Genomic DNA, 72,089 nt, shown 5'->3' with positions numbered 1-72,089 from the left:
ATCCTTAATTTCAAGTTCACTAGGATATATGAGATGTAAGTATTGGCTGAAGTATGGGTTGTTCAATGATAAAACATCATCAATATATCGGAAAGTAAAATTAAAGAATTTCGCAAGATGCTTTTTCTTTTTGTCTTTTAGAAGGTTCTGAACAAATTCTGCTTCATACGAATACAAAAACAAATCAGCCAGCAGGGGTGCACAATAAGTACCCATTGGAATACCGACTGTCTGTTGAAATATAAATCCTCCAAACTCAACAAATATATTGTCGATCAAAAAGTCCAGCATTTTAATCATATCATCTTCAGTATATTTTCTGGAAGATTCAGTGTGATTCTTTACAAAATATGAATTATTGTATCCCAAAACAAGAAATTTGTATCTACGATTCCCATTTTTATAGAAAAAGCTCTGTTTTATGAGATGGTGAAGTCGATCTTTCAACTGAGCATGGGGAATAGTAGTGTATAGCGTGGAAAAATCAAAAGTTTTTATGTTGCTGCAAAATTGCAAAGATTGTGATCGAAGGTTAAGCAGTAGATCTTTCGAATTTTTGAGAATCCACATCTGGTTAACACCACTGGTAGAATATATCTCCTCACAATATTTTTGCAGCCCATCTTTAACTGTAGAAAGAATAGTAGTCAATACTTTAGAAAGATGTTTAGTCGAACATTTTGAAGACCCAGCTATGTATTGTTCTTTATATGGAGTTTTGTGTAATTTAGGTATCCAGTATAATGAGGGCAAGTTTTCTTCGTTTTCTTTGATGTTGATACCAAAAGAAAGAAGGACAGATTTATGATTTTGTAAAATTTCATCCTTGGTAAATGATGTTAAAGAATATGTAGGATTACCAGTAGTTTTATCAATTCCAAGCTCTGTAGTGAGACATTGCAAATAATGTTTTTTACATATGAAGACAATATTATTGGAGGCTTTATCTGCCGGAACAACGACATATTTGTCATGCAAAGAGGATAAAGCATCCACAACCTCCGGATTCTTGAAAGGGTTAGAAACTCTAGTACTCATGTTACATCGTAGTTTTTGTATGCGCCTCTGAATGCATGATCGAATACCTTTGATCCATTCAGACAAAGTGTCCAGTTCGGGTTCGTCTGGTTCGCGCTTTACCCATTTTCTTGCATAGTCCTCAACTGCATCCATCAGTAACTTGAAATTCTTTTTCCAGTTGATGGGCTGGGGGATTCTATACTTTGGTCCCTTGGCTAGCAACTCTCTTAGTTGTTCATTGGTAACAATACCAAGGTCACCAGTAATAATATGACCAGCTGGACTATAATTGTATTGAGAAGATGCACATGAGCAATCCGGAGGCTTGAATTTTGTATCTTTGAGGTTAAAAGCCTCTAAAACTCTCTTGTGGTTGAAAATCGTAGATGCAATAGACTTGGTGTAGGTATAAGAAATAACAGGTGTAGCTTTATTTTTGAAGTAATCAGGTATAACTTTTTGTACTGATTTTTGATGGAAAATATTGCCAATATTTACAGCATCTAAACCTTTATTGGCAAATTCTACCTTAAAAAAGTAACGTTTTTCCTCAATATTGGATGTAGTCAATACTGGTTTGAATATTCTATGGTTAGCAATGTCCATAATAATTGCAACTAATCTATACAAAACAGAACGAGAATCAGTAACGGAAGTACTTTTGGCTTCTTGAAATAGTAAAGAAAGTTTTGACAATGGAATGGAGTATAATTTAGTTCTAATATGATGAATTCCTAAAGGTTTTTGAACAGACGATAATAAACTATCAATTGTCACGGTGTGTACTCTGGTCCTAAAATAATTCTCAACCCTTGTGAGAAAAAACACATCCAGTGCAAAGTTATATGTCGCTACTATATGCTATATACTTTAAAATAATTACTTGTATTGAGAATGTAAGTGTAAAACTATCCATGCGGTTGCTTAATCTACAAGTGTCTACACAATGTATTGTATGCAATCATTGAACTCTCAAATAAAATTCTCCTCTGTCTCTAATACTAACAGTTGTATACTGCATATTACATAAAATCAACAACATATATTTATACAACATGTACAATGGAAACATAAAATTCATGTACTAAGTTTAGTAAAAATAAAGTATCATAAATTATCTTGATCTCACTACCAAGTTTCAACTCAAGTCAGATAACACAGTGGCCACTAAAAATGTAAAAGGAGGGTCGGGTGGCTATGCGTCACCGTTCCCTCTTGTCGATTAATGGTTCGTTCCGCTGTGACTGAGCTCTGGCAAATGAGACCAAATACAGATGTTCAGATACTTTATTAAAATATTCCACATAATTGACATGTGAACAGTGATGAAAATAAATTTGATTATGTATAGCAAAATTCATTGGTCGGATTAATGATAAATCCATGTTTTAACAGATGAAAGGCGGATTTATGATAAATCTATGGTGTCTTAATCAGACTCAGTAAACAATATTTCTTTAACAACTCTATACTTTTCATATGTCCATTTAAGAAGGTATCATTCCTCTATGAGAATGGCAAAATCTTCTTTTAAATATCCAGTAAGTTGGATGACACGTCTACAAAATCATCACCATATCATTTATCTAAATATACACTTTGTTATTCCTTTCTCTGACAGTGAACTAATTCATTTTGCGTCATTCCGTGTTTATCAAAGGGAGATTATTTCAAAGCTGCGCATCTCCGTTACAGATTTAAAACGTTCAAAAACAATGAAAATACAACCAATGACGTGACGTTATTTTCATTTTGGTGTACGAACAATGAAAATACCCATGATTATTTAGATTTTAAAACAGTCAATTGGTTAACACAAAAGAAATACTGAGTAATGCTCAGTTTTTCATTTCTTTGCACACATTTCTACTGTGGTGAATTTAGTACTGTTAAGAACTTTTATTAGTACTGTTTAATAGTTTTTAGAACCATTATGTATATGACTGTCATACAAGTCAGAGGTTTAGCTAGCTATGAAACCATGTTTAAAAGAAATTGCCTGTACCCAGTGTGGAATATGACAGTTGCTTTTGATTTTGCCATTTCATTATGGACTTTCCGTTTTGAGTTTTTCTCGGTATTCTGGATTTTTGTTATTTTACTTTTTTTTTATGTGTGCAGGAAAATAACAATTACTGAATTGTCTGCCTATATATTACACATAACTTAATAGACCCAATAGAATGATCTAATCAGTACTGACTTTTGACTGAACAACTGCAAATTTCTAAAAAATTATAGTTCTGTCTATTCAAGCTTATAATGACCGTTTCAGGTCAAGATAAGTGGAGAATATTGGGAAGAATAAAGTTGCCAGCACGAGGTATAGAATTTGCCAATACGAGGTACACAAGTTTACAGCAAGAAGTAAACAATTTGCCAATACGAGGTACACAATTTTACAGCACGAGGTACACAATTTTACAGCACGAGGTACACAATTTGACGGCATGAAGCATATACAGATTGTACTTTTTTTCTGATTTCCCAAAGATGATTACAAAATGATATCACTGTTAATCAAAACGAAATAAAATGAACATTAAAAACGGAACGATAAAAGAAGGGCGAATGATGTCAGAGGGACATTCAATCTCATATAAATCGTAAAAAACATAACCACTCCATGTATGAAAAAGAATTCAAGATAAATAAACAACAAATTGTACACAAAACACGACAAAAACCACTAAAGATGACTGCGGAACAAGAACCACACCAAGAATTGGAGTAATGTTAGAAGCTCCTAAAAGGGTAGTTATATCCTGGTCTACATACGATATTCATTGGGTTGACATATACATTGGTGCATTTGGAAAAGAGGTGCAAGCCAAATAGATCTTTAAATGTCGACTGTTAGAATACAATTCAAATATCAAACTTCAAAGTTTAAACATTTTAGCGATATCGCAACATGCCCAAATTTTGTGTTCTGTAAACCATATGGTCTGGTGCAAAGGGGGACTTAATAAAAATAAAGTTTGTAGAGGTCAACGATGAACATGCTGGTATTTTCAGATTCTAGTTTTTGGACTATTTTGTGTTTGTTTTTCTTTGTGAACAGGCGAATAAGACGTTGTTGGACTTTAGGATAATTTGCTAAAGTTGCAAATAAAGGCAACACTAGTATACTGCTGTTCAAAACTCGTAAATCCATGGACAAAAAAACAGAATTGGGGTAACACACTAGTACTGAGGGAAACACATTACATATTAGAGGAGAACAGCGACACAACATTAAAATGTAACACACACAGAAACGGACCAAGCATCAGACCAAATACGATGAGAATAACAAGTATAAAACCAAATGCATGAAATTGGAAAGAAAAGTACCGTGACACGTCTTATAGTAATGCTATTTCACACTGAAATATAAGAGAAAACAAACGACACAACGGAAACACAAAGTTAAAATGTTACACACATAACACAACTCAACACACCGGTAAAATGCTACACACACACAACACAACGGAAACACAACGTTACATTGTTACACACACAAAAACGAACTATGATATAAAAATGGCCAGTTTCCTGACTTGGTACAGGATATTTTAAAGATAAAAATGGTGTGTTGAACCTGGTTTTGTGGCATGCCAAACCTCGCACTTTAATGACAATGTTAAACATAATATTGAAATGACAACATTATATTACAGGACTACAATACAAATAAATAAGAGAACGTATTAGACAAAGAAACACATGATTGATAGATAACAAAAGGCATAAGGTTTAAAATTCAATACGCCAAAAAACGCGCCTCGTCCACACAAGACTCAAAATCACCAGTGACGCCCAGATACACAAAATCGAAAGTGAAAAAAAGTACAATGTTGTACAGCACTGAAGATCAAAAGTTGAAAAAGGTTGTATCAAATACAGCTATGTTTTTCTGCTAGGGACAAGAACATCCTCATTATTTAGAACAATTCATGAACAAAAACTTACGTGTGAATTTTCCATTACTTGTATTGATGTGAGCTTTTCAATGTTTTTAAATTTTGAAAATCTGTCAATTTTTACAGTAAGATGGAATATGTATATTTCTTGCTTTATTTGGTTTATTTTGTATCATTATCAGTTGTTTGTCCTGTAAAACTTAAGGTGGTACCTAACACTACAGGGAGATAACTCTGTAAAGTCAGTTAAACGTTTTAATTACGTTGTGTTGTACAGGGAATATTAAACTTCGCAGAGATCAAAATTGGTGTTTGTCAAACTGCTATATAACCAGTGTAATTTTTCAGATAAATGGTTGGTTCAAAATTTGTGAAATTTTTATATTTTTGTTAAAGGGTCAAAGTAATGACTTTGTCAAAATTTAAGGAAAATCAAACGAGCCAAATTTATTTTAGTGGAAGTGTTGGGTACCACCTTAATACCATATTATCAGAAGATTATTTAAGCGGCTTTGATCCCAATTTCACGGTCCACTGAACATACACAATGGTAGTATATGTGCGAGTAGGGCATTCGTGTTCTATGGAAACATTCTTGTAACTTCTGTTATATATGTATCAGTTGATTTTTCACGTAACATTTAATAAAATGTTAAATAAGACATTGTTCAAGCAATTAGGACTTACGGCAAGTATAAATAGTTTTCATTTTGATACCATATCCTAACTTTATTGGAGTGCTACTTTAGGTGTAAAACCACCAAATCATGGTACATGGTACGTCACATCCGGTTATATACGAAAATAAATATTCCCTTGAATTTGACAGTTGTAGGTAATTAATGCTACATTTTATTGCAGTAAAACATTTCTGTGTCATAAACATATGTCTTTGGTATTTCCAAGCACCATTCTTTTTTTATTTTGGTTTTTATAGAATGTTTTGTAAACTTGAGGTAACATGGTTACTAAACCTGTACACAGATTAAATAAGGGGAGAAATGTGATTGCTTAACTTCCAGTGATGGTTATTTTCTTATATGCAATGAAGTGTTATGTGAAATGTTTTTCTATATTACTGGACAGGATAAAACTTTACTCATGCCAAATATTTCTTCATTTGAAACAAAGATAAATTTTGCATATGTTTTTGAAAAGTGCAACTTTAACAAAGACTAATAGGGGAAAGTATTGGTATTACACATAATATGGGAAGCTGTACATGCACATTTGACCTAATGAGTAGTCGCATGTTTTAAAATTGCTTGCTATCTAAGTTTAATATTACAAAATATGAAATATTCTGAGTAGATGGTGCCTCCGAAACACATTTTATGAGAACATTTTCTGGAAATAGGACTCTACCATGAATATTCAGTTGACAGAACATGTCATACTAAGTGGTTTGGGGAGCTTTTTCTCCTTATTTCTTTTATTCTGCTAAGATAGAACAGTTTCCTATGAAATACTTTAATAAATATATAGTTATAAGTCAATGAAATTATTTGTAATACTGTAACAACAAATTATTCACTAAAAGAGAAGCCTTTCATGTCCCTCTTTGGAACGCGGCGTAAATTTGTTTTTTACGTAAGGATTTATTGAAACATCCTTGGAGACAGAACACTTTTATATGAATTGTTCATTCTGTTTAAATACTTCAATTATTCATTTTTTATAACATTTCTATCTTAAATGAGTGAAAGTTACCCTCTTATTTTTATTTATTGGCCGGAAAAGTTGAAATTGTGAGGAAATGCGAGGTATTAATTGACCAAAAGAGACCTTATAAAGAAGACAAAGAGGTCCATTAGTGGTATTTATCTTCCTAAAATCATCTGGTGTATAATATTTAACTGATTGTATTGAGTGTAGCGTATCATACCGATGCAATTTACACATAAATTCAAATTAACTGTCACTTTTTGATCATGCGTATTCGTATAGAAAATATGTTTTTTTCAACAATTTGATATTTGTTAACAATGATGTCATTGTCGTCCTGTGTGGGTAAAAACATCTTAAAGTTTAATGGTATGCCTAAAAAACAATATATTTTATGTTTAATAACGGACTAAAAATACATAATAGTTCATGACTTGTTATTAGCACATCTAGCACATCTAAGCGTACGTTCTTTAGCTGTTGAAATGCAATCTCCCTATTCGTTTATTTGAATTAGAAAAATCGCGGACATTGACTAAATAGCAATACCTACTCCTGATTTTAAGCTTGGATTTTTAGTATTCGCATTGTCATCTGATAATATCATGTTGACTATAAGGAACATAGTTTTCTCTGCTATCAAAATCTTTCTGTTTGAACCCATCCTTGTATTCTTACTAAATTCGGAAAATTCAGGAGACAAAAATTGAATTTAATAGTATAATGACGAAGTTCATTACCATGTTATTTTAGTAATATATATTTATGGACAGTAGGTTGAATAAGCATGCGTTACAGTTGAAATAAGGTAGACAAATTCCTTTAAATTAATGGTCAAAGAAGGCAATCTCAATTGAGTTTTTCAGCTTCATAAAAATGACAGAGTTGAGAACAGAACTTTCCATATTATTTTGATAAAAAAAATAATATAAAGTAAGGTGTAAGAGTAGTGTATGATTATTTTTCTTTATACCTCACTTGCTACACTTGTTTGAATTCGCCTATTTAGAATCTAATGCATTCTGGGTAATTATTTTAAAAAAAGGTACCTCAAAATGTTGTGATTTGTTTAAAACGTTCTAAACAATAGAAATCCAACCGATGACTTACATTATTTTCATCTTTGTTTACGATCAATTTTTAGATTTTAAAACCGTCAATTGGTCAATTGGTTAACACAAAAAGAAAATAGTGAGTAATGCTCAGTTTTCCAGTTATTTGCAGATATTTCAACTTCGGTGAATTAAGTACTGTCTATAACTGTTATTAGTGCTGTTTAATAAATTTTAGAACCATTCTGTATGACTGTCATACAAGTCAGAGGTTTAGCTAACTAAACAAACAGGTTAACATCACCATTTTCTACTTAAGAAGTTTGGAATATGACAAAATTTTACATCACAAGGTGCAAAATTTGCCAGTACGAGGTACAAAATTTGACATCACGAGGTACACAATTTGACATTACAAGGTACACAATTTGCCAATACGAGGTACACAATTTTACAGCACAAAGTACACCATTTGACAGCACAAGGTTCACCATTTGACGACATAAAGTATTTACAGATTGTACTTATTTTCTGATTTGCCTGATGTAGACAAAACGCGCGTCATGCATATTAATTTATAAGACTGTTACCTTTGATAGCTATTTATACCACTGGGTCGATACCACTGTTGGTGAACACGTTCCGTCCCCGAGGTTATCACCAGCCCAGTAGTCAGTCCTTCTGTGTTGACATGAATATCAATTATGTTGTCATTTTTTATAAATTTCCCGTTTACATAATTATGAATTATTCGAAATATTTTGTTTATCCCAGACATAAAACAAAAATCTTAGCCGTATTTAGCATAACTTTTTGGAATGTTGGGTCCTCAATGCTCTTCAACTTTGTACTTGTTTTGCTTTATAACTATTTTGATGTGAGTGTCATTGATGAGTCTTATGTAGACGAAATGAGATCTGGCGTATTAAAGTATAAGTCTGGTACCTATGATAAATATTGCCAAGAGAAGATAACAAACTGATATCACTGTAAATCAAAACAAATTAAAATGAACATTTAGAATGGAACGGTAAAAGACGGGCAAAAGATGTCAGAGGAATTTTCAATCTCATTTAAGTCGAAAAAACCTGACAAACATTATGTATGAAAAAGGATAAAAAAACAATAAACTAATAATAGTACACAACACACAACAAAAACGACTAAAGACGACTGAGGACCACGAACTTCACCAAGAATTGGAGTAATGTTAGACGCTCCTAAAAGGGAAGTTATATCCTGGTCTACATACGGCAATCATTGTGTTGACATACATTGGTGTATTTGGAAAAGAGGTATGAGCAAAATAGTTCTATACATGTCGACTGTCAGAATACAATTCAAATATATGTTATATTTGTTATTCTCGTGGGATTTTGTCTGAATTTCGGTCCGTTTCTGTGTGTGTTACATTTTGGTGTTATGTCGTTGTTCTCCTCTTATATTTAATGCGTTTCCCTCGGTTTTAGTTTGTTACCCCGATTTTGTTTTTTGTTCATGGATTTATGAGTTTTGAACAGCGGTATACTACTGTTGCCTTTATTTAAACTTAAAAGTTTAACCATGTAAGCGATACCTCACATGATAAATTCTTATGTTCTGTAAACGCCGAGGTGATGTGCCAAGAGGGATTTTAATAAAACAGTTGGAGAGGTCAATGATGACGACATATCATGCTGTTTTTTGTTAGCTGTTTTTTTTTATATGGCAATGATAATCAAGATTGTCAGTCCATTTGAACTACTTTGTGCTTGTTTTTTTTCTTCGTGAACAGGCGAATTAAAGGTTGTTGATATGTAGGATAATTTGCTAAAGTTTCAAAAACATAGGTGTTAATTTCTCCATGTATCCATGGAAGCGTATCAATGTCTTTTACCTTTAGAAATCTGTCAATTTTGACAGTAAGATGAAATATTTATATTTCTTCCTTTTTGTTTATTTCATATCATAATCAGTTGATTGTCTTGTAAGATTTAATAAGGTATTTTTAAAAGATTGTTCATGCGCTTTTGACGCCAATTTCACGTTCCACTGAACATACAAAATTAGTACTTGTGCGGGTAGGACATTCGTGGTAAATGGAAACATTCTTGTTATTTCTGTTATATAACTAACAGTTGATTAAAATATTACTAAAGACATTATTCAAGCGACTAGGACTTACAGGAAGTATAAATAAAGGCAACAGTAGTATAGTGTTTGAAATACATAAATCGAGTGAGGAAAAATCAATAGAGATTAAAACTAAAATTAAAGGAAACACATCAAATATAACGGAGAACAACGACACAACAGAAACACGACACTAAAATGCAACACACACAGAAACGAACAATAATAAAACAATGGCCATTTTCTTGACTTGATACAGGACATTTTAAGAAAAAATGGTGGGTTAAAATATAACATTAAAATGACAACATTAAATGCCAAGAGTACAATACGAATAAATGGGAGAACATACACATGTACAGGACAGAGCTTTTATTTTGATACCATATCCTTACCTTCCTGGTTTGTTTCCTAAGCTATCTTATTCATAAGAAGTAGGAAACGTTTAAAAAACAGTAATGAGTTTCTTTGTTCACAAGTTGAAACCAATTCCCCATATACATTTTCATAGAAAGGCAATTCCGCTTTTGAGCATAAAAAATACGAAATGAAAAAAAACCAGAAATTTCATTAATAAATTTATTAAAAATAATATTATTGTTTAGTTAGATGTAACAGTCTATATATATGATATTTTTTATACGTTACTTGCTACTGTTGTCAAAACATTACTGAGTAACTCTCAGTTTTTCAGTTATTTGAAGATCTTTTCCAATGTGATGAATTCAGTATTGGTCAGAATTATTGTTTACTTATTGATTAAACTATTGTAATATATTCAAACCTTAAAAAGAGTTCACTTTTTATAATGAACTAAATGTAAAACATAGGTAATCATCATTTCAATGGATGGAATGATATAGCTCTGAAATAGTTTGTCAGGACCAAGTGGATACATTGTTTTTCTTCTGCTTCAGGTAAAATTTAATACTTATTTGTCTTGAGATATTTTTATTTTGAAAAGCAACACAATATAATATAAATTCTCTTGTTGAAATTTTTTTTTTTAATAAATATAAAACTCTCTGTATAAATATTTAAATTCAGACCATTCAACATAAAATGCTTACTTTTTATTGATAAATTTACATGTATTGTTCTCCTCTGAAAACAACTTTGCTTTATATATCAGCAGTCTGGTATTGTTTTCTTGAAAGAAAAAAAAAATCCCTCAAAAGCAGGTATATAAATTAAATAAATACTATTTTACCTATATCCTTACCCCAGTTGTTTTTGTTTATTCTATATATGTGTACCATAAGAAAATGTATGAAAATTTGCAAAATTTAAAATGTTTTGTTTTAATCATTGCTCTTTCACCTTTAATCAGGAGACTTTTCCCCTATGGAAAATGCCTCAGGGAATTGTACACTTCGTTAGTACAGTTGTTTAGAGTACACTTTCATAATTAAGTGACAATGAAAAGTCATTCATGTATAGCATTTCATAGTGCATGGAAGTTTATTCTAATATGACGTCCTTAGTACGCTTTATAAACAAAGCCGTGTTCTAATGAGCACAAAATATGTTTGACACATGCGCACGAACTTACTGTGTATATTAACGTTGTTTCCATCGTTATCCTTTAAAACATATACATTTAAGTAGCTAACATTAACTTTTATTATATATTTTTATAAAACAACATATATTAACCCTGCTCGGTGTTTTTAAATTTATCAAATATGTAACGCACAGACTCCTGGGGGAGGAAACGGGAAAAGTCAAACATTTTTACGGTATTTTCGTACGCTTCGACCTATAAAAATGCTGTATTTGTCCTATTAGAATCGAAATAATTCCTTCATGTCATGCTCTATGCTCATTTTAACATGGGTAGGCATTAGATTTGACCACATTTTACACCTCGCTAACGCTCAGTGTAAAATATCGACAAATATAATGCCTACCCATGTTAAAATGAGCATAGAGCATGACATGAAGGAATTATTTCTTAAATAGTTTTTCGATCAATTCAGTATGTTATTGATGTGTACAGGTAAATAAAGAAACAAAGGTTTCAACTCCTTAGATGGATATGGCTATTGTATAAGATTGTTATTGATCATATAGCCTTACTTGTTTCGGTTCTTATAAATCCTTGGCTTTCAAATATTTGGCTTTGAGCGTTCCTAAAAAGGTAATCCTGAAAAGTGTTTAATTCAAACGCAAGAAATTTATATAACGTGTTTTTTCCTTTTTTTAAACAGTCTGAATATAAATTAAATCTTAATTGCCTTCAATCGAAATGTCTAACCAGTATTGACTTTATCGCAGGAGTAGAGACTGGGTTTAGTGTATGTTCACACTACACTTATGTGGATATGTATTTTGATTGAGTTAAAACCATTTCAATTGATATTTTATAGTTTGTCTGTCTATGTTGGGATGTTACACTTTTTTTCAGAATCTGATTTTCGGTAGTTTGTTGATGGGGTTAAGTGTTTCTCGTTTCTTGTTTTTAATATAGATTAGACGGTTGGTTTTCCTGTTTGAATGATTTTACACCAGTATTTTATTTTATTTATTTTTTTTTTGGGGGGGGGGGGGGGCGTTTACAGCTTAATGTTCGAAGTGAGACAAGGCTGTACGTTGGAGACCGTTCTTTAACCTATAATGGTTTACTTTTATAAATTTTGACTTTGATGGAGAGTTGTCTCCTTGGCATATATACCACATCTTCTTATATATATTGGCAATTGATTAAAAGACTGCATAATGCTTAAAATTTATTGTTCAGTCTATTCAGTTTTTAATGGCCGTTTCAAATAAAAATAAGTGAATTATACAAGGACGTATAAAGATGACAGCACGAGGTACATAGTTTATCAGTTTGAGGTGCACAATTTACTAGCACGAGGTAACAATTTACCAGCACGAGGTACACAATTTACCAGCACGAGGTACACAAATTGAGGGCACAACGTATATACAGTTTGTAGTTTTATTTTTTTTCCTTGATTTACCGAGAGATGATAACAAAATGATACCACTGTGAATCAAAACACCATGCAAAAACAAAATACAGTAGAACGACAAAAGAGGTGCGCAAGATACCAGAGGTACACTCAAACGCATAAATCGGAAATAAACATCATGCATATTCTTATAGAAAACATGTTTTTTAACATTTTGATATTTTTTTTACAATGATGTCATTGTCGTCCTGTGAGGGGAAAAAAAATCTTAAAGTTTACTGTTATGCTTAAAAAACTTGTTTAATAATGAACAAAAATAACTTAATAGTTCATGACTTATTCCTTATTAGCATAACTAAAGTGTACAACCCCTAGCTGTTGAAATGATGTGTCCCTATAATTCGTTTATTTAAACTAGAATACACACGAGACATCGTGGACATTTTACTAAATAACAATACCTACTCCTGATTTGAAGCCTGAAATTTTATGCCCCATTTATGGGCATAATGTTTTCTGGTCTGTGCATCGGTACGTTCGTTCGCTCGTTCGTCCGTTCGTTCGTCCGTTCGTCCGTTCGTCCGTCCCACTTAAGGTTGAAGTTTTTGGTCGAGGTGGTTTTTGATTACACAATTGGGAGCTTCTTCAGGATGAAAAAAGAGGGAAATTAAGACTGCCATTTAAATTAAGGGAATATTGAATAGGGGCAGAAATATAGTCTTTCAGTTGACAACTAACCTACATAACATAAAATAGCTTTTGAAAGGGTTATTTGGCACTAAGACAGTGTAGCACTCGCTTTGAACGAAGCATCGGATTTAACCTGCCAACTCAGAGGTTCGGTAAACGTTAAGGTCAGGTGTCACTAGTGGTTTAAGAAAAAAGGTGAAGAAGTCAACGATGACCTCAACTTTATGCCGGTTTTTTTTTATTTCAGCTACTTTTTGTTTTTGAAAATAATTAACCAAATTGTAAGTTCATTTGGACAACTTAGTGTCTTTTTTTCTGTGAATGAGTGGTTTTAAGCATTGATGATAGTTTGCTAAGGTTGCAAAAACATAGGTGTGGATCTCTCACCATGTGTCGGTGGAAGTTTATAAATGTTTTAACCTTTGGAAATCTCCCCTCGAACATCTGTCAATTTTGACAGTCAGATGAAATATTCACATTTTTTTCTACCTAGAGCCATTAAGTTTTTCGGTCTGTGCGTCCGTTCGTTAGTTCATACTTCCGTTTGCGCGTCTGTTTGTCCGAATGTTCTGCTTTAGGTAAAAGATTTTTGTCAAGGTTTTTGGTCGAAGTTGTTTTTTTATGAAGTTGAAGTCCAATCAACTTGAAACTTAGTAAACATGTTCCCTATCATATGATCTTCCTAATTTTAATGCCAAATTGGAAATTTTATCCCATTTTCACGGTCTACTGAACATAGAAAATGATAGTGCGGATGGGGCATCCGTGTACTTGGGACACATTCTTGTTAGTATTCGCATTGTCATCTGATAATGTCGTACTGATTATAAGGTGTATAGTTTTTTTTCTGCTATCAAATTTTGTCTGTTTGAACCGTCCTTGTATTCTTACTACAATTGGCAAAAGTATGAGTCAAAGATTGAATTTAATAGTATAATGACGAAGTTGATTGCCTCGTTATTTTAGTATTATATATTTCATGGACTGTATGTTGACTGAGAATGCGCTTCAGTTGAATCAAAATAGACAAATTCCAAATAATTAGTTATCACAGAAAGGCAATCTCAATTCTGCTTTTGAGCTTCATAAAAAAATGACAGGGTTGAGAAAAGAACTTACAAATTAATTTAATAAAAAAATCTATGGTATAAAGTCAAGTGTAAGATTATGTGAATATTTATTTTTCTTTATACTTCACTTGCTACACTTGTCTGAATTCGCCGTTTTAGAATCTAATGCATTCTGGGTAATATTTAAAAAACGTATCCCAAAACGTTATGATTGGTTTAAAACGTTCTAAACAATGTAATTCTAACCAATGACGTAACGTTATTTTCATTATGGCGTCCGAACAATGAAAATACCCATGATTCTTTAGATTTTAAAACAGTCAATTGGTTAACACAAAAGAAATACTTAGTAATGCTCAGTTTTTCATTTATTTGCAGACATTTCTACTGTGGTGAATTTAGTACTGTTTAGAACTTTTTGTAATTACTGTTAAATAGTTTTAGAACCATTCTGTATGACTGTCATTCAATACAGAGGTTTAGCTAGGTATATATGAAACCATGTTTAAAAGAAAATGTCTGTACCCTGTGTGGAATATTACAGTTGTTATATATTCGATTGATGTGTTTCGGCTTTTGATTTTGTCATTTGATAATGGACTTTCCATTTTGAGTTTTTCTCGGTGTTCTGTATTTTTGTTAGTTTACTTTTTGTTGATGTGTGCAGGAAAATAACAATTACTGAACTGTTTGTCTATAGATTGAACTTAACTTAATTGACTGCAATATAATTATCTAACCATTACTGACTTTACCGCAGTAAATAAGACTGACAATTGACTGATAACTGCAGATTACTAAAATTTTATAGTTCTGTCTATTTAACTTATGATGACCGTTTCAGGTCAAGATTAATGAAGAATTCTAGAAAGAATAACGTTGCCAACACGAGGTATATAATTTGACAGCTCGAAGTATCCAATTTGTTAAAACGAGGTAAACAAATTGCCAATACGAGGTACACAATTTTACAGCACAAGGTACACAATTTGACGGCATAAAGTATTTACAGATTGTACTTTTTTTTCTAATTTGCCAAGAGATGATTACAAAATAATATATCTGTTAATCAAAACGAAATAAAATGAACATTTAAAAACGGAACGATAAAAGAAGGGCGAAAGATGTCAGAGGGACATTCAATCTCATGTAAGTCGAAAATAAACTGACAACGCCATGTATGAAAAAGAATTAAAGACCAATAAACAACCAATAGTACACAAAACACAACAAAAACGACTCAAGATGACTGAGGAACACGAACCACACCGATAATTGGAGTTATCTTAGACGCTTCAAAAAAGGGTAGACATATCCTGCTCTCCGTGTGGCAATCGTTGAGATGACATATCCATTGGTACATTTGGAAAGTGGTGCAAGCCAAATAGATCTATATATGTCGACTGTTATAATACAATTCAAATATTAAACTTAAAAGTTCAAGCATGTAACGATTTCTCAGCCCAAACGCTAAGGTCAGGAGCAAAGAGGCGTTTAAGAAAAAAGTTGAAGAGGTGATGACGTCATCTCATACCGGTTTTTTCAGCTGTTACTTTTTAAACAATGATAATCAAGATTGTCAGTCCATTTGGACTATTTTGTGTTTAGCATGCGTTTTCTTATAGAAAACATGTTTTTTTAACATTTTGACATTTTTTAACAATGATGTTATTGTCGTCCTGTGTGGGGGAAAAATCTTAAAGTTTACTGTTATGCTTAAAAAAAAAATTGATGTTTAATAACGGACAAAACATACCTAATAGTTCATGACTTATTCCTTATTAGCACAACTAAAGTGTACGTTCCCTACCTGTTGAAATGCTGTGTCCCTTTTTTTTTTTAATTTATACTAGAAAGCAAAAAAGACATCGCGGATCCGTGACTTAATAAAGTACCTACGCCTTATTTTAAACCTAGATTTTTAGTATTCGCATTGCAATTTTATAAAGTCGTGCTAATTATCAGGTGCATAGTTTTCTCTGCTGTTTAAATCGTTCTGTTTGAACTTGTTCTTTTATTCTTACTACAAATGTCAAATTCATGAGAAAAAGATAGAATTTAATAGTATAATTAAGAAATTCATTACCTGTTTTTTTAGTATGATATATTTCATGGGCAGTACATTGACTGAGCATGCGTTAAAGTGGAACCAAGGTAGACAATTGTCTTTTAATCAATGATCACAGATAGGCAATATAAATTTTGCTTTTGAGCTTCATAAAAATGACAGGGCTCAGAACAGAATTTTCCATATTACGTGCCAGTCTTTGTTAGAATCAGGCAATTTAAAAAAAAAAATCAAAACATGGCTGTAAAAAACCAACCTTAACCTAGCCATCCTATTTTGAAGTAACACTCATCCTGAGTTAGAAATGGTAGGTCTTTAGTGTCTGCGTGTCTTGTAACTTGAGAAATCTTTAGATAAACTTTAGATGCGGGAATTTCTCGCTACATTGAAGACCTGTTGGTGACCTTCTGCTGTTGTTTTTTTTCTATGGTCGGGTTGTTGTCTCTTTGGCACACTCCCCATTTCCATTCTCAATTTTATTTGGTTAGAATGATAGCAAATTACAGAGTTAGCCCCCCCCCCCCCCCTTAATTGTTATTTTCTAGTGCATTGTAACTAAATGTTATCTCCTATTACCAGAACAGGACAATGAAACAAATGGTAATTTTTTGCATCATTATACATTTTGAACATAAATTAATGTCAACCTGAGTGGGTTTTTGTTTGTCATGTTTTCACCACTGCCTGATTCTTAGGTAGACTAGCACTTAATTTGATAAAAGTAATCTATGTTATACAATTAGCTGTAAGAGTATGTGTATATTTATTTTTTCTTTGTACTTCACTTGCTCATGTTGCTTCCCTTGACTAAATTGGTTAACACAAAAAAATACTGAGTTATGCTCATTTTTTCAGTTATTTGCAGACATTTCCACTGTAGTGAATTAAGTACTGTTTAGAAGTTTTTATCAGTACTGTTTTATAAATTTTAGAACCATTCTGTACTTTCATACAAGTAAGGGTTTTTGCTATTTAAGTACTCGGCGCTTGAACAATGTCTTCTGTAATATTTTATTAAATTTTACGAGAAAAATCAACTGACAGTTATATAACAGAAATAACAAGAATGTGTCCATAGAACACAGATGTCCTAGTACTACCATTTTGTATGTTCAGTGGACCATGAAATTGGGATCAACAGCGCTTGAACAATCTTTTGATAATATTTTATTATTTTTTACAAGACAATATACATGATATACTGATAATAATATAAATTAAACAAATAAGGAAGAAATATAAATATGTCATCTTAATGTCAAAATGGACAGATTTCCAAGGGTTAAAAACATTGAAATGCTCCCATCAATAAATGGAGAGATTAACACCTATGTTTTTGAAACTTTAGCAAATTATCTTAAATGCCAATAACCTATCATTCGCCTGTTCACCATTGTTTACATAAGAAAATGCCTGTAACCAGTGTGGAATATGACAGTTGTTATCCATTCGTTTGATGTGTTTCAGCTTTTAATTTTGTCATTTGATTATTGAGTTTCCTTTTTGAGTTTTTCTCGGTGTTTTCTATTTTTGTTTTTTTCTACTTTTTTTATATGTGCAGGTAAATAGCTATTACTGAAAAGTCTGTCTATAGATTGAACAGAACTTAATTGCCTGCAATCGAATTGTGTAACCAGTTCTGACTTAACCCCAGAAATTAAGACTGACAATTGACTGAATAACTGCAAATTACTTTATTTTACTGTCTATTTAGTTTATAATGGCCGTTTCAGGTCAAGATTAGTCAAGAATTCTAGACCGTATAAAACTACTAGTACGAGGTTCATAATTTTTCAGGATAAAAGTACCCAATTTACCAGCACGATGTACACAATTTGACAGCACGAGGTACACAATGTGAAAGTACGAGGTACACAATTTGACGGCATACAGTATTTACAGATGTACTTTTTATTTTATTTTCCTGACTTGCCAAGAGATGATAACAAAGTGGTATCACTGTTAATCAAAACAAAATAAAATGAACATTTAAAAATGGAAAGGTAAAAGAAGGGTGAAAGATGTCAGAGGGACATTCAATCTCATATAAGTCGAAAATAAGCTTGACAGTGTCATGTATGAAAAAGGAAATAAACCAACAATAGTACACAAAACACAACAAAAAACGACTAAAGACGACCGAGGAACACGAAATCCACCAAGAATTTTAGTTATCCTAGACGCTCCAAAAAAGTGTCCTGCTCTACATGTGGAAATCTTTGTGTTGAAAAATTCATTGGTACATTTGGAAGGGGGTGTAAGCCAAATAGATCTATACATGTCGACTGTTAGAATACAATTCAAATATTAAACTTAAAAGTTTATACATGTTAGCTATATCTCAACATGCCCAAATTTTATGTTCTCTAAACGCTAAGTTCAGGTGCCAAGAAGGGTTTAAGAAAAAAAGTTGGAGTGGTCAACGATGACGTCATCTCATGCCGGTGTTTGTCAGCTACTAGTTTTAATTGCAATGATAATCAAGATTGTCTTTCCATTTGGACTACTTTGTGTTTGTTTTTCTTTGTGAACAGGCGAATGATAGGTTATTGGCATTTAAGATAATTTGCTAAAGTTTCAAAAACATAGGTGTTAATCTCTCCATTTATTGATGGGAGCATTTCAATGTTTTTAACCTTTGGAAATCTGTCCATTTTGACATTAAGATGACATATTTAAATTTCTTCCTTATTTGTTTAATTTATATTATTATCAGTATATTGTCTTGTAAAAAATGATAAAATATTATCAAAAGATTGTTCAAGCGCTTTTGATCCCAATTTCATGGTCCACTGAACATACAAAATGGTAGTACTAGGACATCTGTGTTCTATGGACACATTCTTGTTATTTCTGTTATATAACTGTCAGTTGATTTTTCTCGTAAAATTTAATAAAATATTACAGAAGACATTGTTCAAGCGCCGAGTACTTACGGGAAGTTTAAATAGAAGATGAGCGAAAGATACCAGAGGGTCAGTCAAACTCAAAGATAGAAAATAAACTGACAAACAATGGCTTAAAGTTAAAAAGACAAACAGACAATGATAGTACAGAACATACAACATAGAAAACTAAAGACTGAAGAACATTTAACCCACTAAAATCTAGGGGTGATCTTAGTAGCTCCGGATGGGTAAGCAGATCCTGCCCCACATGAAGCAATAGTTTTCATTTTGATACTATATCCTAACCTGAGTGTCACCGAACTTTTTTTCGCTTCAAGTAAAAATTACAAAAAAACTATTAGTCAAGTATAATTTATTTACTAAAAGAGTTATCTCGTCTTAATTGGCTCATTTGAAAAATGATTCTAAAAAAAGAAAAGAAAATGAAATTTGTTTAAATATTTTGAATAATACAATAAATCACCAAGTTTTCTTTATATGAATAAACAGTCTAACCATTAAATTGCAAATCTGTCTCTAAATTTGAAGATTTGGGCAAATAACTAGACCACTTTTGTACTGTGATTGTACAATCCAAGATGGCGGTATACCATGAATCTACCTTAAATTTCACATATTTATATATCCAAAACTAAAGCATATAATTGATTCTTTACGTTCAAATAACCATTGTTTGTTGTGTTATCCCAAATAGTATCCTTAATCTTGGTTATACGGAATATTTAACAGCTAGCTTTACAATTGAACTTACAAACGTCGCACGAAGATAATCGTTTACGAATCCACTACTTCTTATCAATTCTCTTAAACAGAATAACAAAGAATAAAAGCACTGTCGGAGAATTTAGCCGTTTGTTGCTATTTTAAGCGTTAGCGGGCATGTAAATTGGGGAATCATCCAAAAATATTTGTTAAGAACCAGATATAACAAGGATGTTTTAAATCAAGGTGTGTTTCCTTTTGGTACGTTGTTTCAGAATAGAGAATTGATTATAAGTTATTGAACAAGGACTATTAAATAATGCCAAAAGCTCATGTCACATGTCAATGTTTCAGGTTTAATAGTTAATAATTTGTATGGGCGACATTACCGGTGACATTTCCCAGTTTGACTTTCAACAGGTTTTTCAGCTCTCTCAGAAACAAGGTTTGTCCTCTGTTTTGTCTTTAATTGAAGCCATCTGGCCACGCTTTAAAGTGGGTATGATAAATGTGATATCCATTTATTTAAGCCATTTACAACTCTCTGATGTCTGTGCATTCTGTACCTCAGAGAAGCTGAGAGGACATGGGGGCATCTTTTAGTAAATAGACTATACTTGACTAATATTTTTTTTTATTTTGCTGTGGAGAATATCAAAGAAAAATATAATTAAAGATAGTTTCTTCCATGTTTTCTGTGACAAAAAAAAATTGTGCAAACTAGAAAAATGAAATGAGGCTACATTATTGAATATTTTTGAGCTTGATTTTTTTTCATTCCTATTTTATAATTTCATTTGCATTTGAAGTAATAAGTTGAAACTAGTTTTTATCAATTATTTTGTTTTCAAGAAGTACAACAATACAGTAGGTTAACGGCTTTGTGTACAATAGTTTTCTATGATGTTATGGTCAAATAAACTTGAAACTTTGAACCACACTATTATTTTATTTATTATTATTACTTTAACTGATAAGTCAGTTTTTTTTGTTATATCTATTTTGCGTGAGTGTATTTATGCATCCCGTCATACTTTGAACGACAAAATTATTTCATGTCTACCTGTGCGAATTTCAAACGCGCAATTTTACACCAGTACTCAAAACCCTCCTTCCCTGATGGGTGCATTTTACATAGACAAATAAAATCGTATAATATAATCAAAATGAGGATGTTAATTTGATGTATGCCTTTTTGTGCTTCTTCGTTACATTTGTTGTTTTTATAGTGATTAAGATGATAACACAATGTTGACTGCTGTACCCCTATTTTTGACATTTTTACCTACTGTGTCTGTTTGTTTTGTTCACGCATCGGTGACAATATAATGGAATTTGATGCGACTGCTATACAAGTGAGAGGTTTAGCTAGCTATAAAACCAGGTTCAATCCACCATTTTCTACATTTGAAAATGCCTGTACCAAGTCAGGAATATGACAGTTCTTTTCCATTCGTTTTTTGATGCGTTTTGTTATTTGATTTTGCCATGTGATTATGGACTTTCCGAATTGATTTTCCTCTGAGTTCAGTATTTTTGTGATTTTACTTTTTTGTACTTTCAAGTGTTCATTATGAAGTCAGTGTTTTTTAAACAATTACAAATAAGTTACTGAACATTGAAATCTGATTGTGGAAGCAGGGTATAATGTGTTATGGACACATATCTCAATCCCATAGAGCACCGCCCTCCTCACCAGCCTCTCAGTAATGGAATATTGACTTTGAAAATTTCCTTAGTTTACACTGAAATATTTGTAATAAGTTCAGTTTAAGGGGAACCACTAAAAGTAGGTCAGGGATATTTTATATGCAGTTTAATAAGCTTTTGGACAATACATGTGCTTGGGGATTTAAATAATCCTGAACCTTAAATCATGGTTTTATAACTTACAATCTTTTGCAGTTTACATGTTAAAGTTTATGCTTAGGCCAGTTTAAAATCAACCACTTATAAATAGGATTTAGAGGAGTCCTAGAACCCCCTTTTTGTGGGACAAATTTGGCTGATATTATATTTAGGGAATTACTGAAGCATGACAAAAGGGATGCAGTAGAGAGCAACCTTAATATTTATCAGAAAATACTTTTTTCGGAAAAGTAATGATAAGTATGGTTATAAACAAAATGAATATTTTTGTTGGAAACAAATTTGTGTAAAAACTTTTTTAAATGTATCAAAATTCTGTGTTGTAAAATCTTAAAGATTTTGTTTTTTCAAGATTTTTCCCAATATGTTTAAGAAATCATAATGCACAATTTTTGCTTGTAGATTTTATTCCGGGATTTTTCCCGAAATGGGTAAAACACAATCGATGTAACAACTGTGTGCCTGATATTAGATTTATATTTTCTGTTTTTTTCCCGAAATGTGAAAAGAAATTATTAGTCATGAGGTCTAGAATATACATTTGATTTTTCAGGATAAATCCCGAAATATTTGAAGACATCTGTGTTATACATTTTGTACTTAGTTTATTTTTGTCTGAATATTTCCCGAAATGTGTTTCAGATCTGTTTGTTAAAATGCTCTGCCAACATATATGTTATAAATAATAATGTTGAAAATGATTTCGGGATATTTCCCGAATAAATAATTGTCATTTACAACTTTACTACAAATATTTTAAGACTTAATATATTTTAGGAAATTTCCCAAACATTAAATGTAAATTTTATCAATTATAAGAATAAAAACATGGAATATTGTAAAAAATATGTGTTTCTTTATGAAATCTGCTTTCGATTTATGGTAAACATTGAAAAAGATTATAAAAAGAATAAAATGGATTTTACTCTTTTAAAATAGATTCAGTTCTGTGTTTAAATCATTAAAATTGCACTGCTCTTAATCCTTACAATATTTTCTCGTAATAAGGCTTAAAGATGTTCGCTACTCTGTTTGAAAATAGCAAACTTTTTAAAAGACTGTTATTATTTGATAGTATTTAAATAAAGGAACTAAAAAGCTGAAAAAACAATGGCTAGTTTGCTTGTTTTCAAGATATAATTAAGCTATTAAAAAATTGGCTGGAAAAATGTTCTCTTGGTTTTTCATACATATTTCACTGGCATAATTTTTCATTAAAAAAAAACAATTATGATTTTTCACTCTGTTCAAATCTGTTTTTTTAATACTATATGTAATTCAATTATAAAAAAGTAGGGATTAGCAGGGATTTTTTTTTTATTTGTAATGGCACTACATGGATAAAACCAAAGGATTCCGAATATCTTGCAAAAATGCAAGAACAAATAAAATTAAAACATTGGATAACATAAAAATGAAATATCAATACACATTGTACCCTTTATTCTTTAAACTGGGTATGGGGAATTTTATAGCTTACATTAGGGTATGGGATTTAGACGTTGCTGAAGGCCATATTTTGACATATACTAGTTAATTTATATGTCTTTAGTTCTCTTGTGGAGATTTTTCTCGTTGGCAATCATAAAATATATTCTAATTTTAAGTGAAAACTGTTTTTAACGTTTTAGTTCGACTAATTTGTACGGTTGTTTGGATTATATGGTTAGTTGTGCTTTATATCTGTGATGAATGTTTACAGAATCTGCTAACCCTTCCGGAGCACCTGAGATCACCCCCAGTTTGTGGTGGCGTTCAGGTTGCTCAGTCTTTAGTTTTCTATGTTGTTTCTTGTGAACAATTATTTGTCTGTTAGTCTTTTTCATTTTTAGCCATGGTGTTGTCAATTTGTTTTCGATTTATGAGTTCTACTGTTCCTCTGGTATCTTTTGCATCTCTTTTACAAAGTTTATTCTTGTAATCTGTTTAAATATTACATTTACAATTTGGACAATTATATAGCTGAGATACTGTTCAAAGTTTCAAAGAGGCGTAACATATTGTCGTTAGACACATTTTTACATCAGCTGACACTATTGGTAATATGCCAGCTTTAGCTGGCACTTATGGTAGAAGCATCGTTTTGGAATAAAGAACGATAACTCTCTCTACACGACCCATCTGAAAAAGTTTCGTCACTCTCGTTAAATCTCGTACGATTTTTTTAAATGGCGGCCGAATTTAACGTTTCAACGCGAACTTGAGAAAACGGGACAGATCGGAATAATTTCGATGTTAAATACGACATGAATTTTTATTTTTTTACAAAAACAAGAATTCAGAAATTTCCGTAACTTGTGTAGTTAATTTAAATTTTATTGTACCACCATGACCACGGAAATTACCGAAGTTAGGACAACAACATCTGACGCCATGTTTCGTCTGCTTTGAATATCAGTGAGGTCAAATTACCTAAATAATCTCAGGTACTTCATTTAAAGGTCACAGAATCATATTTCGATAACACATTTAGCGTAAAAGTTCCGTCCAGCCATGGGAACACAGAAAAAACCTCCGCAAGCAATACATTTCGATTTTTTTTTTAAATGACCATGCGGCATGCGGGGTTAACTCCGATGCACAGGTTGACCATGACTACTTATCAGCTGCTTATGTTCATCTGCCGCATAATTCCCCACATCAAGGAACAGGGATAATGACGTTGGTTATACTGTTGAATGTGATCACGGTTATTCATGTAGCCAGTGGCGAATACAGAACTTTTCAAGGGGGCCCCGCTGACTCACTGACTGAACTGAAAGGAGGGGGGGCTCCAGTCATGCCCTATATAATCAACAGTTTTTCCCACGAAAGAAGGGGGGCTGGATCCGCCTATGGTAGCACACAGACTAATTCAAAACTTAACAAAAGTTTAAAAAAAAAAAGAAATATTCAAATAATTCACAATCTTCTAATTCTGATCAATTCTGTACTTCCTTTGGCAAACTAAACTTTCAACAAATCTCTTCATTTATTATGTCACATATCAGATATCTACCTTATAAGTCCCATGAGATCGACACTGTTTTGTTTTCTCTCTCTAAGTTTAATAATAAAAAAAATGAGGCTTGAGTCTGAGTAGTACATTTAGTACTGTCAGACTGTATATATTGTATGCTCCCATATTGTCCAAAATTAGATTTTATGGGAAGATGGAGTTATTATGATAACCCATGAGAATACCATGACTTTGATAGGTATATATACAGGGCATGTTACTTGGAAGTATGTGGGCTACATCCTTTAAAATTCAATCTGCAGCAGTGGCCTGTATATTTTATGTGTCAGTTTAAACCTGATCATAACATTTTCAATCTACCAAGCACTTTATCACTATATCACTATCAGGTTCACATTTCAACCTATTTAGCAATAGACACTTTGGTTATATAACATCACAGTACCAAAATTGCACCTACATGTATTCAACAAAAAAAGCTGCAGAAATCTTTCAAGCTTTCTTTCACCATGTGAAGTTATATAATTATCATATATTTAAAAAGAGCAAATTAATTATAAAAAAGAAGATGTGGTATGATTGCCAATGAGACAACTGTCCACAAGAGACCAAAATAACACAGAAATTAGCAACTATAGGTCACAGTATGGCCTTCAACAATGAGCAAAGTCCATACCGCATAGTCAGCTATAAAAGGCCCTGATATGACAATGTAAAACAAAAATTAACTTTGTTACCAGCATCCTTTTCTTGAAAAAATAATATTTAAAGCATGGAATAATGTCAAATTATTCAAATATTTGAAGAAATAAAACAAAACATATGTTTATATTCCAGTTTTAAGGATTTGAAATTAAACATGTAATGATGTATGGAATTTTGGTACTGACCTCATAACAGAATCATGGATTGTCTAGAGGTCAGTTCAAACCCATTTCTCTATGACTCTACATATATGGACTCAAAACTAAATTGGTGTATTACTGTAACTATATTGTAAACAAGGATAGTCTACAAAATAAGCACAGGATGGTTCATAAAAAAAGTTGTTGAAAAAACTGACAATATAGGTACAATTTGGGTACTCTCATGTTAGCAACTTCACAACAACAAATTTATTTTTAGGACCAAAACAAAAAAAAAGTACAAACCTAAAGGCAATAAAATGCTTTGCCATGCACAGCCTGATACAAGATGTATGTTTAGCATATAAAAAACACCAATTTTTTTTATGTCAGTTGAAATCAAGCATATTTTAATATTGGACCCTTCAAACTTCAATATGGACTTAGTAATTTGAAAACAGGTACATGTATCAGTTGAACCCAAACATTTCTATTCAGCAGCAGTCTCTAACTACAAATTTGACAAAATGATAGTCCTATAAAAAATATTGAAAATGTGTAGATTTTTTTCTTTCTAGCTTCTCTCATGTGAAACCAGTACCTTTTTGGTCATTATTTATGTGTTGCGTCTAAATAAGAATTGTAACACTTCATAGTGACTGAACAGGTTAAACAAATACTTCTCAAGAGGCAGAAAAAGAAGAAAACTTGGAACAGCACCAGCCATGCCAGTATATGTATGAATAAAATCTCAGATCAGAATAGCATGGACAATATGTTAGATACATGTCCTTGTGAATAGTAGAAAGTTATCAATAATTCTGCAGATAGTGCAATTTTAATATCAAGTGTTTTGTACATTTTCTGTTAAAATTTTCACACAATCAGTGAAACATTCAAAAAGGCTTAAAACTAAATTTTGATTACTGAAAGTTTCAAACAATGACAAGTGTTTTATTTACCAAATAACTCATGTGTTTCTGTGAGAAAAAAAATCAAGTGCAATTTTTGGAATTAAAGTGGAAAAAATCCTCTTGACGCACACTGGCGCATGTCAATTGTGAATATACTTACCAAATATATCATTATACTGACGTCAACATTATCAAGGAGTACACATTGTAGGATAAATGCACAAATTACTGATAAATTAATTAAAACACATTATTTTGTTTGCATCTCCTACCAAATCAGTATTTGTTGCATCTATATATATACTATAGATGAGTAATAATCAATGTAAATATGGTAAATTTATGAAGAAAACCCAAAGTTTTGGTAAAAAAAACACCCCCAAAAATGTTGTACCATAACCCCAAAACCAATTCTAATCTGCCTTTGAGTATTGAACCTTCTAGCACAATTTCATAGAAATCCATTCACTTAATTATACTAAAGTTCTTGTCTGGAAACCAAATGTGTCTTCTTGAAAACAGAGACATACAAATGTATAATTGTATTATATGTCTGTTGAAAACAACTATGACATGATTAAGCATTACTCGAAAGCAAATTTTTGACATCCTTGTATTTCCCATTTCCATTCTCAATTTTATTTTGCTGTAATATAATAAAAACTTGAAAAGTAAGCTAGCGAAAAAAATAATACCATACCCCTCCTGCCTTTTGAAGTTCAATGAAACATTGAAACATTTATCATTCCCTAAACATTTTCCATCTGAACTTTTTATTTTATTTTAGACAAAAAAATATATGTTAATGTAGCCTATGACATTCGTCCTGAACATGCATAAAATATTTGCCACTGGACGTCAAGCAACCAACAACCAATCAATATATATAGGCCATTGTCTTGGTATAAAGCTGGCATTTAAGGTAGCGCCTTCTTCATATTAGTACAGCTGTAGAAAGGAATAAACGAATTGTATACCTGTAACATCTTAATTAAAACAGTGTTTGGTTTAATGTAAAATGAAAGCCATGATTCAGTGGTAAGATATTTTCAAGATACATAACTCCTGAACGGTAAAAGTCAAAATCGTCATTATTGGACTTGACCTCTATTTTGTCATCAGTAACAACATATAAAAATTTCAAAAGCTTTGGTTGAATGGTTCATGAGAAAATGCACGGACACGACTGGAAACACCATTTTTCAATCTTTCAAGAACCATAACTCCTGAACGGTAAAATGTTTGAAGCACTCAAAATTGATTGAATATAATCTTTAGATTATGCATGCTGTCATCTTAAGATTTCACATATTTCTTTTCCGAAGTGTATAAGCTCATCTTACCCGAAAAAAAAAAACCAAACATCTGAGATTATTTTTTTCACTTTTCGTGCATCTTTTTGTTCTTACTTGAGGGGAACATTTGATAGATTTGTTTCTCAAGACATGTGGCCTTATAAAAACCATAATATTTCAATAGCTGTATCAACATGATTTTCACCAAAAAATGTTTAGTTACAATACATACTAATTGATAAAAGATAAATGCATGAGAAAACAACTACACAAAACACAAATGACACCTTATAGACATGTCATATATGAAAAGGTTTTATAGATATGAAATATGTGTTAAAGGATTCTGGACAAGATATAAATCGACTGAAAGTAATAGATTCATTGCAATTTATAAATTTGAAACATGTAGGAAAGAATTGATTGCACTTTACAAATTTTACATACTAGGTGGTTTAGTTTCATTTAAATTTGACGACTAGGGCACCTGTTATAAGTTAATCCCTCATGCGTCACAACTCGGCCGATTCCGTTGTTCATCGAGGAGAGTAGCGGAGTCAACCGAGGATTGCCGATTGTTAATCCCGACCTGAACAATAGAAAGAACGAAATCATGGACATCAGCAAGTCATTTCATCCAATTTATCGAAGTGTTAACAGTATACATGGTATTTTTATATTTTTGAATATTAAATCTGACATTTAATAGTAATTTTCACAAATTATCTAATGGTTTGTCGATTAATTTTCTGCTCGTGATATAAAATCTAATCTCGGATGACAGCACATTTAGAATAAAGAGAATTTTTATTTTCACATGTCAAAACGTCATTTAAAGAATTAATTTGCAAGTTATTTTCGTATTTTGCCCAATTAAAGATTTTAATTGTAATCATAACCTTTTGGGTGGGGTTCGTCTTGTTTAGTCTTTAGTTTTCTATGTTGTGTCATGCGTACTATTATTTGTCTGTTTGTGTTTTTCATTTTTAGTGATGGCGTTGTAAGTTTATTTTTGAATTATGAGTTTGACTGTCCCTCTAGTATCTTTCGCCCCCTCTTTTGTCATTAAAATACAGATAAAAAAGGTATATAGACAGCTTAATTTAAAATAGTAAATACAATTTGTGTTTTTTAACCTTTACACCTAGGCACTTTATCTTGTCTTTTGCTTACGAACATTTAGAATAGTTTATGATTGAATACCTGGAATGCAGGCAACCAACAATAAGACAAAGTTAATCGTGCATTGGAAGAAAAATGTCTTCAACATTTGACGAAAAGGGTAAATAGTTGCGGACCGAGGGCGTGTTCCTTTTTGATTTACAAAAACGCTTGTGTATGCGGATATATGGTTGGAACCCCAACTTGTTTTAGAATTGCATGTATTCGAACCGTCTTTAAAAAATAAACCACATCCTGGTGCCTGGTAAATAAACTTGCCGCTGAACAAAACTGCATACAAACCCCAACCCAATTAAACACATGCTATGTATTTTTCAGAAATAAGTGTCTACAGTCAAAATATAAAAAATATGATAATTAAATTATAAATGTTTACAAGTATAAAGGACAGTTAATGGATAATTAGGACAAACCGCTCAACTTATATTCAAGAACAGTAATTACAGACGATTAAATTGTCATCTTTTGTATAAGGATGTGGATGGGGAGTCTTTCATTTCAATATCTTTTTTAATTTTTTAGCTTTTTTTCTATGTTCTTTTTTAATTTTTTAGCCATTTTTCTATGTTCTTATTTAAATTTAAGTATTTTCCCCTATTCTTTCCATACTTTGCATATTATTCCCTACTGACATTCCTCATAATGGTTTGGCTGTTTTCCACTAGTTTTTGTTCTTTTTTTCCTCTATTTTAGTATGTTAACCCCGCGCAGACCCTCATATATATAATTAAAAAAGTAGGATATATCTATCGCATTTCAAATATATATACATAACCATTATATATAAACTACTTAAGTCCCTTTGTCTTTTTCAACATCCACTTGTTTAAAAACAGGATTTGTTCATTTTACAGAAATGAAGGACCCCTCTGGAGCCTCTTTTATATTTAGTTGGGAGAAAGTTCGATCATCTCATTATAAATTAAATACATACACGTACGTTTTATCTAAGCTATTTAAATTCACTTGTCCCGTAGCCGCTGCACGGTTTTCTTTTGTTTAAAAAGTGGTTGTTATTGTTTTAACATACAACTGTCTATTACTGCGATACAAAGGTAAGAAACACATTCAATTTTATAAATTGGTATCTGTAAAAGAAAACAGTTCCAATTGGCCGTTTCAGAATCTAAAGCATCATGGGTAATTTCATTGTTCGTATCCCAAAATGAAAATAACGTCACGTCATTTGTTAAATTTCCATTGTTTATGACATTTCTAACCAATCAGGACGTTCTGGTGTACACTTTTGAAAATATTACCCAGGATGCATTAGATTCTGAAACGGCGAATTGATAAGAATGTTATATATAGACGTTTCTATACTTGATAGTTCTTGATAAGAAGTGATAAAATACAGCTTATCAATATTAAAAACAGCGACAAAAAGGAAAGGATTTACTGCAATTTGAATGATATGAAAGGTGTGGCGAACCTTAAGGACACGGCAATCAAACGGCACATATAAACCCAATTGACAATTCTTCAAAAACAGAAGGGTGAACATTGATGACTGATTGACATCATTTTATATTGCTATCAAATATTCACCTACGTAAAATTTGTCCTATTGATATATTTGACATTCTCAAAAAAATCCCATACCAGTACTAGTGCAACTTATTTGCACTTATTCATAAATCAACTTCCATGTCAGGTATAAATCTTGAAAATTTTATCAACAAACGTTTAAATTAAGTGGTTGTAAGCAATTATAGGCAAATGTTTGGTCCTCAACAATGAGAAAACTCATACTGTAAAGTCGGCAATACAAAACGCCTTGAAGAAAAACTCAAAACAATTCAATTGAGAAAAATAAAAAAATAACGCCTAATTTATATCAAACCAATATACGGAGAAAAAAATATAGACATGGACCAGTGACAACCACTAAGCCTCCAGATTTAGACAGGCGCACTGACTGTGACGGAGACTAGTTATAGATATAGAAAGATGTGATGTGAGTGCCAATGAGACAACATTCCATCCAAATAACAATACATGTTCATAGGCGTTCATCCCTCCCTTAACCTTTGAATTAGTTGTTACAGAAAACATAAAACCAGTCGAAAACTCTTTTAATAATCAGATCGATTCAAACTAGAAAACATCAATCAAAAATACAGACTGAACATAACAGGTTTTTTGTCACACCCATCATCCTAACACTAAACAGAAACTAATAATAACAATTACAGATGCCAATGTGAAATGAAAGACAAATGTAGAGATATTTCCCTTTTAAACTTTCAATTCTGTATCTCTTAAAACAAGGCCATGGATATTTATTTCTCTGTTCTTAAAGTTCAATTTCCAATGGTTGTAATTTATAACAGGCTTTTAAAAAGCTTGTTTTCATTAAACAGACAGCTAACGTGATTGACAGATGTGCATTTTGACAATCGAGGTCTCTACAGTGGTGATCAAAGTCGAGATATTTAAAATTTACTATCAAACGCATAATTGACACGCTGGTAGTGCTGATGAAAACACACCAAAACCCAAAACATAGCCAAATCCGGACAAGATATCAGAACATTGCGAGAACGATATATGCTGTGATAAAAGAATAATATGGTTCAATAAGGAGTAAATTTTATTTACAGAGAAATGGAATTTCTTATAATAACTTTGCTGATTTTTTTCTGGAAGACCAGATCCTGAGTGTCGGATTAACATTGACGATCCACGTTTCCAAAACATCAAAGATGCCCTTTGGGTTAATCCAGGAACACCAATTATTAGTGGTATGTTTTAGTGAGATTGTACTGTTCTAGGCAGCCTGTGCATAAATAAGGGCAACAGTAGTATACCACTATTCGAAAGTCCTAAATCTATTGAGAGAAAACAAATCCGGGTTAAAAACTAAAAATGAGGAAAACACATCTAATATAAGATGAAAACAACGAAACAACAGAAACACTAAAGTGCAACAACAAACAAAACTAAAAAAAAACATCAATGCAATACACACAGAAACAAACTGAGATGAGGTTCATTGGTAAAACTAATTGCGAATAAATGACCAGGAGCTGAGATGCAAACAGTTCTTTAAAAAAAAAGATGACCTTAATAGTAGGTTTCAATGTATTTTACAACTATCAATACCCATCCATGTTAAAAGTTGATTCATTCTTAATTGTGCATTTTCTACTTAAGGGGTAACCTACCACTTTGACTCAAATAGATGTGACATGTTTACATTTCATAAAAGTTTGACAAAATATTTACTTTGACCGGATGACCACTTACAGGAATGATTTCATTGAATATATTACAGTTTGAGAAGCACTAATTTGATCACTAAGAAGCCTTTTCTCTCTCTACTTGTAGTATGTCATTAAAACTCTCAGCTATTTAATGAAGAGTTAATTCCCTTATGTGATATGTACCTGTTTAATATAATGGATTTTGAGGACAAAATTTGACATCCATCAACACATGACATTCCCTGATTTGAAGGCTTCTAACATAGAACGAACAAATACAGATATGCCAGAATTCAACATGTTCGTAGGCACCAACTATTCCTAAAATTTAAGATATCTATAACAACAAATGAAAAGAACAACTACATAAAAGGGTCAGCTGATTAGGATAATACAAATAAAACAATTACATCTAAAAAAATCTTTAAGAACCACAGTACTGATTTAAAAATACTTGAAGTACTGAAAACTTGTTCAAAGACATTTACATCAAAAACAGAAATTCAGGCATTAAAAAAAAATGCAATCTGTTCATATCCAACGGATTAAGTGATAAGACGTCATCAAATTAAAAAAAGATATTGACTGGTTTAGGACAATAAAATAGTACAAACTTATCTTGACACGTTAATTGATATGCATGACATACTTTAGAAAAACAATCGGTTTGTAATGCATTAGAATCGGAATAACAGTACTGTATTTGCCACCGTCTCCGTTACGCGTCGCCAGTTAAACTGCATTTGCGACCGTCAAATCGACAGTTGACGGCATTTGCGACCGTCAAATCGACAATTGCATTGACGGTGGCATCTCTTCGACTACAGTACTGTTATTCCTAAATTGTCCAAAAATATTTTGTTGGTTTTGTTTGATGATTTTATGTCTTATGTTTCTATTTTGTCTTTTTTCAAGGTTTGGGATATTCAGGTTTCCACGTAAAAGATGTCACCAACACTGTAACAACTCATTTTGAAATTCGAAAACAATCTGACCCTGACCTTGAACATATTTTGTTCAATGCATGTAGATTCGACGATAATCTGAGAAAATATGTATTCGGACCTGTAATCTAACAAGTTATAGGAAGAAAGATCAACCAAAATTTCGGACGGCAAAATATCAATAAAATACAAAAAAAAATATTGTGTTTCTTAACATCTATTTTCTTCAATGATATAAATGAATGCAATAGTACTTTGTTCAACGCATGTAGATTTGACAATACTCTTAGAAAAAATGTAATCTAACAAAACGGAAATGTTGAACAGCAAAATATTAATAATTAAAAATAAAAAAGAAATATTGTGTTTCTTAAGATATAAATTGTATAATAGTATAAAAAAATAAAATTATAGTACTTTACTTGTGTTGACCACTTCAAATGGATTGAGGTGGGAAAATAGCGTTGGCAAAAACTGATGTAATCTCAATGACTCGAAAAGAATCGAGACCGACTAAGCAAAAAGGGTAAGCGTCTCCTGCTTTGCATGCAATAACCGGCATGTGAATCGTCACTTGATAATTTGCTCAAATTAGCAACAAAACTCCACCTTCATCTGCGTATGGAATATACATTTCGTACAATATTCAAAAACATGTTATTGTAAATATGACGTTTAATAAAGAAAAAAATGTTATTTATGTCTTGTCAAAATAGTGATTTGGCAGTATTTTGTCAAAGAAACATTTTTTTTATTATTTTTTCGAAACATTGATACTTTTTACTGATTTAAATTATAACGCCTTTTTTATATATATATTCAAATTGTTAAGATCTAGTTATTATCGAAATGTGTAGACTTCTAGTAAAAGAGAGGCGAAATATACTAGAGGGTCATTCAAATTCATAAATCGAAAATAAAAAGACAAACAGACAAACAATAGTACAAAAGATACAACATAGAAAACTAAAGCCTAAGCAAAACGAACCCTATCAAGAACGGGGGGTGATCTCAGGTGCTCTAAAAAAGGTAAGCAGACACTGCTTCACTTGTGGCACCCGTCGTGATAGTAGTAATATATTTCTGCCGATAACAAAATCCGGCGATCAATTCCACTTTACATCGCTATAAACTATAATAAAATTAAAAAAATATGTCATTGGTCGGTTTTTAAGTATAAGGTTTTCAATAAAAAAAAAATTGATAGAGGATCCAATATCGATCTCGGATATCAAAACTGTCAATGGTCCCTTGATTTTGACAATATCAGCTTAGACTTCTATACTTTAGTTCATCAACATACAAAACATGGACGCCTCAAACTAGCTGATAGTTTCACCGACCTTGCGAAGCTGATAGTGAAATATTTTCATGGTAATCACAAAAAATCAATAAGTCAATCTCTATATTGGTTGATTGCCGACCTAGAAAGAAGAGTATTTCGTGTTCTGCTGTCTGCTGACTCTGGTCTCCAGACGTCTGTCATAATAAGTATCTAAATAGACTCACGAAAGGTGCAATTGGCATTCGGATGTTTAAATTTTAGATTATAAACGTCAGTTTCGTTCTGATTTTGTTTTATTTTTCTTAGTTATAACCTTTCATAAATTGCCTCACCAGACAGCAATTACATAAACAATAATAAAGCACAACTCAAAAATATAGTTGAAGTTGAATTTAATATCAATGACCAGTTTAAAGTACATTTTAAACGTTACGGTTTTTAACTTTAAGTTGTTTTTTTAGATAAAGTTTCTTATGTTCAGTTTGTCAAATTGTTAAAAAAAACGTTATTTGAATCCTGTTAATAAACTGAGAACATTGCATTAAGAATTTTTAATTTATTGTTTCTCAGTAAGTATAACTATTTCGTATGTTATTTTTCAACAGGTTCTAAAAAGCTTAACTTTTTTACATGTTTCATAGAAATCAAAAATCCAATACCATAACGTATCTTAAAAGAAGTACTATGTTGTATATAATCTTGGTCTAAGCGGTGGCCGCGGTGCACCAGTTGTCTACTGTATCAATAACTTGTCAACACTGAGGTTTTAAGTTCAAACCAAACACGTGGCAGGCCTAGGTGCATTCGACTCCTATCTTAATTTCACGACCGTGCAAGGGATGTATAGGCTGTCAATGTCGTTAAACATTTCAATTTGATGTCCTTTCTTAATAAACTGGTGTTGAATTGTCAGTTTTTTTGGTTTTTAACTAAGATCAGTGCAGTGTATTTTCTGGGAACTCCAGTCTCTTCCAGCTATAATAAAACGTACATTATAAAATAGCTGATTGTGAAATATGTGGTAGTAAGCATACACAATCAATCAATCTTTTTTTGTTGCTTTTTGACCTAGAACAAACTCTTTCCGTCTAAACAAGAAGGTTAGGATATTGTATTAAAATGTAAACTATTTATAATTTCTGAAAGTCCGAAGAATCAATGTTTTTGATAATATTTCAACAAACTTTACAAGAAAATCAACTGATAGTTATATAACAGAAAGAAAACTATGTTCACGAATGTCCCACTTGCACTATGATTTCATATGATCAGTTGACCTTGAAATTGGGTTAAAAACTCTAATTTGGCATAAAAAAAAAAGATCATATCATAGGGAACATAAGTTTTAACTTGATTGGACTTCAACTTCATAAAAAAAAACTTCGACCAAAAGCTTTGACAAAAATCTTTTACCTAAAGCAGAACATTCGGACAAACAAACGCGCAAACGGAAGTATGAACTAACGAACGGACGCACAGACCAAAAAACTTAATGCCTCTAGGTAGAAAAAAAATGTGAATATTTCATCTAACTGTCAAAATGGACAGATGTTCGAGGAGAGATTTCAAAACGTTAAAACATTGATAACTTTCCACCGACACATGGTCAGAGATCCACACCTATATTTTTGCAACCTTAGCAAACTGTCATCAATGCCTAAAAACTCTCATGCACCTGTTAACAAAGAAAAAAACCCACAAATTAGTCCAAAAAAAACACAAAGTAGTCCAAATAAACTTACAATTTGTTAATTATTTTCCAAAAAATTAGTAACTGAAATAAAAAACTTGCATAAAGTTTTTTCTTAAACCACTAATGACACTTGACCTTAACGTTTACCGACCTCTGATTAGGCAGGTTAAATTCGATACTTTGTACAAAGCGAGTGCTACACTGTCTTAATGCCAAATAACCCTTTCGAAAGCTATTTTATGTTATGTAGGTTAGTTGTCAGCTGAAAAGTTATATTTCTGCCACTATATAACATTCCCTTAATGTAAGTGGCAGTCTTAATTTCTCTCTATTTTCATCCTGGTCGAACTAAGTCAGGAGCCTCTGGCCTTTGTTAGTCTTGTATCATTTTTATTTTAGTTTCTTGTGTACAATTTGGAGTATAGTATGGCGTTCATTGTCATTGAACTAGTATATATATTTGTTTAGGGGCCAGCTGAAAGACGCCTCCGGGTGCGGGACGTTCTCGCTGCATTGAATACCTGTTGTTGACCTTCTGCTGTTATCTGTTCGTTCTATGGTCGGGTTGTCGTCTCTTTGACACATTCCCCATTTTCATTTTCAATTTTAAATTGTGTACATTGCTTATTTGTTTCATTTTCAACCTTTTTTAGTTTAACTTAATCTTACTTTTATTCAAATGTATTAGATCGCTCTCGCGTGACTACCTATTGATGTCTAATATGAAAAGAAGAATGGGTGTTATAGGGCAAAATATTTCATTCTGTTTCATAGAATAAACACCAAGGAGTTTGAACTGGCCTTAGTACATCCTTGAAGCTCCATACGAGATTGAGTTTCCTTTCTATGATTGATTGAGATTTTTGGTGTTTAACATCACTTTAGCACCGCAATTTAGGCAATCTCGTGGCGGCCAGTTTGTATTAGTAGAGGAAGCCGGAGTGCCCAAAGAAAACAACCGACCTATGATAGGAAAACTGACAATCCTGGTCAATTAAGATTGGAGTCGATTGCACCATTTCTATGATAGTTAACTAAAATAATTTTGTCAACTTGGTTAAACTTGTTTTAAACATTTTTTTTGTTTTTAATTGTTTGAATTTTCAAACGTTTTCTGCTTCTCATGAATTAGGCAGCTTAAGAGAAATATTAGGAAGGTCAGGTTATGATATACAAATGAAAACTATTAACACATTTTCAAAAGTCCGAAGTGGTCGAATAATGTGTTTGTTTATATCTGAGTAAAATCTACGAGAAAATCATAGTTATATAACATAAAGAACAAGAATGTGTCAATAGTAGACGGATGCCCCAATCGCACTTCCATTTTCTATGTTCAGAATACTATAACATTATTAGGAATATCATATCACAGGGAACAAATGTACTAAGTTTCAAGTTGATTGGACTTAAACTTCATTAAAAACTACCTTGACCAAAAACGTAAAAAACATTTTTTTTTACCGGAAGCAGGGCAGACGGACGGATGGACTACCGAATGGACGCACAGACAGAAAATAATGTCCCTAGGTGGGGCATAACAAGGACAAAATAGGAATAATTCAGCTCACTGTCAAGATGGACAGATGTTCCAGAGGAGACTTTCCAAAGGTTAAAATCTTAAAAAGCACCCATCGATACTTGGAGAGATTTACACGTATGCTTTTGTAACCCTTTGAAAACTATCTGAAATGCCAACAATCTCTCATTTGCATGTTCACAAAGAAAAACAAGTACAAATGGACAATTTTGATTATCATTGTCATAAGGATAAATAGCTGAAATAATACGACATAAAGATGACGGCAACTTTGACTTCTCTGCTTTTTATCTTTCTTAAACCCCTCTCGGCACATGCTCTTTACATTAAAAGAATTTCTGTTTTGCCAGGTCAAATCCAATGCTTCGTACAAAGCAAATGCTACATATTTGCAGGTCAAAATACTCTTTCGACAGCTCTGTGGTGTTTTGTAGGTTTATTGTCATTTGCAGGGTTATATTTCTGCCCTTTTATAACAATCCCTTATTTTATGTGGTAGTCTTAATTTCCCTCTTTTTTCGTGAATGTTAACAGAATATATGATTTGCCAGGTTAAATTCGATACTTCGTACAAAGCAAATGCTACATTGTCTGCAGGTCAAAATACTCTTTCGACAGCTCTGTGATGTTTTGTAGGTTTATTGTCATTTGCAGGTCTATATTTTTGCCCCAATATAAAAATCTCTTATTTTTGTGTGGCTTTCTAAATTTCCTCTTTTTTTTCATCTTGGTCGACCTAACGTGCAGAATCTGCCAATTGTATTCATTTTTTATTTTGTTTCGTCAATAGCAAGTTTAAATACTGTGGAATCATTTATTTTCGTGGGTATGAATGTTCGTGGATGGAGGAAAACTTTCTTTTTCATAGATATTAAATTTCGTGGTTTTCCTTAAGTCAGCATGCATTTATATGGAACATTTTTAATTCATTGAACACTTAAATTCGTGGTTTCCCTGTACCCACGAAATCCACGAAAATTGGTATCAAACGAATAATAATGAATTCATAGTAGCAGTGAAAATCCACTCCTCGTTTTTACATTCTGACGACATATCTTGTATTTATTTCGTAGAAGTTTTCGTGCATTGAATAAAGGGAAAATTATGTCTCATAATTCAAATATACCACACAACAAATTAAGGAACTAAGGGGCAGGGTTATTTTTTTTTATTCTATATATTTATTTCGAACAATATGCAAGCATCAAATTATTTGTTGTCTTCTTTTATTTACGTCGTGCAAATTGAATTTTGGTTTTTGCAACTGGATAACTTCACTTTCAATTAAATGGCAAATACTCTCAAACAAATTTTTTTTTCTATCTCCACAATTTATATATTTTTTTCTTTCTTCAAAGTAAGGAAAGAAGGTAAGAAAAAAAAAACTTAATTTTATTTGTGTGATATACGAAGTAATAATAAAACTTTTCTTCAAAGTTTACAAAAACAAACATATGTCAGAAGAAATCATTACTCTATAAGCGTGATCTACAAAAAAAAGTAAAATCACAAAAATACTGAACTCAGAGGAAAATCAATTCGGAAAGTCCATAATCCCATGGCAAAATCAAATAACAAAACGCATCAAAAACAAATGGACAAGAACTGTCATATTCCTGACTTGGTACAGACATTTTCAAATGTAGAAAATGGTGGATTGAACCTGGTTTTAAAGCTAGCTAAACCTCTCACTTCTATGACAGTCGTACTTGTATAAAAATAAACAGATATGGTATTATTGGCAGTTGTAATGAGACACATATTAAGAAGCCACAATGAAGTTCATGCAAAGAACTATCAGTGGCCACAAATCCTTCAACAATGAATACATATCATACTGTTCGAACTACAATGAAACGACCCAAACTGTGCATAATGTGAAATAAATTCATTTCGAGTTTCCATCTCAGAAAATTATCCTGATGTGATTATTTTTAATATATAAACTTATCTCTTGAATTTTTAAGTTTGTTTAAAAAAATCTCTGGGCCCGGTTGTTCAAAAGTGTCGTTAAGCTAACGCATTCGTTAAAGTGTCGTTACCCTGTCGTTAAATTTAACATAATCGTTAAGTGTTGTTCAAAATTTTTAACGCTTAACGCAGTCGTTAAATCTGTGTTAAACTTAATCACTTCACATACCTCGATTAAACCCCTAACGCAGCGTTAAAGATGGCCGCCTTAGACTTAGCCTTGTTTCATGTACCAATTCAAAGAAAAGAAAGAACTTTTAGAAGCAAAGAAGAACTTACCCTAGACTACACTGACACAGAACTTAGAGCACGCTACAGATTTGGGAGGGAAGGCATTTTATTCTTATCTGATCTAGTAAGGGACAAGTTGACACGTCAGACAAACCGGAATCATGCCCTCAGTGTAGAACAACAGATAATGGTGACATTGAGATTTCTTGCCAGTGGAAGTTTCCTCCAGGTCATAGGTGATACATTAGGTAAGACTATATACTTTTAAATGCTTCAACTGTTTACATATATGTTTTCTCATGATATAATATTTCAATTTGAGAACTTTAAGCAAAATCTTAAGTGGCAATTCATAGTGTACATGCATTTAATGTTGCATTGTTTCTTCCATACTCTGCACTACAGTACAATATTTGTTTACAAAGTAATTGGCCAGTCATTATCCTAAAGTTGGGCATCTCTTCTTTGTAGGTTTGGACAAAAGCACAGTTTCAAGAGTGGTCGATTCTGTTTTAGACGCTCTTTGTGAAAAAAGGAACCAGTTCATTCAGTGGCCTACTAACCTTAACCAAACAAAAGCTGAATTTTACGAGTTTGCTGGGTTTCCAAACATTTTGGGTGCTATTGATGGGACTCATATAAGAATAAAGAGACCACATCATGACGAAGCCTTGTTTTTATTTTTATAGTTTTTTTTTCAGTTTTAGAAGGTCACTTTGTAAGTAAACTGATTTTTTTAAATTTATTTTGAAAACAGAAGTACAAAGAGGAATAACTCTAGATGATTCATTTATAAGATATAAGAAACAGGCTATAGTCTTTCTTCTATGGTGTAAGCAACTAATAAGTTCTTATCTGAACATGAAATTATATATTTTAAACTTAATAAGTTATTGTTTTAATTGATTAAAACAGTTTCATCACTTTAAAACAGTTTTTGATTCTTTTGAAGTCATATCTCCGTAAAAAATATGTTTTCAATGTCACAAGGGACAAAAAGCGGTAATAGCAAAACAAAAATCAACACGATGGTGAAAGTAGGTTTTGCAGTCAAAATAAAGATTGATAAAGGTTAACTACTGTTTCAAGGATATCCAAATGCAAAAAGTGTAAGTGAATAATGCAATCCGTTATGTACAAGTGACCACTAGTTGCGCATACGTATGAAAATTTAGAAGTAGATTGACATATATATTTTTAGAATATGTCAAGGTCAAATATATTTAAAGCGAGGAAATCCCATGCTATGGGAAACCCTTCTGTCAAAGCAGACGACCGTTAGCGTAAAATTATTTTCTACATCTACTGGTTAAAATCAAAGTTTTTATGTCAAATTAAAGAATGAAATTAGAGTAAAAATTAAATTGAATTTAAAAAATACATACCATTGCAAGTTATTTCTGTCTCCAAACCATCAACATCAATGAATGAGGCACTATCCCTCATAGCATTAACTATGTTTTCTTCCGCAATAGTCAGCTGTGTGGGTGGTGGTCCACCTCCAGTTTTGCTCATTTCCTTTCTGTTGTTGGTAAACTTCTCTTTGGCACCCCGACACATATTACGGTATTTGTTTCTGACTTCAGTTTCACTCCTCATGCAAACACCCAATGCATTGACTTCCTCTGTTATGACTTTCCATAACTCATTTTTCTTCTGATTTGTAACTTCTGGGGAAAATCCCCCTTTCAATAACTCCAACTCATGTGTAACTCTTGAACTGATAAGGTTTGCCTCAATGGATGTGAAATTGGCTTTTCTGTCCCTAGGCAATTTTTTTGCAGACAATTCAGCCATCTTGGTAGCAGGAAGTGAAGATTTTCTGTGCATTATGGGTAACATTTTAACGACAAAAAATTTAACGACTCTTAACGCAGTGTTAGTTAACATTGTCGTTAAAAAATTTTGAACAACACATTTTAACGCATATGTTAGCTAACGACTTAGTTAAGATTTAACGACTCGTTATCCTTAATCATCGTTAAGGCTAACGACACTTTTGAACAACCGGGCCCTGTATTCAATAAAGGCAACCGTAGTATACCGCTGTTCAAAACTCATAAATCTATGGACAAAAAACAATATCGGGGTAACAAACTAAAACTGAGGGAAACGCATTAAATACAAAAGGAGAACAACGACACAACATTAAAATATAACGCACACAGAAACGAACTAAGCATTAGACAAAATCCTATGAGAATAACAAATATAACATCAAAACCAAATACATGAATTTGGGATAGATAAGTACCGTGACACGTCTTATAGTAATGTGAATTCACACTAAAAAATAAGAGACAACAAACGACACAACGGAAACTCAACGTTAAAATGTAACACACACAGAAACGAACTAGAATATAACAATGGAAATATTCCTGACTTGGTACAGGACATTTTTAAAGGAAAAAAGGGTGGGTTGAACCTGGTTTTGTGGCATGCCAAACTCATGTTCTACAACATGTTCTAATCAGTAAAATTACCCGAGAAGACAAAATACTTTGCAATTTTGTACCTTCTACATTATACTGCTGTATCTATACATTCACTGTATGTTCTACTTAAAGCAGAGGGAGGGTATGAAGGGGCGGGATTGATTTATTGCAAGCAATTAAAAGACAAATGTTTTTGAAATCCAATTAAAAATTGATATTTTATAATTCAAGACTAACAGCAGGGAACAAGATTGAAAAACAACATAGTGCATGTACTTCCTTTAAGGGCGGGATTGATTTATTGCAAGCAATTAAAAGACAAATGTTTTTGAAATCCAATTAAAAATTGATATTTTATAATTCAAGACTAACAGCAGGGAACAAGATTGAAAAACAACATAGTACATGTACTTCCTTTAAGATACGAAATGGGTTAGGATTTTTTATTTTATGTGAAAGATGTCCGCATTTTATAACTCTTTTAAAAATGAAATACGAATCATCGATATTTACTGAACAACAAACAATTAACAATTCGTAATGCAATGTTTTCAATGTATAGTATATACTTGTTACCTTTTTCAAGAATACAACAAAATGATATCGGGTCAGCGGATTTTCTTTTCAGCAGAAATATATTTCTAGATTGATAAGAACTTTCCAAATATCAATCATATAAATGTTAAGAAGGTGCAATTAAAATCTGTAAACGAAACCATAATAAGAATTCAACCGTCGTTTTATCAAAAGTCGGATTTACAGCTACAAGATGTTGAAAACCGTATGAGTTTAGGAATGTTTACACCATACGTGGGTGAAGTTGGAATCTTACTGCTAAGGTAGTAAAACAAGTCTGCTGCTCTTTCTGGTATAAACAATTCGTAGACCCACTGCGTCCGATGTTTAATTGTTCTATTTCACGCATTAAAAGCTACTTTGTCTTAGTTTCAAATGAAGTGGCACTGATTTCATGGCAAAACTATACCCTATCATGACTTGTGCAGAAAATTTTAAAACATGTTTAATTGCCTATTAAAACGTAATGGTTTCTGGAATTTTAATAAAAGCACAAAAACAGTTATTTGCGATTTGAAGAACAGAGTAAATGTGCCCACCTATCATAATTTATATACCTTTTTATTATTCAAAGGAAACTTTTACCCTGCTTTCTTACCCTTCCGGAGCACCTGAGATCACCCCTAGTTTTTTGGTGGGGTTCGTGTTGTTTATTCTTTAGTTTTCTATGTTGTGTCGTGTGTGCTGTTGTTTGTTTGTCTTTTTCATTTTTAGCCATGGCGTTGTCAGTTTGTTTTAGATTTATGAGTTTGACTGTCCCTTTGGTATCTTTCGTCCCTCTTTTTTTAACAAGGGTTATACAGTGACCCCAAGTCCCTGACCTTTCATGTGATACCAAAAACTACCAAAATTGTATCTATTGAATACGACGCATGAACTTTTTTTGTTATAATATGTTTACAACTTTCTTGTATGGTCTTTACGACCGAGCCCGAATTAGTGGTTCAATACCGGCTACGCCGTCTTTACCTTGTGCAGTTTGGCAGAATGCAATGTAAAATGTATATACATATGCTTTGCTCATTGTGTTATGGTAATTTTATCTCCCGTTTGTTCGTGCCATTACTCCTTTACGAGCTGCTTCAAAATATCAATAAAGAAAGAAAAATAAAGAAATAGACACACGTGCACTCCTACAAATGTAATACCTTTTTGATATTGACATAATTTAGTGCACCTTTGTTTTTACGCATTTGATATACGAGAAATTTGATCCTTTATTATACAAATACTTATAATTTAAGACCTTGACGTTTGAAATGTATTTTAAACCGGTCGTTGACATTTTATATTATTTTACTTTGGCTTCAAGTTGTGTTTTCACCATTGCGCAAGTGATTGTCGTCTGGTGAGGCAATAAATGAAAGGCCGTAAATATAAAAAAAAAGATACAAATCAGAACTAATCTTTTAATATTCCATTTTAGATTTTAACCTTCGAATGTCAAGTGTACTATTCGCGAGTCTGTTTATTTAGTCAGCAGGATAGACGCACAGGGACTATCGAGTCTGTTTATTTAGTCAGCATGAAAGACGAACAGAGACAATATTTCAGAGTCGACAGACAGCAGAGCTATAAATCAGTTCTAGGTCGAAAAGAAACAAAAAAGATTGACTGATGTTTTGTGTTTACTACCCAAATTGCAATAGCAGCTATTTTGTGGCATACATGAAAGGTTAAAAGAAAGCCGAATGTGTAAGTCTTTCCTGTTAGTAGATAACATCTACACTAACAAGACATCTACAGTGCCTCTCCACAGCAGCAAATGGTAAATAGGGTATGGTGTCCTAGACCTAACTGTAGAGGATCTCGGAGTAGCAAGGACCCTAGAGATGAAGTGTGTAGGACCACAAACGTGTGGATATGCCCTAGCACTCACCAACTTTGTCCCAGCTATGGATTAATAGCCAGCTAGACAAAAGTCGTCAGCCTTGGAAGACAATTCATCTAGGAGAAGAAATCTCTGATATAAAATTCCGGGTAGATTTGACTCGTCAGCCTTGGTCGGCAATGGATCGATAGGAAAGAAACCTTGAGTAAAGATTCTCTGGTTCTCCAGGTTGGGGATTGAGCGATAGGCCAATAACCTATCCTTGTACAAAAACTTAAAAGTTAAGGAACCGCGAAACGGAAGAACGACTTTTTTTCATTCGCGCCCTATGCGACACAGGGCGCTAACGGGAGTTATAAGTGATAATAGTTGAACACACCTGTCACGTGGATGTTTTGAGCTCATAACCTGAGAGTTTACAAGCTACTGATGCAGTAAACGGACTACTAAAAAAAACTTGAAAAACAAGACCTAAAGCAGAGTCTAAACTTATAACAGTAGCATAGTGCCTCCTTTGAGATACATGCGATGGGATTTTTCATTAAGTGCAATAACCCCCTTTACTATACCTTTCGAAATGTCAATGATCAGAACAAACACAAAGTGAATAACCAGCAACACGTCCAATCCTGTCAATGAATTCCAATTTGATATTTACAGATTTTTAAGGACCTTTAATTTAACTAATTTGACACATTAAACTTAATATCTTATATCATCTTAAAAACTAACAGTTTAAAACTTGACGTTCAACATGTTCTTTAAAGAGATCATTGACATTATTTTTTATTATAGTTTAAAGTTGTGATATACGCTTGAATATTTCATTGTCGTCTGGTGAGGCAATATATGAAAGGTCATAACAATGAAAGAATTAATTAAACAAATAAGAATAAAAATGGCATTTGTTTATTCAAAATTCAAATATATAAATGTCTAGTGTACTATTCACGAGCCTGTTTTAACATATCATGACAGACGTTCAGAGACAACATGGCAGAGTAGATAAACAGTAGAGTTATACGAATATCTAGGACGCAAAGCATAATAAAAAAGATTGATTGATTTTTGGTATTTACTTCCACATCTTGCACTATTAGCTATTTTATGGCGTTTTTGTTTTATATAGGTCGAAGAGACCGAAGTGCCCTAGAAAAACACCGACCTTAATTAAGAAAAGTGACAATCCTACGCTAGTTAATTAAAACAGGAGTCGAACACACCGGTCACGTGTTTGGTTTGAGCTCATAACTTCAGATTTCAGGCTAGTGATACAGTAAACGAACTACTAAGACAACCAGACAAACAAGACCCATAGCAGAGTCTGAAATTGTAGAAATAACATAGTATATCATTTGAGATCCAAAATTTGCATGCAATTTTTGATATAGTGTTAGTAAAATAATCCTTTTTGTCAATGAACATTAAAAAAACAAAAACCATGACCAGGAACACGTCGCTCCTGCCAATCAATTTCCAATTTGATATTTAAAGATTTTAAGGGACCTTAGATTTAACAAATTTGATACACGAGAAATTTAATCCTATATTATTAACAAAGCTTAATATTTAAGACCTTGACATTTGACATGTACTTTTAACAGATCATTGACATTTTAGATTTTTTTACAATAGTTTATGGTTGTGTTTTACGCTTAGTTATTTCATTTTCGTCTGGTGAGGCAATATATGAAAGGTCATAACAATGAAAGAATAAAAAAACAAAACAAAGAAGAATAAAACTGACTTTGTTTTATCTAAAATTTAAAAAGGTGAATGCCAAGTGTACTATTCACGAGTCTGTTTATATATTCACCATGTCAGACGCCCTGAGACGACAGCTGTGAGTCGGCGGACAGCAGAGCACTTAATATAGTTTTGCAACAAAAATATTGATTGATGCATTAATGATTGGTTTTTACCGCCTCATATTGCACTCTCAGATAGTTCGTAGTACTATTTGTTTTTTACAGGGGAAGACCGGAGATGCGAGAAAAAACATCGAACTAAAAATTCCTTATTATATGCCAAAATCAAAAGCTGATACAAATAAAACGAATTAGAAAATAACTGATGCAAGCTATACTTTATTGTAGTTTTAACATGGGTAGGCATTATATTCGTGATTATATTTTCCCGAGCGATAAAGCACCGACCTAAGTTAAGAAAACTGACATTCCTACACTAGCAAATTAGGAAAGAACGCACCTGCTACTGTTTGAACTCACGACCTTAAGGTTGACAAGCTAGTGAGACAGTAGATAAACTACTAAGAGGACTTGTCCACCGAGACCCACCACTGAGACCAAGATTAAGAACCAACATAGTATTTCCTTAAGTATATCTAATGGAATTGATGTTTTTATTTCAATGAAACATGTAGAAAAAATGTATTTTTGGAACCCGTTGATCAAATGTCGTACGAGACATGTATACTTACGGAAAAGCAATAATTTTGGGGTCGGTTGATTATTTTCTTGGCAGAAATGAATCAGTCCATATATCGGTAAACAATAATTCGCCAAAAATCGATTATATAAATAAAATAAAAAGTAAAGACGATTTAATCCAAATCTGTGAACGAAACAATGTTTTGAAAAAAATCCAGTGCAAAGTATTTGTTTTCGAAAAGGAAAGTTCTGTGACAAAACAGTATTTAATCACTTTTTACCCAGACACCAATCTTAATAAACATCGGAGTTATAGCTTCAAGCTTTTGAATATCGAATTGTGGAACGTATAATCCATACGAGGGTGTAGTTAGAATCTAGTTCCTAATTTGAGTAAAATATGAGTGTTGATTAACATGCCGGGTATTGCAGGCTAAGCAAAAGAAGGTAACGCGATTCCATCAGTTTTTGCCATCGCTCAATCAATGTAAATTGTTCAACATCAGTACTTTTGCATTTATTTATATCATTAAACAATATATATATATATATATGATAAGAAACACAATCCTTTTTTTCATTATTGATTTTTTGCCGTTTGAAGTTTCGGTTCAACTTTTAATCTTTAACTAAATTTCAGGTCTGAATACATATTTTCTTAGATTGTCGTCGAATCTACATGCGTTGAACAAAAGATGTTCTAAGTCAAGGTTGGATCGTCTTGGAATTTCAATATATGTTGTACTGGTGTCGGTAACATCTTTTACGCGGAAACCTGAGTACCCCAAACCTTAAAAAAATACAAATATAAGATAGCAAATCATCGAGCAAAACGAACAAACATAATTTGACAATACAGTATATACCAGCTACAACAGAAATCGGAACTAAGCTGGAATTCTCTATGTTCGTGCAAGAGTAAATATATTTATTTTCATTATTAAAAACTGAAATTTAAGAGCACAATAACCGCTACATCTTGAAGAATTAATATTGTTCTACAGTTTGTTATACAAATCAATAAACGTTTAAAGCCCAGTTTTTAACTGTTGTTATTCTCAAATCATTACTGTTGGTCTTAAAGGATTTTGGTTGTTGTTGTATGATTTGTATTAACATATTCAGTTAAATTTTTCCAATTAGTTTTTGCAGTTTAATCTTCAGTCCAAAAAGAAAGTTTTGCGTAAAGGCTTGACAAAAACATTACAATCTCACTAAAACATACCTCCAATAATTGGTGTTCCTGGTGGAACCGGAAGGGCAGCTTTGATGTCTTGGAATCTTGGATCATCAATGTTTATCTCACATTCAGGATTTCGTCTCCCAGAAAAAATCAGTAAAGTTATTAAAAGAAGTTCCATTTCTCTGTAAAAGATTTGTTTACGTTATTTAGAATAATTTTAAGATTTCTTATTCCTGGTCAGGATTTGACCACACCTTATGTCCTATATGTTTATCGGACCATCCCTTACAACGGTTTTTATTATGTGTTGAATTGTCAACTATTTTTACCTTAATAATCACTGTACAGACGTTGCTTGTCGAAAGGCTGATATCGTGTATACAAATTTGTCCAATTAAATTTACCAAGGATGCTCATCCCACTATTTCAAAATGATAAGTTTTTCTTAAAGGTTCGTTATGAATTGAAAGCGTATCATTAACCATGTTAACGTAACAAACAAAGCAGAAAAAATAACTGTCCGTGACCACGTTTTGAAGTCAAAACAATTGAAATCATGGCAGTAAATCTCTGTAGTTATTTTTCAAATCTTACATTAGCATTTTTATTTGATAGGAATTTTTAAAATGTTTCAAAAATTGCGTTTCAACTGTATATTAAAAAACTATGAATATAACATAAGATTAGTTGTTTAAAATTTTATCCCACATTAAAATACGAGTAAAAATCAGTAGCAACAAGTAACTATTTTAAAAAATATTGTTCATTTCGCAACAGTATGCAGATCAAAACGTGATCGAGTGTGTTGTATAAAAATTAGAAAAATCAAAACTGTCAACAGAATCAAAAGGACCATAATACAGTTGTTGATTTATATGTAGTCTTCAGGATCAAATGAGCATGACATATTATTAGGGATCTGCCATTCGACACCGATTTCATCTATTGAATGTAGATATTCTCAATTAGCTGAAAAATACATCAGAAACTTGAATTACAACGCGGTGACAGAGTCAATTACCCTTTATGAAAAAGTGACAAACACACTATTTATTTTTATCCATCTAATTCGTTTAGCCTTTTCAACTGATTACCACTGTTCCAGGATATGGGAAAGTTTGAGATCATGTTAACCTGTTTAACCCCGCCACATTATGCCTGCAACTCACTGGTTGTCGTTTGTTTATGTGTTACATATTTGTTTTTTCGTTATTTTTTTGTACATATATTAGGCAGTTAGTTTTCTCGTTTTAATTGTTTTGCATTATCATTTCGGGGCCTTTTATACCTGACTATGCGGTATGGGCTCTGCTCATTGTTGAAGTCCGTACGATGACCTATAGTTGTTAATTTCTGTGTCATTTTGGTACCTTGAGGAGAGTTGACTCAGTGGAAATCATACCACATCTTCTTCTTTTTTTTTACATTAGACCCCGCACCAATGTCAACCATGTAGGACAGACATGAGAGAGCTGCAAATTATTAGTCTTTGCGTTCATGATAACAGAAACATTATTCAATAGGAATGAACAGATGCCTGAAATTAGTAATCAGAGTTGATAAAACGTACAAAATAGTTGTTACATGGAAAGAGACCTAACCTGAAATAAACAAACTTGTTAAACATATGTAAAAATAATGTTTAGCCACGACTCCAAAAAATGTATTCAAACCGTTGTCCGAGTTACCGAATAATGAATGGACAAATTTAGGACTAATTTCGATTTGCTATGAAATAGTGATATTTATTGATGAATACTTCAGCTATCCTGTAACAAAAACCTTTACAAGTCAGATGACAAAATGCATTTTCCAAACTCTTGGATTGGCTGAACTGGATTGATTTAGACTGGACTTAACTCTCAAGACTTGACTAGAAAGATTTAGCCTTTAATTAAAGTACATATTCTTCCTTCTTTCAACTGTATCACCTTTTTCCATGAGTATAGAAGAGGGACGGAAGATACCAAAGGGACAGTCAAACTCATAAATCTAAAACAAACTGACAACGCCATGGCTAAAAATGAAAAAGACAAACAGACAAACAATAGTACACATGACACAACATAGAACACTAAAGAATAAACAACACGAACAAAAACTAGGGGTGATCTCAGGTGATGTAGGATACAGGGTATATGCTTATAGGGTATATGCTTATATTTTAATGTCATTCGCAATAAAAACAAACTGAATACCCTATTCAAAATTATCTTTTATTATACATAACTTTGTTTTAGAAGCAATTTAATTTGTCATTAAGACAATGTCATTAATAGTATTTTTTGTGTTTAATTAATTCTGTGTGGTTACATTGTTAATACAATTAAAACGTTCAAAAAACTAAATAAAATAGAACAAGGTGATGAATGTATTATAAAGATGATAATACACAATTTTTCCATGTATCTGCCTTGTGTAATACAATTGTTACCAAGATTGTGGAGGTCAAATAATGACAGGATGAATAGTCCTAATAAATCAAAAAGTGATTAAACTACAAAATGTAACAATATATATCAACAGTGGAATACCACCAATTAATATTCTGTCTTAAACATGTTAAATAAAATCAACGGTACCAATTTTCTTGCACCAGATGCGCATTTCGACAATACATGTCTCTTCAGTGATGCTCGTGGCCAAAATATTTGAAATCCAAAGCTTATATAAAAGATGACGAGCTATAATCCAAAAGGTCCAAAAAGTATAGCCAAATCCGTGAAAGGAATCAGAGCTTTGCATGAGGAAGATACATTCCTTAATTTATAATAATTTCTATCATTTTGTAACAGTAAATTTTAATAACACAAAAAATCCGTATTTTCACCCGAAGTACTGGCTACTGGGGTGGTGATATATGACAGGCAAATAATAAATTTAAATTATATTATTGAATATAACAGCATCAACATAAAACTGAATAAATAACAAATACACAAATACACAAATACACAAATACAAAATAAGTGAATATTATCAAAATGAAAAACAAATTAAAATTCCAATCTATAGCCCAGTTAAGTCCAGCGAATACACTTTCCAAGTGATGTGTTTATTGATATATCATACTTTCATTTATTAAAAATGCTATAGTTCATAGTTCACACACGTGTTGTACACAAAATGAATAAATATTTGGAAGTCCAGTCTTTCGTCCAGTCTAGACTTATTACTTACTTTTCCAGAGATGTACTTTTCATTTATTTATTCGTAAATACGTAAATAGGTCATAATACATACACACATGTTGCGTGGATATACATTGCAGATAGGGGCGCGTTGATTTGAACTATGTATTAGTGATGATTATTCAGCTCTAGCATATGTTTCAGAATGTTAACCAGTGCACCTGGCTTCTATCTCTATCAATATATAGGCTACCATTGCTACACTTTGTTTCGTTGTATTAAATATATACACAATGTTAAATATTTGTCTGCATGTTATCACTTCATATCAAGAACAATAAAGAACAGAAATGTCAATACATAACGTTCTTATCAATAAACCGTTAAAAATTATAAGACTTAATGTGTTTCTTACCTTTGTATATCTCTCAGAAGTGTGCAAAATACAATTACAAACTATTGTTAAACAAGCAGACAACCTTGCAGCGGCTACCGTCAAAGTGAACTTAAATAGTTAAGATAGCACGTACTTGTATATATTTAGATTATAATTAGATGATCGAACTTTCAACCTAACTAAATAAACAAGAGGCTCTAAAGGGGTCCTTCATTTCTGTAAAAAGAAAAAAAATCATGTATTTAAAAAAGTGGATGGTAAACTAACCTTATTAGGTTGTTAATGTCTGTGTCATGTTGGTCTCTTTTGGACAGTTGTCTCATTGGCAATCATTCCACATCTTCTTTTTTATACTTATGGTGAAACGCGATAAAAGTAATCTAAAAAAGAAAGGACGGTCAAACTCATACATCGAAAACAAAAAACACAAAAAAAGAAAAAGACAAACAGAAAAAAATAATAGAACACAAGACACAACATAGAAAACTTATGACTACGCATTTACTATTATATATTATTTACATGTTCATTTGAAATACAATATTTTAATATGCTTTCTCAATAATTGATATGAGGGTCTGCACGGGTTGATCATAATATATAAAGAAATATGTAAAGAATGGTGAAAAAAAATAAAAACAACATAGAAAAATGGAATAGAAATTAAAATAATACTGAAATGAAAGACTCCCTATCCACATCCTTATTCAAACGTTGACAATTTAATCGTTGGTAATTACTGTTCTTGAATATCAGATGAGTAGTTTGTCCTAATTATCAAGTAACTGTCCTTTATACTTGTAAACGTTTATATATAAGAATAATTCAACTAGCATATGTTTCATATTTTATCTGTAGACACTTATCATAGAAAAATAGATAGTAGGTTCATGATTTTGTTGAGGTTTGTAGGTAATTTTGTTCAGTGGCAAGTGTATTTACCAGGCGCGGATCTGGACAACTTTAAAAGGCGGTTCCAATAAATGCAGTTTTGAAAAAGCGAGGGGTTCCTACTACATGTCCGCATACACAATCATTAGTTGTGAAACAAAAAGGAAAAACGCCCTGGATCCGCCTCTGTTTACCCTTTTTCATCAGATGTTGATGACATGTTGGTTCATTCAATGCAATATTGGCCTGGTCATATTGTTAAGGTGGTTGCCTACATTCTAAGTATTACATCATACATTATTCAAAATCTTCTTTATTAACATAAAATACGTCCATAGAGATCAAAACTCCTCTCAAATATCATTGATTTTAACGTTTCAATCCCAGTTTGCACTCACAACCAACCAGAAACATTTTGATGTAAGCCGGTGCTGAACTGCAGAACAAAAAAAAATAGATAACTAAATTGTGGACGTCATAAGACGAAGAAAATTGGTAAATTGAACACTGCATTTGCAATGGAAGAACATCGATGTCTGACTATTTGACAACACGTGTTCTCCATTCATGTTACTGTCGTAGTTTCAATGTTTTTAAACTATCAATCGGTTAACTCAACTATGAAAAACTACGAATTATTGATTAGTTTTCAATTAGTTTTGCGTCGAAATGTATGTATGTTAATTGTAGTTTGCTACCCGTCAATTTGGCATTGTGTTAGAAATATTCATGATAAAAATGTATTACCAGGCATGCAGACCAGGTAAATAAAATAATTCCTTGTGTTGACCCGGCATTGTTGATGGTACACGATTGAAATTGATCGCGTATGACTATCACGAAAAAGAGTAAATTTAAGAAAGGGGCGGGCATTTGGCTTTCAATTTTTTTGGAAATTCAAATTTATAATTCGTCTATACATAAAGTGTGGCACTTTACATATATAAGGCATTGGATTATAAATTTGTAGTGAAAACTGACATTGTTGCATATTTTAACACCCCACGCCACCGGAAAACACATGTTCTTATTTTGAAAAGGTTTTAATACCGTATAGGGACAGTCCAGAGGACATTCTATATACCAAAGAGTCCATACTAGCTTTAGGAAAATAGCAATCAAGCAAAGCCTCATATCGCGTCATATTTACCAGTTTACATTCTACTGACTCTATACCTTTTCTAACGGTATTCAAATGACAAAATCATGATTTCATTTGAAATCTTAAATTTGGCATAATAAGCAAATAATTTGCAAATTAATTCTTTACATGATACAATGTTTGACATGTAGAAATTTTAATTCTCTTTATTTTTAATTTGCTGTCATCTGAGATAAGATTTCATGTCACGAGCAGAAAATTAATTGACAAATCATCAGATAATTTGTGGAATTACTATTAAATGTCAGATTTGCTATTTAAAAGCAAATTTTAATAACACAAAACATCCGTATGTTCTGTAACATTTCCAATAGTGTCACCAGATGCAAAAGTGTGTCTAACAACAACATGTGTCGCTCCTTTGAAACTTGGAACAGTATCTTAGCAAATTATTGGCCAAATTGTAAATACAATATTTAAACAAATTACAACAATAAACTTTAGATTTATTTATAATTAAATGATTTTGATGAAGAGAACTTTCAATAACTTAAAAATAGATCGAAAGTTGTAAATTATAAATCATTATGATGCAATAGCAGTTTGCAAGTTTTCACTTCTTTTTATTTTAGTATATGTATATTTAGATATATGTTGATACCTCTAAACTAGTTATCTGTTGCAAAGTACCGCTGATGTGAGATTGGCAAATGGGCGCATTAAATGTCGTAGTTTTCTAATAACTAACAACGCAATGGCTAAAAATGAAAAAGACAAACAGACAAACAATAGTACACATGACACAACATAGAAAACTAAGAAATAAGCAACACGAACCCCTAAAAAAACTAGGGGTGATATCAGGAAGGGTAAGAAGATCCTGCTCCACATTTGGCACCCGTCGTGTTGCTTATGTGATAACACATCCGGTTTATAGTCTAATTCGGTAGGTCACATTCATGAAAGGGAAGGGGATTGTAGTTACGACGTCAGGAACATATCCGATATTATTTATGAAACGGTTATTCCATAGCAGTCAACCAACACGTGATGGCGTCCGTAAAATTTATTTATTTAAATTGACACTCGTCGTGTTGCGATCATGTTGGTCCGTGATAACGTACTTAGCAATAGCAGATTTGTAAAATTATCTTTCTTGACATTGATAAACGATAAGGAAATGTAAATTATAATTGTGTCCTAAATACCTATCGGGATTGGGAAATTTTAAATAAAACATAGTTTCTTTGATAAAAGGCTTGTATGACCAACAATTATAAAAAAGCAAGATCTTTGAAGAAAAATACAAAATACAACAGAAAATATAATAATAGTTTAACGAGTTTTTTCTTGCTTTCGGGTAACCGTTATGCCACTACAAATGACTAATAGATTGACGACCATCAAATCGTTCTAACAATTTTTAAAGGGACTATGCCGATATAACCAGACAATTCCGAATCTCTATTGAAAATACATAAACAAGAGGAACGAACACCATCAATCTATGATTAATTACGATAATCAATCAAGGATACAGAATGAACATTGTAGGGTTTGATTGAAAAAGGGCCATATGGGGCTTAACCGAATATACATTTTTAGATAACTAGATGCGTACTAGGATTTTAAGTGTGAATTTGTTATTCACAATGACGAACAAAACTAAAAGAAAACGTAATCTTTCAATCTAACCATCAATGGGGACATTATCTTACCTCATTTAATAAAAACGCACGACATTTCCAAGCGTTTTTATTTTTTTGTTACCTGATCATTACATTCCTTCAATAAAACATTCTGTGTGTGCTATTCTTATCATTTAAATCACTAAGTTAATGCATTCAATATTCAAAGAATAGCCAGAATGTTTAACAATACGGTAATGTTTTTTTTTTTGTTGACAAACATTTTAGGGGTTTTGTTTGAAACAATAGTCATGTATTCGTCAAGTCGACAGAAGATGTATGACATTAATGATTTATAGCTTTCAAACTTGAGTGTAACAAAAAATCTTGCATGTTAACTTTGCAAATACAAAAGCAATGTTTGTCATAAAGATATGCATCTTAACAGTGAATATTAGATTTGTTTTAAAACTTGTTCTAACAAAAATGTGAACTAATACTACCTCATCATTAAAAGCACAAATACGTCTGTGTTATATCTTTAGTTCATTTTCGAAATCGAATATGTTTATCAGCTTTAACCTTTAACATTTGTACACAAATATATTTTTGTTTTATTGGTAACTGTCACAATGACGGGTAAATAATTCTTCAAACGTGATATGTTCTTTTTTTAAATTTCAAATGTATTTCAGAAACAAGTGAATTTAAAGATAATATAATATAATATAATATAACCAAGAGTTGTAGATTTGTAGCTTAAATGAATATGTCGTTTTAAGAATAGAACATTAATTCTTTTCAGACATGAATTGTCATATTCATAATTTAAATGTTTACAAAACTTTTCTTCTTAAAAAAAATAAAGATTTTTACTCTATGAATTGATTGCTTTGTATCTGTATGGGGAAACCTTTGGGAATTTTTAATCCAAAATGCTCCTTTTTATTTTTGTTAAATTGTGAGTGTCGCAAACATTGATAAAAATGTCGTCTAACGAAAGCAATTTAGTACCTTTATATAAAAATAAGTAAAATGTTTGGTATATTTCTGTATCATAACTTTTGACCCATACACTAAAAGAGAATTTCTATAAGGAAAAACGGTATACAATTTACGATCTACAACCAAACCTGTGTCCGTTATTGCAATCACTTAAGAAGGTGATTTTCTGTGTCTTAATTTTCTATGATCAAAGTATTTCAAAAGATATATAATACACGAAAATATTGATTCTAGATGATTTTATTCGATCTACTTAAGACATAATACAATAGGATATGTTTGGAACGATTATCATAGATTTTCAAACGAATGCAAAATTACTAATGTTAGCTCACTACCTTTTGAAAATTAGTTCGTTTCTAGATCATTACACCAAGAAGGTTATATGTAAAGGAAAGAGGAAGACCGGCGTTAATTACACATACAATGTTCCATCCTTTTCTGTAAGTGGGTTTAAATTAGTTGAGATAGGTCCGGTCGAAAAATGAAAGGTTTCTTGTTTTCACATTCGAGTAGGAGCGGAAAAACCGGAACCAGAAAAAATAAAAATAAAAATAAAAATGGGGACATCGTTCATTTAAGCTCACAATGTGCCTTCGAAAGAAGCGTACGTTGTTGTTCAGGCGCTTTCTTTCTGTTGAAATAATAGGAGAAAAAGAGGTTATATCGAAATGAAAAAAGAACTGAATTACGGAAATTGATGAAATTTTAAAGTTATTTAGTTTAAGTACAGCTTATTTGAAAACAATAAAGGTCACCGATGAATTAAAAAAGATATTTAATTTTGTTTTCTTTCCTTTCATTTAAAGCCCGCCATTATCCTCAATTTTCTATGATATAACTTACCAATTAACATGGGTAGCATCGTATACAAAGACGATATACTTTCGATATTCGCGCCAAATTATATTGCTTGATTAAAAAACACATTTAAACTGATCTAATCACACGGAACAGCATGTAACATCATAGGGCCGTATCAAGTGGGTGATACAACTTTCGATTCTTTAATGATTTGTTCATTTACCTATGATCAATTAGCTTGACTGGGGATGCCAATTTTAAATGAATCAGAGTATTCACTCTCATTCTCATATAACCTCCTTGATTATACATACTTAAATCAAGGATATTTTAATGCTTGTGAATTAATAAAGATAGGATTATACATGTTATATGATATAATTGTCAATGGCCCTACTTTCCACCAAAGACAAAAGAAAATAGAAATTCACTACTATAAGTAATCAATGCCGTATAGTCAGAAATGATAGGACCCGAACTGACAAATGGAAACAATTTAAACGAGAAAACTAACGGCCTGATTCCTGTTTAAGCAAATATAGGAAATACAGATATGATATACAACAACAAACGTCGACCGATAAAATTGGGGCTTCTGACATCAGGGATGTGGTCGATTACTTTAAAATATAATCGATTAAATTACAATAACTTTGCTATTTCAATGTAGTTGATTATCTTACAATAACACCTACATTCAATTGTAATTGATAAAAAAAACCACTTTTCTTTAAAGTAATCATTATTACTTTGGATTACTTTAGATTCGTTGTATGTACGGTTTCCTACATTTTTGGCAGTTATTATGACAATTTGACAAAAATAAAAGCAAAATGCAGTCGACAAAACACTCCACACAATATTAAAGATTGACTTACACTGAAGTAGCGTGAAATAATTGTCCTATTATGTTATTAGTAGCAAATGAACAGGTTTTAAAAGAAGGTAAACGCCAGGTTCTTGGTGCATATCGAGAAACTCATTTAAGAGACAACACATTAAATTTAATAATAGAAATATGCCTACACAATACAAAAAGTAGAAAGCCTAAGCAATGAATACGGCTATTATGGTTGTTATGTTATTTGTATTATCCAGTATTTTTAAAAACATTGTCAAGCAGGTGCAGTCCACGTCGAATATTAATATAATTTAATACGGTTGCAGGTAGTGAATTAGAGTGAAATTATTTTCTCTTGTCTTTGCATGATGTATATGTGTTTTTCCAATCATATGGTCAGTTTCGGTCATTCAGCACGAAAGCACCAAAGCGAGCGGTTCTCATTTAATCAATTGGTAATTTTTTATTTTTTTATTTTAATTATTTATAAGATATATAGGATTGATAGGACTGGAGGGTTGTGTTTTCATTTTTTGTATTATATTGTGTGAAGAATATAATTGTGTATAACATATACATATGTTTTATTGAATTTTCATGTGTAACATATTTAATAAACACAGCAGCGTCGTTGTCGTGTAGCTTTGCACTTTAATTATGAGTTTTTCCTTAAACTTTCACAGCAAATGGTTTTTCAAAGGCATACATTATCATGAGGTGACGTACATGCTACTAGTATTATGTAGTGAAGTTTAATACAACATGAAGGTTGTTACAAAAGAACTTATTTTGGTGTTTCAACTGCTACAAAAGTTTCGTAAAAGAGATCACAGATACGATGCATCAAAGATTATAAGTTATGCAAAGGAGCAAGTGAACGATACGAAGACGGCAGTAAAATCAAACACGAGTAAAACACAAAATCAATCAAATAGTCAGCAATCTAAGCAAAATAAAAACAACAAAGGGCATACATAATGACCCTACACTACACGGAAGTTCCACTTACTAGTATGGCATCCGTTCAGGTACTCCTGGTTGATCCAGAGGCTGAATTAGGGGGGGGGGGCGAAAACCACCCAGGAATATCTTAAACCCATAAGTTGATTACCACTAGAAGACAACATTCGGGAGACAAAAATTAAAATTAAAAACTTAAGACTCAGATACACGAACTCTTCTACACACTTAAGGTAATCGACCCTCTTTGTAGTTCGAAACAAATTGGTTTAAGCTCTGTTGATTAATCGCTACTTTAAATAACAAAGGATACACATATCTTTGGTCTTTGTCAATATTTGAAATGCATCCTTATAGCCAAAACAAAATTTATTTAAAACCTTTAAACTGTAAAAATTGTATTCATTCAAACTCAAAATGTATTGGTGGATGATCTTCCTGAACATGCATGAATAATTTGCCATTTGACGTTATGCAACCAAAAATATATCAATATATCAATATTGATGGATGACCGTCTAAATAATAGGTAAGTAATACAAAACAATATTTTTCTTCTAACGTTAAACGTAGAATTATAATGTCGCATTAATGATTTCTATATATATATATATATAAAATATAATAAATATAATAAAAATTTAGTTTAGCCTGTTTGAATGTTTCACTGATTGTGTGAAAATTTTAACAGAAAATGTACAAAACACTTGATAAAATTGCATTATCTGCAGAATTATTGATAACTTTCCTCACTTTATATTCACAAGGACATATAACTAACATAGTGTCCATGCTATTCTGATCTAAGTTTTTATTCATACATATACTGGCATGGCTGGTGCTGTTTCAAGTTGTCTTCCTTTTCTGTTTCTTGAGAAGTATTTGTTTAACCTGTTCAGTCACTATAAAGTGTTACAATTCTAATTTAGACGCAACACATAAATAGTGACCAAAAAGGTACCGCTTTCACATGAGAGAAGCTAGAAAAAAAAATTAAATGTACACATTTTCAATATTTTTGTAGGACTTACATGTACTATCATATGAAATTAAGGAGTTAGAGACTGCTGCTGAATAGAAATGTTTGGGTTCACCTGATACCTGATTTCAAATTAGTCCATATTAAAGTTTGAAGGGTCCAAAATTAAAATATGTTTGATTTCAACTGACATAAAAAATTTGGTGTTTTTTATATGCTAAATATACATCGGTGGTCATATCAGGCTGTGCGTGGCGAAGCATTTTATTGCCTTTAGGTTTGTACTTTTTTTTTTTTGTCATGAAAATAAATTTGTAGTTCTGTTGTGAAGCAATCTCCGTACAGCGCTCGTTTTCTTTCCGTATACTTAGTACACTACAATACATATTTAGTGTAGTGATACGAAGTAAGTACGGAACGGATGTGAGCTCTGCGCCGGAGATTGGTTGTGAAGTTGCTAACATGAGAATACCCAAATTGCACCTACATGTATATTGTCAGTTTTTTTCACCAACTGTTATAAATGTACCAGGAAAAAGTTTATTCTGTGCTTATTTTGTAGACTATCCTTGTTTACAATATAGTTACACCAATTTAATTTTGAGTCCATGTAGAGTCATAGAAAAATGGGTTTGAAATGACCTCCAAACAATCCATTATACTGTAATGAGGTCAGTACCCAAATTCCATACATCATTACATGTATGGTTACTTTCAAATCCTTAAAACTGGAATATAAACATATGTTTTGTTTTATTTCTTCAAATATTTCAAACAATTTGACATTATTCCATGCTTCAACTATTATTTTTTGAAGAAAAGGATGATGGTAACAAATTTAATTTGCTCATTTTAAAAAGATGATTTAATTAGATAATGGTGAAAGAAAACTTGTAAGATTTCTGCATTTTTTTTTTTTGCTGAATAGGTGCAATTTGGTAACTGAGTGCAATTTTGGTACTGTGATGTTATATACATATAACCATAAGTGTGTATTGCGAAATAGATTGAAATGTGAACCTGATAGTGATACATGTATATAGTGATAAAGTACTTGGTAGAGTGCAAATGTTTTGATCAGGTTTAAACTGACGCATAAAATATACAGGGGACTGCTGCAGCTTGAATTTTAAAGAATGTAGCCCACATACTTCCAAGTTACATGCCCTGTACATACCTATCAAAGTCATGGTAGTCTCATGGGTTATCGTAATAACTCCATCTCCCCATAAAATCCAATTTTGAACAATATGGGAGCATATTTATACAGTACTAAATGTATTACTCAGACTCAAGTCTCTTTTTATGATTAAACTTAGAGAGAGAGAGACAACAAAATGGTTTCCTCCTCCTGGGACTTATAAGGTAAATATGTGATATGTGAAATAATCAATGAAAAGATTTGTTGAGAGTTTGCCAAAGGAAGTACAGAATTAGAAGATTGTGAATTATTTGAATATTTTTTTTTGTTTGAAACTTTTGTTATTAAAGTTGTGATTTAGTCTGTGGGCTACCATAGGCGGATCCAGGGGGGGGGGGCATTTTCGTGGGAAAAAAATTGTTGATTATAGGGAATCACTGAAGCATGACTGGAGCGCCCCGTCAGCGTGCCCCCTTATGAAAAGTTCTGGATTCGCCATTGGCTACATGAATAACCGTGATCACATTCAACAGTATAAACAACGTCATTATCACTGTTCCTTGATGTGGAGAATTATGTGGCAGATGAACATAAGTAGTTAAGGTCAACCAGTCCACTGGAGATACCCGCATGCCGCATGGTCATTATAAAAAAAAATCTTGCAGAGGTTTTTTCTGTATTCCCATGGCTGGACGGAACTTTTACGCTAAATATGTTATCGTTAATTATGATTTTGTGACTTTTAAATGAAGCACCTGTGATTATTTAAGTAATTTGTTTTGACCTCACTGATAATGGAAAGTTGAGGCAGACGAAACATGGCGTCAGTTGTTGTTGTCCTAACTTCGGTAATTTCCGTGGTACAATAAAATTAAAATAAGCTACACAAGTTACCAAAATTTCTGAATTCTTGTTTTTGTAAACAGATAAAAATCAATGTCGTATTAAACATCGAAATTATTCCGATCTGTCCCGTTTTTTTAAGCTCGCGTTGAAACGTTAAATTCGGCCGCCATTAAAAAAAATAATCGTACGAGATTTAACGAGAGTGACGAAACTTTTCAGATGGGGCGATTAGAGAGAGTTATCGTTCTTTATTCCAAAACGATGCTTCTACCATAAGTGCCAGCTAAAGCTGGCATATTAAGCTTCTCAATGATCAAAATTAGTGTTTGTGAAACTGCTCTATATCCTACCAATTTTTGCCGAGAAAGTGATTGGTTCAAGTTTTTTGAAATTTTTATATTTTTTTCAAAGGGTCAAAGTTAATATTTTGTCAAAATTTTATGAAATTTAAACGAGCCAAATTAATTTTAGTCAAGGTGTTTGGTACCACCTTAATTTAATCATTAATTTAGAATAATTTATCGTCTACCTTTGTTCACCTTGTGACGTCATTAATGTGTTTCTTATTTAATTTTCTGCTTCTTATGAATAAGTTCAATGTTTTTTGTAATATTTCATCAAACTTAACGAGAAAATCAACTGATAATTGTATAACATAAATATGTCGTAAAACTAAAAAGGAAGAAATAGAAATATTTCATCTTACTGTCAAAATAGACAGATGGTCAATCGGTGATGTCCAAAGGTTAAAAACATCTATAAGCTTCAATAGATACATGGAGAGATTACAATTATGTTTTTCAAACCTTGGCAAACTATCTTAAGTGCCAACAACCACTCTTTCATTTATTTACAAAGAAACAAACACGAAGAAGTCCAAATGTACTCACAATCTTGATTGCCATTTTCATGAAAATTAGTAGCTTAAAAAAACTAGGATAAGGATGACGTCATCGTTGACTTCTCCACCTTTCATTTCTTTAACCTCTTTTGACACCCGACCTTAACATTAACAAAACATCTGATTTGGTCAGATTGGGATATCCATTACATGTTTAAACATGGCCTTTTAAGTTTGAAGTTACAACCGTATACTAACAGTCGACATGTAAAGCTATATTTGGCTTGTACCACTGTTCCACTGTTCCAATACTTTTATCAACACGACGGGTGTCAGACGTGGAGTAGGATCTGATTACCCTTCTGGAGCACATTAGATCACCCCAATTTTTGGTAATATTTTTAAAATTCCATATTGATGAATAAAGTATAAGAATAACATATAACCTCTAATCATAGAATGGGGTTTAATTTTGTTTACCAAGCATATTTTATTCGCCTTACAACTATTTGTTCAGAGATTTTGGTAAACTTGTGTTAACTTTTTCTCAATTTTTGCTCAGTTTTTAGTATTCTTGTTTACAATTTGGAAATTAGTATGGCGTTCATTATCACTGAACTAGTATATATTTGTTTAGGGGCCAGCTGAAGGACGCCTCCGGGTGCGGGAATTTCTCGTTACATTGAAGACCTGTTGGTGACCTTCTGCTGTTGTTTTTTTCTATGGTTTGGTTGTTGTCTCTTTGGCACATTCCCCATTTCCATTCTCAATTTTAGTGTTGTCTGCTCTATGGTCGGGTTGTTGTAGCTTTGACACATTCCCCATTTTCTTTCTAAATTTTATGTTGTGTTTTGTGAACTATTGTTTTTTGTTGTTTTTTTTTTCTTTTTTAGCCATGATGTTGTCAGTTTATCATCGACTTATGAGTGTGAATGTCCCTCTGGTATATTTTGCCTCTGTTGAACCGTTTTGTTCTTAAATTTTCATTATATTTTGTTTTTATTCACAGTGATATCATTTTATTATCATATCTAGTTTTAACCAAGGAAAAACACGAAAACTAGAACGTGTAAATACTTAATGCTGTCAAATTGTGTACCTCGTGCTGGAAAATTGTGTAATTCCTGGTACTTCTCACCAAACTTGAACTGAAACGGCCATTATAAACTGAATAGAATGAACAATAAATTGTAATCAATTTGAAGTCTTTCAATCAATTGTAAGTCTTTACAGTCAGTTTCAGATGATGTTAAGGGCATACGATACGGTAGAAATCCCTTGTTGATTTTTCGTTGAAATTTTGGTAGAAGGTCGATTTCAATGTGTACTTTTGAAATATACAAAGAAAAATATACTTTTATGACTTACTTTTTGAGATAATTTGGTTCGAAATTTGCATATTTAAGGGAAAAACCCTGAAATTGCATAAGATCTTTTCGAAAAGTAATAAAACTTTGGAACGAACTGTCATAACTTTCCGGTTTTTTTTGTAAAATGTTCCCTTGATCCATGGCATCAACATGCTGTAATAAGTTAAAGTTTTAACCAATTGTTTTTTTTTATTTATATTACTATTAATGAAATAAAGAAATTGACAATATTTTTGCGTCTATTTTGAAGTGCAAAAAAGGTGGATTGTTGATTTTTTCTTAGAATTTTGACGGAGCGTTCCTGAAACATACCTTGATTGATTGCAAAAAAAAACCACTGGAGTTCCATGTGCTTGATTTTTCTATAAAAGCAATAAACCTTGATTTTTAACGTCAATCGGGACGTTTGCCAATAAGGCGCTGAATTACGTTGAAATAAGTTTTAATCGCAACAACGTCGTGAAATATCCCCGCAGTTCACGACTACGCTGTCATTTTCAGTGGTATAGCCAAGGTTATTTTTCTAGAAACCAATGATATTTATATTCAATATTTATAAAGATGGTTACATGTAAAATAGCATAAAATATTTGCCAAACCTTTATGGATTGTTACATGGATAGAAAAAAGGTATTTTAGTGAAGTACTTTCAGAAAAGAAATGTTCGGAAACAAATTTGATATATCTAGAAAAAAAATTGCCTCTCTGTTCGACATAAATCCCGATGTAGACAACACAGCTTAACATAGTCCCGACATGACAAAATATGAAGCAATTATAAAAAAAAACGTAAGTGGGATAATATAAAAATAACTATATTTGGTATGATTGACAAAAAGAAAACTATCAACCATAAGGTCCGTACGGCCTTCAACACACTAAAAAGTTACACCCTATAGTCAGCTTTATAAAAGCACCGCTGACATGAAAACGTGAAACAATTCAAACAGGAAAACTAACGGCCTACTCAATAGGCATTACTTCAACATAAAAAGTATACGACTCAAATTTAATTTAACTTGGGTTAGCTTAGCAACTGCTCTGAACATGTTTATAAAAGTGAATATTTAGAGCTGTTTCGAGAAAATTTATGTCATAATTATCTCAATATAATTCATTTGCGTTGTATTATATCATTTCATAGGAAGTACATTGTACAGCAGTCGATATTAGAACATACCATGGTATTATTTTGTATCAATAGATAAGTTAACCTAGCTTGTCTTCACGGTAATTTTTTATTATGGTACTGTGTAGTCATTGATTTATTTGTCTTTTTTATACCTCTAATCTAGGAGTTGATGGCCCACATGCAACACCTATGTATGTCCATCCGTCGTGTGGTCCAACAAATTCTTGTTTCTTTTCTGAGAAACTACATCACCGCTGAAAGACTTTGTATTCGGCCAGCAGCTTAACAACAATGAGTTGCAGCTTATGGCATTTTTCTGGTCTATCAGATACCTAATTCCGGTACTTCGATTTATTTCTCTCAATATGTACATAGGGGATAAGCTGAGTACACGAACGGATTCGTTTTATTTTTGGTCTATAATAAGGGGCTTATAACTGTGTTTTCTTAACTGAGAGTTCTTCTTCATTTACATATATATTCCACTGGGTAAAATTCTAAAAATGCCATTAAATTTTTAATGGCCAATTTTCTAAGCAGGTACCTTTTGATCAAATTCGTGCAATTGGATTATGACGTCAGTCGATTTTCAGCAAATGCAACTACATTTAAAGCAACGTCGCGAAATGTAATCGTTCTTATTAGAAACATCGCCAAATTACAACGTTCTGATTATCAACGTCGCGAAAACAACACGAAACGTTTTGAAAACGTTATTGTCTGCCCTTGCTACTGTATCGTATTCCCCTAAGATCGAGATGACCGTTTAAAGAGCGTATTTTACTCAATGTATACAAATGAATGTTGGTTATCAATTGATTTGAGGTCAAAGACATGTGGCGTCATAAAACTACCTTCCTTGGAAACATACATTATTATGTAACCGTCGTCTCGAGGTGATAGATATAATAACCCAATATGACAAACTTCTGAATTAGGATAGGCACAATATCTAAATAAAAACACATAGTTGAGAAGGTGATAGATTGTTACCTCGAGGAAGCATTGTCAACTGAGGGGTACAAATCTGCTCTATCACCCTCACAGCTATGTGTTATTTAATCTTTTATACTGAATGTTTAATCATTATTGTCTTTTACTTTTAAATTCAAATTAGGCACATAACAACGTAACAGTTATTACAAAAACAGAAGAATAATTCTTTTTATTTTAACAGTCGACGAAAAAATTCCTCTGAGGCAAAAACAAAGACCATGTTCATTAACTTTAATTTATGGATGTAAAAATCAAAATTGGTTGTCCTTTAAATCATCGATTTATGATTGGTCTGCACGAGAGGTTGACATTAAAAAAAGTGTTTCCCACTGAGCCGTGGGCTAGAGTAAATTATCTCCCTCATATTATGGAATCGAAATCTGGCATTTAGATATGAAGTATAATAAAATAAATTATTTACCTGTGGTCACATTCGGTCTTCAGTTTTTGTTAAGTAACTTATGTTTTAAACATGTAAAACTCGAACATCGGTAAACTAAAGTTGCAAAAAATATAACATGTGTGTGTGACCGTTCAACTAAATGTAAGACACTTCATTGCAAATTCTACTCCATAGTTAGAAGTAAAGATTTGTATGCAAAAATTTCCATAATTGATTACCCTTTCAAGTTTACCCTCTCAATGTACCCACACTGATTCACAGTTCTGTTATCAACCATTGCAATTGACCAATTAGTGAAAAAAAAAAACACTTCTTTACACCAACATTCATTAAAAAAAATATTTTTTCATGAAAAAAATCCTGATTTCGTGTAGATTTAATTCCAATTTGATGAATAAAGTATAAGGATTACACATAACCTATAACCATGAAATAGGGTATAATTTTGTATACAAAGCATATTATATTTGTCTTACAACTGTTTGTTCAGAGAGACGTTTATCACCCTGAGTAGCAACGGCAACCTAAGGAATACCGTATGAATTGAGAAATGATACATTCCAGAAATTGGTTACAGCTACAAGCTTTTGAATATCGTATGACTTGGGGAACGTATACTGCATATCCGGATGAAGTTGGAATTTTGCTGCTAAGGTGATGAAATAAAATATTTCGAGATTAAATAGAACTTTAAAAATCAATTTTATAAAAAAAAAGGCAAAGAAGATATAATTAAAATCCGTGGGAGAAACAATGTTTAGAAAAATGAATTGCAAGATATGTGTTGGCGAAAAGGAAGGTTCTTTGCCAATATGATGCCAAATTACTTTTTTGCTTAGATACCCATGACGTTTTATTAAATATCGGATTTACAGCTACAAGCTTTTGAATATCGTATGAATTGAGAATGTATACTCCATACGTGGGTGAAGTAGGAATCTTGCTGCATAGGTGAGTAAAATAATGAAACAATTGAAGCTCTTTTTACCCATGTTTTTAGTGTGCAAATTGATGGAATGCACCGTCAAAGATATATTTATACACCATTGATTTTCCCCTATTAGTGTTTGTTAAATTAGATCTTTTATAAAAAAAATTGTGCAGAATTTATCTTTATTTCAAATAAAGAAATATTTGGTATTAGTAAAGTTTTATCCTGTCCAGTTATATACAAAATTTCACATAACATTTCATTGCATACAAGAAAATAACCATCATTGGAAGTTAACCAATCAATTTTTTTTTAACTTTTTTGTAACTGGCCTAATCAATCTTTTAACATGTTCCATATCAAAATTAGTTAAAATACAACATCCAAAAATTCATTTCACCTCTCTTCTTTCATTTTCACACAAAAAAAACCTAAGAAATGAATGAGGAAGGGAATGAAAAAAAAATTAAGAAAAAACACAATTTAATAAAAAGGAGCTATATTCGTGGACAACGAAAAGCGGGGTCATTAATTGTGGTCTTTGGTCAAGATTTTGACGTTTGAAATGTACTATAAAACTGATCATTGTCATTTTCTTAAATTTTATTATAGTTAAAAGTGTTTATAATTGATTATGCCATTGATGTCTTATGAGGCAATATGTGAAAGGTCATCACTAAGAAAAAAAAAGAAAAAAAATAGAAATACATTTTGTTTATTAACCATTTGAACATGCTAATGTCAATTGTACTGTTCACGAGTCTGTTTTTATATAAGTCAAGACAAGCGTCCTGGCACACCAGTTCTGAGTCGGCAGACAGCAAATCGCTAAAGACAGTTTGTTCTAGGTGGAGAAGCAACGCAAAAAGAATGATTGATGTTTGGTGTGAACTATTACATTTATCTTTATTACATATATCTATTTCGTGGCGTCAATTTTTAATAGAGGGGCGAAAGATACCAGAAGGACATTCAAACTCATAGATCGAAAATAAACTGACATCGCCATGACTAAAAAAGACAAATTATAGTACACAAGACACATCATAGAAAACTAAAGACTAAGCAACACTAACAGGTGGAGGAGACTGGAGTTCTATTATTCAATGTTGGAGTCGAACACATCTTCATCGTGTTTGGTTTGAACTTACAACCTCAATGTTGACAAGCTAGTGATACAGTAGATGAACAACAAAGCCGACCTGACCATCGAGTCAAACAGCAGAGACCAAGATTGAATAAAATGCTTTGCCAAGCGCAGTCTGATACGACCGCAGAATGAACCCTGAACAGTTGGGACAAGTTTGGACACAATAGTTAAGCTTGATACTGTCTGCATTTGGATTGTGGACTTAATATAAGTTTCTGACACAAAAAAAAACGTAAAAATGAAAACAAAATTTAGAAGAAAAAAAATCGAAAAATTATGAAAAAAACACCCAGCCTTCCTTTTGTGGTATGGAACCTTGTAGTACAAATTCAGATAGATCCATACACTTAAACACAAGTTATTGTCTGGAAATTAGAAAGTTGCTTATTTTTGGCCCCATTTTTGGCCCTAATTTCCGAACGTTTGGGGTAATAGTTACCCCAAACTCAATCCAAGCCATACACTTACACACAAGTTATTGACCGGAAACTACAAAAATGCTTATTTTAACCCCTTATACCCTAACTGTTGGTACCATAGCCCCCAAAATCAATCCCAATCTTTCTTTTGTGGTATTGAACCGTTTGGTAAAATTTCATAGCGATCCATTCACTTAAACTAAAGTTATTGTCCGGAAAACTAAACATGTCTTCGGACGACGACTACGCCGACAACGACTGGATACCATTATACGAAACCAAAAACATTTTTTGCTTTTGTATAAAAGTAACATAGTACATGTACTACCTTTAAAGATACGAAATGGGTTGCGATTCTTGATTTTCTGTGAAAAATTTATGCAATTTAGAAATCGTTGAAAACATGACTTACGAAACATTTTGTACTTACTGTGAAACAATAAATTAAAAATCCTGAAGGTAACACGATACCGAATGACGTTACGCCACGAGTTATCGTTCCTGACGTTATCGAATAACGTTAACATATACATGTACAATCATACAAGCCAATGCAACAGGTTCTGAAATCACAAAGTGATTAAATATTAATAATCCTTTTATTCAAGTTTTGGTAACTATGTAACATTTTTAACAGATACTTTCCCTAGATGCAGAGTGCCGAGAATCTTGATGCAATACGTAACGGTTATTTGACATTGATTGCTTTATCGTTTTTCGGCAATTCTTCTGTTCGTTGTTTACCTTTAAAAATGTATCACTATACCTTTTAAATAATCTGTCTCTTTGATATTTCAGCATTTGTACGATGTATCTTTATATTTTCTTATGCATAACCGAATGTATCACTTTATTTTTTATTCTTGGTTTATTTTTGCAATAAATACTTATTCATGATGCACGCCGTATCCCTATGAAGTTTTTTTTTGTATGTAGAAATCTAATTTATATAAAGTAAGGATGATATGTGAAAAAAAGGGGAACTGAACAACTATTAATTCTTTTTAAAATGGTCGTCAAAAACACCGCTAGGGCAAAATGGAAAAGGGAAATTTATCTGAATGAGAATACAGATAGAATTAGGCGAAAAAGCACAATACAAGCAGACAATGAAACTCATACAGAAAATACTTTGTTAGTAAGGAATGAAAACAAAATGGTTTAACTTGGTTATTTTGTAAAATAACTTTCCCTGTCTTCCAAGTGTAACCAGTCTCTGAAATTCATTGGTCTGAAAAGAGTAAATCCGATATAGTTTCGAAAACATTAAAAAAAAGTGCTAGCTTTGTAATCCTATAGACCAGTTCTACACACTCAGGACAAACATCAACATCAGAATGAGTCTTTTTGTGTGTGTGTTTCGAGTTCGAAATAATGTTTCTTTTTGTTTTTGAGTTGAAAACAATGTACATGTATAATTTCGGAGACAAAACGACTGAAAGAGAATTTACATATTTGCCTTTTGGGGCCCTGAGGGGCATATTTCTCACATACTAGGCGTCAGGAAAAGCCCGAGGAGTTTCAAAGTCTTAAAATGAATTCTTAGAACAAGTATACTAGTAGATCTATATACATGTAAAACAGAAGTGTTTGTATTTCTTTGTGTGGATAAATATACTATATACAAGTACATTGTCGGAGAATATAAGATGTATTTGTACGAGCTTTAGAAACACGACGAAAAGCGAGACTCGCCAAGTTTCCACTTTTGTTTTTATCCTACAATTTACAACCTAATGGTGACTGGGAAATAGAAATATTGTCACTTGGTCTTCTTCCGACCAGCAGTAAAACGCTTGCCAAAGTGGGGCGTCCATTTGGCCGTGCGTGATTATCAAGTTTGCAGACACGTACGGGCAGAATGTGGGCGTTAAATCCGATACCTCGTGTAAAGAAAGTGCCACGCTCTTTGAACAGTAAAAACCCTTGCAACAAATTTTTGAGGGTCCGTAAGTGGCCTGTTGCAAGACAAAATTTCTGTCCCTATTCAATATACCCTCATTTTCCAGTGTCAGTTCAAATTTTCCCGACCATCATACCGGATGATCTCTATTACAAAACCTACCTATTGTATTTATTGTTAACGTGTTTTCGTCCTGAACATGCAACTGACAATCAATCCTACAGTTTTCATCCGTCACTTTAAACTTTAGTTTTTAAAATTTAAATCATTGTCTTTATTTTTTTCAAAGAACTCGAAATAGTTTAAACGCAGACTGGGAGGAAGACTGAACATGAACAGTTAAACTGTTCATTTTTAATACGCAAAACTAAATATCTACGTTACCGCTTGCTCATTATGGAAATGGGGTAACATGAGACTCTATTTGTAAAAGTACAAATGCAAATAAAACAAAGAAATATTTGTGTACATGTTATTTGTACAATAGTTGGCTGATTGAAGGATAAATAGAGATATGGGATATACAATTTATTAATATCAACATCTGGACATTTAACGATATCAAAACCAATGACATCGAGAAAATTATGACTAATTGGACGAGTATCTTTTTACTTCTAATTTGTAGTTTAAGTAAACGTTGGTCCCTCTAAATTTGAAAATTTTCATAAATATGTGTAGTATAATAATCATAGTAACATAGATCTCCAAATTACCATTCCATTATATGAACTGCATATTCAAAAATATAAA

At 32.2% G+C, this 72,089-nt stretch overlaps 1 protein-coding gene and 2 long non-coding RNA genes across 4 annotated transcripts; 1 reads left to right on the top strand and 2 right to left on the bottom strand.

The window, feature by feature from the left end:
* The first annotated feature begins 30,132 nt into the window (after positions 1–30,132).
* On the top strand, positions 30,133–33,479 carry LOC143050986 (uncharacterized). The gene is made up of 3 exons (XR_012970527.1): positions 30,133–30,233; positions 31,782–31,922; positions 33,300–33,479. It is a non-coding gene; the product is annotated as an uncharacterized LOC143050986 (long non-coding RNA).
* A 7,489-nt stretch (positions 33,480–40,968) lies between these two features.
* Positions 40,969–41,845, bottom strand: LOC143052025 (uncharacterized). The gene is made up of 2 exons (XM_076225000.1): positions 41,434–41,845; positions 40,969–41,006 (listed from the first exon to the last, which is right to left on the bottom strand). Exons 1-2 carry the CDS (start codon positions 41,843–41,845, stop codon positions 40,969–40,971), a joined length of 450 nt encoding a protein of 149 aa, XP_076081115.1.
* A 5,939-nt stretch (positions 41,846–47,784) lies between these two features.
* Positions 47,785–52,151, bottom strand: LOC143051633 (uncharacterized). Of its 2 annotated transcripts, none has more exons than XR_012970860.1 (3): positions 52,013–52,151; positions 48,509–48,648; positions 47,785–48,073 (listed from the first exon to the last, which is right to left on the bottom strand). It is a non-coding gene; the product is annotated as an uncharacterized LOC143051633 (long non-coding RNA). The 2 variants fall into 2 exon arrangements; XR_012970861.1 differs by having other exon boundaries at positions 52,128–52,145.
* Between the last annotated feature and the right edge of the window lie 19,938 nt (positions 52,152–72,089).

Source organism: Mytilus galloprovincialis, chromosome 11 (genome assembly GCF_965363235.1).
Source record: "Mytilus galloprovincialis chromosome 11, xbMytGall1.hap1.1, whole genome shotgun sequence".
Classification (NCBI taxonomy): Eukaryota; Metazoa; Mollusca; class Bivalvia; order Mytilida; family Mytilidae; genus Mytilus; species Mytilus galloprovincialis.
Note: the sequence above shows the minus strand (reverse complement) of the source record. Positions and strands in the feature narration are given on the sequence as shown.

What these genes read in the sequence shown, in the direction of transcription:
- LOC143052025 (XM_076225000.1), bottom strand. Translation starts at nt 41,845, where the DNA reads ATGGCTGAATTGTCTGCAAAAAAATTGCCTAGGGACAGAAAAGCCAAT. An exon ending in GACAGAAATAACTTGCAATG is followed by an intron (nt 41,007 to 41,433) that starts GTATGTATTTTT and finishes TTTTTTACGGAG; the next exon opens with ATATGACTTCAAAAGAATCA.